The sequence below is a fragment of the Talpa europaea genome, assembly GCF_964194135.1.
Source record: "Talpa europaea genome assembly, chromosome: 11".
NCBI lineage: Eukaryota > Metazoa > Chordata > Mammalia > Eulipotyphla > Talpidae > Talpa > Talpa europaea.
In genome coordinates, this window is record NC_140078.1 from 72,911,420 (window position 1) to 72,983,314 (window position 71,895).

The 71,895-nt window shown below is 44.4% G+C and overlaps 4 protein-coding genes across 4 annotated transcripts in view; 1 reads left to right on the top strand and 3 right to left on the bottom strand.

Moving 5' to 3' along the window:
- Window positions 1-8,258, top strand: part of LTF (lactotransferrin) — a gene marked incomplete at its 5' end in the record, with an annotated part of 23,550 nt that extends 15,292 nt beyond the window's left edge. Inside the window, 5 exons of the mRNA XM_084247776.1 lie at window positions 650-791; window positions 3,871-3,938; window positions 5,859-6,043; window positions 7,357-7,546; window positions 8,140-8,258. Of these exons, the coding sequence (XP_084103902.1) occupies window positions 650-791; window positions 3,871-3,938; window positions 5,859-6,043; window positions 7,357-7,546; window positions 8,140-8,174 (620 nt within the window). The 3' untranslated portion in view covers window positions 8,175-8,258. The remainder of the gene's footprint in view (window positions 1-649; window positions 792-3,870; window positions 3,939-5,858; window positions 6,044-7,356; window positions 7,547-8,139) is intronic.
- Window positions 8,259-16,249: 7,991 nt separating this feature from the next.
- CCRL2 (C-C motif chemokine receptor like 2) lies at window positions 16,250-17,290 on the bottom strand (the record flags this gene model as incomplete). Its single annotated transcript, XM_084247777.1, has 1 exon — window positions 16,250-17,290. One exon carries the CDS (start codon window positions 17,288-17,290, stop codon window positions 16,250-16,252), a length of 1,041 nt encoding a protein of 346 aa, XP_084103903.1.
- A 16,295-nt stretch (window positions 17,291-33,585) lies between these two features.
- LOC311180117 (C-C chemokine receptor type 5-like) lies at window positions 33,586-34,732 on the bottom strand (the record flags this gene model as incomplete). The annotated part of the gene is made up of 1 exon (XM_084247778.1): window positions 33,586-34,732. One exon carries the CDS (start codon window positions 34,730-34,732, stop codon window positions 33,677-33,679), a length of 1,056 nt encoding a protein of 351 aa, XP_084103904.1. The 3' UTR covers window positions 33,586-33,676.
- Window positions 34,733-44,838: 10,106 nt separating this feature from the next.
- Window positions 44,839-45,894, bottom strand: LOC311180118 (C-C chemokine receptor type 2-like; the record flags this gene model as incomplete). The annotated part of the gene is made up of 1 exon (XM_084247779.1): window positions 44,839-45,894. One exon carries the CDS (start codon window positions 45,892-45,894, stop codon window positions 44,839-44,841), a length of 1,056 nt encoding a protein of 351 aa, XP_084103905.1.
- Between the last annotated feature and the right edge of the window lie 26,001 nt (window positions 45,895-71,895).

Here is a 71,895-nt window from a genome sequence, read left to right on the forward strand (position 1 = left end):
ATCCACAGGCGGACGGTCCAGAACTACTATATGACAACCTGGTGTAGGGAGTGGGGTTTCACACATCTGGCTCCTCTGAAAAATGTGGCTTCTGAGCCAGAGGGCCCCTCATAGCCTCAGTCACAACCGGAGGTCCAGTCCCTGCTTCTGCACTCCACATGCAGAATGAAGGAAGGGAAGAAGGAGCAAGACATGTGACAACTATCTTTTAAGGGTGTTTCCAAGTTGCTGGCACCCAGCGTTCTTGCTCCTGTTTCACATGGCTAGACTAGCCACAGGGCATCTGACAAGATTAGTCTTTATTCTAAGTGACCTGGTGCCCAGGTAAAAAGCAGGGCACTGAGGTAAAGGGGGAATCAGATCCTGGTGTAGCAGCCACCACCAGGCCATCAAAGCCATCGCTTGGGTCCCTGCCATGGCTGCGCAACCATAGATCCTTCCCAGCCCTGGTTCACCTTCCTGTCATTGCCTACAGTCTGATTTCCGGTCTCTGGGGGGTCGCAGGGTGATGGAAACTGTCACAACCTGAAATGGTGACTGTGTTCTCTCTGTCCTGGTCAATGTAAGAAACTGAAACCAACTTCCCGTTTGGTGAAGACTTCTTGTGTTGACTCAGAAATGGTTGACTTCCCACGTTTCTTCTTTGCAGATCAGTTCTTTAGTCAAAGCTGTGCTCCTGGTGCTGATCCGAGTTCTAATCTCTGTGCCCTGTGTATTGGCGATGATCAGGGGAAGCACAAGTGTGCGGCCAACAGCAGTGAGAGGTACCAGGGCTACACCGGGGCTTTCAGGTGAGTGCCGAGACTCAGCTCTACCTGGTCCCTCATCCTCCAGGATCTTGGTGCTGCATTTCTAAGGGCCCAGGGTGGACTGTCACAGCAGGGTCAGGAGGCATCCTGGGGGGAGGGTCTGCTGAAGGGCCATACCAGTGAGGGCTCCTTCCTCACCGCCACCACCACAGGAAGTGATAGCTGACACTGGGGCTGTCTGACCCCAACTCTGCCAGACTCCTCCCTGTGGCCTGGAGCCAAAGTCAGTCTTAGAAGGCCTCAATATCTTCATCTTCAAAATCAGATGGGTAGAGGATATGGTATCTCAAGTTCTTTCCATAGTTCTGTTTTATGGGGAAGAATTCTCTCGTCCATTGCCACCACCCTCTCCCCCAATCTCCGTCATCACTGTGTCTTATTTTCATTTTTCTCTTTGACATTGGCACCAGAAATGGCAGAGAACGCTACATTACAGGGTTATTCTTCACTAGTGAAGTGAAACATAAATCTAAAAATAAGTTTCTAGAATTCAACAGTTACAACTACTTTGTGATTCACAGTAATTATCCACAAGCGACATTTTAGAACCACATTTTAGCTGTTGCTTCTCAGCAGTACTATTAGTACTATTGGGGTGTTTGAGATGTTTGAGGTGTTTGAGGCGTTTTTCTCCATTCGCCAAGAATATATTTGACCAGCAGATGGCGTCATGTACTTGAGAAAGACAGGACAGTGGCCTTTGAAATTTTTAGTAGAAATTCAGTAGCCTTTGCTCCAGTGATGATGGGATAGATAAAACAGAAGTAAAATTTACTACCCTCCTAAAGATTCATAAAATTATTTTGTGAATGTACAAAAAATATCTTGAAGGGACTATGGATTTGCAAACAGAAGAACTGTGATATGATTCCATCAGAAATATTGAAAAGACACATCTGATGAGAATCCAAAGTAATCAAGTAGTGTTTTTATTTCCCTCCAAATCTGTGACAAGGTATTATTTTACTGGAAACACTAACACTTTACTATTTCTATTTATACTAGAAGAAAACTCTTTCAATTTTTGCTCAAATCGAAAGTTGAAAGCAGAAGTCCTAGTCACATCTGTGAACTTATTGTCATTATACTAACAACAGTCAGCTGCTTTGTCCTGATTTTTTATTATGGAAGATCTAGCCTATCCTACTGCTCATGTGCTTTTCTACCCACTAAATTCCCCTTTTCGTATTATCCAAAAAAAGATGATGTCATCTTCAGTGCTACATTATTATGAACATGTATTTTTCTTATTTCTTTGGTTTAACTCTTTATGTTTAACATTTTATGTTTCATTTAATTTTCTGTGCTTTCAAAAAAAATATCATGAATTCCCCTAATTCATCTCAAGACTCCATAGCAGCAGAGTAAATGAAACAATACCCAGCAAACAGAATGCGTGTGGTCTCAGGAGCGTTTCCCTGGGAACGTTGCTCCGGAATACCCACTTCCTCCTGCCACTTAGAATTGGTGCTCTCCAGCTGCTCGTCTGTGGTCCTGGGATTCACTTAACTATCATCCCGGGATTCCCCTTTGTCTTATTTCATGTTAAATTGCCTCTTTCTTGGATTCCCTATCATTTGCTTTCTTGGTTTTATTGGAACATCTTGAGAAATGGGGCGTAAGAGTGGCTGTTTTTCGAGTATTTAAGTCAGAAAACAACTTTATTCTACCTTTGAAATAATTTATAGTTTGACTGGATAGTTTGGTTGGAAAACATTTTCTCTGGGAAATGTTTGGCAGGATTCCCATATCTGAGAAATGGCAGTATTACCTATTGTGACAAATTCTCCCATGAAAAACAAGCAAAAATGCTTAAGTACACACACACCCAGACACACACACACACACACACATTCTTGGAGCACAGAATAACTGATGAAGTAATAAGGAGTAATTAGAGAAAAATCTAGTGGGGGATGGAATTGAAGAGCTAAATGGGGCTATTTAGTTCTGAGGACATTGACATCTGACAAATTTGAACCCAAAGTTACATACCTTTCAGGTAAGAGCGAGAAGTTTCTCTAAACGTCCAAGGGTCTCTGGCTGTTTGTCCTTATTTAGGAGTGACGCAGCAGAGCTGACTGTTCCCTAACAGTTGTCTCATCTTGCCTAGTGTGAGCCTCTCAGGGCACTTGGTTTGCATTATCTCAGCATAGAGCAGCCACGGCATTTTGCTTGGGTCAGTCACTTTCTCCAGAGAAGTGGCTCCTCCTCTCTGATTCTTGGGAGGCTGAGTGGGAGGGGAGGGGGGAGGGGCTATGATTTAAACGTCTAGGTTGGATTTTCACTCCATTCTCTGTTTTCAGTCCTGGGCCTCGGCCTTCAGCTGTGTGTGGTTCCCTAGTCTGTGGTGTTCAGATCCCGCGTCTCCATGAACACGTGTTCAGTCTTCTGTCAGGGGGGTGTGTGTGTGAGGGGGCCAGGCTTCCACCTGCACATGCTGGGAGGGCATCTGAACTGCATCCTGTCTGCCTGTTCTGCTCCCCACTCCGTCTCTGGTGAATCCTCTCACTCCCCCACACCTCTGGCCTGCACCCCAGTTCTTCCATGAATAAATAAATCTTTGGGAAAAAACCGCATCCTGTGTTGGCTCTATTCTCATTCTCAGCCACTTTCAGAGGTGCTGCACTGGGACTTCTCTCTCTTGAGATTTTCTGGAGTTCTGCACCACGCATCCGCTTTCTTCTGCACTTGCTCACTTCCACCTTCCACTGCAGTTTTCTTTGTTCTGCTGAGTTCATTCCTGTTTACCCATTTGCTTTCTAAATTCCAAACGTTGTCATTCATTATTTTCTTCTCCCCGCTACCACCCTGGGGCTTATGGATTTAGAAAAGTATCTCATTAATGTCACTGCATTGAGATTTTAGAAGGAGAGGAGGTATATATACATGTTTGTGTGTGTTCAATCTGCTTTTTTATTCATAAGTTCCTGGAAATATTTGTCTGTGTCTTTTCCATGTTTACTTCTGTGTTTCAGGTTTGGAATGTATATTACAAATATTTATGAAACCTCTAATAGCTTTTCTTCTCTGACCATGTTTATTTTCTGGAACACTGTAGGTGCCTGGTTAGTAATGCTGGCGATGTTGCATTCGTGAAAGACAGCACCGTGTTGGATAACACCGATGGTAGGTGAAGTGGCTTCCTTTCTCCAGAGCAGAGTCTGGCATTACTATGTGTCCTAGCGTTCAGATTTGCCATTAGGAAACTATTAGAACCTTTTTCACTGTTAGGATTAAGTTAATCCCCAAATTCTTCACCTCAACTTGCAACATGGTTAAGTCTAGCAGGTATCACTTAGATTTTGAGATGGAATTTTCTCACTCTGTCTCTCTCACACACAAGTGCACACGCACGCGCGCACGCACGCACACACACACGCACCCCAAGCAGCATATGTCTTCCTGGCTCTGTCTAGCCAACCAGACATGCACATCATTAGTCTGTACTTGCCTGTGGGAAACTGAGTGGAATGACACTTCAACAATTCAACAAATGCAAACAAGTATTTCCCCTTTAAGCAGGGGGCATGGGACTTCGTTGAGCTCTATGTGAGCCTTAGTCTGGAAATGCCTTGGAAGTTAACAGGGAGAAAATCCCAGGCAGATGCAGATGACAGCTGATCACCTTCCAGCCCACATTGAGTAATCACCCTGTCTTCTGATCTCCAGATGAAGATAATTGTTATGGAGTTAGACTCTTAGCCTTTGCTACCTTCTGAACCTCCTCTCTCCATAGTCCCCGCTCCACCTCCCCACCCTTCTCAGCAGCTGACTTGCCCTTTGGTCCCTGGAGAAAGAACTCCCTCAACTTTCTGCCTTGCTCCTTTAGTGAATCTGCAGTAACAACTGCTCCTCCTGCCTTCTCAGGACCCTTGGGAGACTAAGACCAGATACGTGAATCTGGAATTATCACAGTATCAAATGCACGAAGCCAAGAGAAAAAATGGAGTGTTTTCTTCAGGGGAAGAGGACAGGACAGACAGGCAGGGACCTGAACAGAGAACCTCTAATTTTGCACATGTACAGACATGCACATAATTACACTTCAAATTTATGAATTCTTAACCTAAGTGTAAATTCAATTGTCAGCTTCTCTGGCATTTTAAACTATTTTATTGGAATTAGCTAAAATATCCACATTAACTATACATAGAAGTTCCTGTCTTTTTCCTGGTTACACTAAGGGTATTTGAGTACAAAAGGAAGGAGAAAACCATTTCTTCATGAACATAAGCCAGCTCTTTCTTTTTTTGGAACCCATGGAAAATATGGCACAAGTGGAGGCTTTCTTTTTAAAAAAAATTAAAAATTTAATAGCCTTATTGAGATATAATTCACATGATATCCACCCACTCCCAGTGTACAAGTCATTTTACATTTACAGAGCTGTGCTACCACTAACAATCCAATTCTAGAATGTTCACATACCCCATAAAGAAACCCTGGGCCTATTGAGCAGTCACTTTCCTGGTCCCCCGGAGCTGGGGACCATCAGTCCCCTTTCTGTCTCCATAGATTTGCCTATGGACATTTCACATAAGTGGAATCCTACAAAACCTGGTCTTTTGTGTCAGCTTCTTTCACTTAATATCATGTTTTCAAGGTCCCTACATGTGACAGCACATAGTAGTACTTCTTTTTTAATAGCTTAATGTATTTTAATAGCAGACTTACAGGAATAGCATAGAAGACAGACAACATTAAAAAGGTACTGGCATGGAGGAAAACTCAGTTAGAAAAGTATAGTGATGGATGGAATCTACTGTATGATAAAAACGCTGCAAACACTATTTATAATAGTTGCTGTTAATAATTTCCCTTCTTTTATTGCTGAGAAATACGCCATTGTATGGCTACAGCAGTTAGGTTTGCTATGTTTGAGGTTTGGGTAGCTTGTGCAGGGCGAAGCTTTCTTTTTCTCTGTAACATCACTGCAGCCCCAGGGTAGGCACTTCAGGAGGCCAGTGGCTAGGCACATTGACACAGAAAGGACCCTTTGACCAAGCCCGGCAGCCACAACTGATGTCACCTTTTTTCTCTCTCCAGGAAAGAACACTGAAGCGTGGGCTAAAGCTCTGAAGCTAGAAGACTTTGAGCTGCTGTGCCTTGATGGGTCCCGGAAGCCTGTGACGGAGGCGCAGAACTGTCATCTGGCCGTCGCCCCAAATCATGCCGTGGTATCTCGGAGAGAGAAGGCAGAGCTGGTGGAGAAGGTGCTGCTCCAGCAACAGGTATGGGCCACCAGCGCCTCCGGCTCTTTCTTAACTCAAGGGCTTCTCTGTGATGGGGCGACCCTGAGCTAGGTGAATCAGTACATCCAGAGCCTTTCTCTCTAGTCTCTGCTAGAAACTGGCGGATGCAGTATCTGCTTCATGCTGTGGGGCTATCCCACAGTCTCAGTGGGGAAGCAGAGGCTTCTGGCACTGGGCTTTGTGGAACTGACTTACTTACCTTCTGCCTCTGGGCATGTGCTGTCAGGCCAGCCTCAGAGATGCTACTCTCCTTGTCCCCCCTTTTTGCTCTGCAGCAGAGGGAAAGGAGTGACCCATCCTCCCACAAAGTCTAGGTAGGTAGGGAGTGGTTTACCCTGGGGGTGTTTCCTGAGCAGGGGCCAACTAAGCAGTGTTGTATATAATCTGCATTTGAATGTCCACCAACAATAAACTCAGAACTGAAGATTTGAGGTTATTTATGTGGTTTGAAGGAAATCCTACAATTTCTTTAGTGTCTGTGACTCTCTATCAGAACTTTCTTTACATTAAAACATCATATCTCCAGGTGTGCTTCAAAGTGTGCTTTATTATTCCCTGGGGTGGAGGCACCATAGCTGACTTTTAAGGAGCCCTCACCCTGCACACTTACCGGGCCTGTAAGAAGTCTGCTGTCATTGAGGTGGCTGATTCTCACAACTCGCCCTGGGCATGGAGGAGGAACTGGGCTAAGGCAGGCTAGGCGACCTGCCCAAAGCAGTGACCTGGTGAGTGGCAGAGAAGATTCCTAACACAGCTGGCCTGTCTGGGAGAGCTGGTCTTTAGAATATTTGAAGGTGATCAACTTTGAGGACAGATCTCAAAACTCCTCAGCTGTTGCCTAGACACCCATAAGAAGTTCTAAAGGGAGGAAACCACAGATTAAGAAGAAAGGATACTTGCGATATAATGTATGGGCGATGACTGTAGTTAGCCCTGCTGTGTGATACGTTGGCAAGTTCTAAAGGGAGTAAGTCCTAAGAGTTCTTGTCTCGTGGGGAATTTTCTTGCCTTTTTCTTGTGCTTGTATGAGAAGATGGGTATTAACTGAACCAATTGCAGCAATCATTTTACAACATATAAAAATGAAATCATAATGCTCAAATGCCTTAAACTTGTCCAGTGAGGTATGTCAATTATTTCTCAATAAAACTGGGGGAGGGGGGGCAGAGAGCGACTCCAGAGCTCACAGCTTTCCAAGAGCTGATCTTGGATGAAAGGAACATCCACGGCTTCCCCTAGCCATAATCTCTCCTGTTAGCCTTGGCCGCTCACTGTTGACCCCTTTGACACAGGCTCGTTTTGGAAGGAACGGACGTGACTGCCCGGGCAAGTTTTGTTTATTCCAGTCTGAAACCAAAAACCTTTTGTTCAACGACAACACAGAGTGTCTGGCCAGACTCCAAGGCAAAACAACATATGAGAAGTATTTGGGGCAAGACTATGTCACAGCCGTCGCTAATCTGAGACAATGTTCTACCTCCCGTAAGTGATTGGAGCATGGGTGGCATCCCTGAGAAAGCTCCAGGGGTGCAGGTGAAAGTAGAAAGACCAAACAAAATTGCGAAGCAGTATAAAGCTGTATACCGCAGGACATTGCAAAATTTTTGATGAGGCCAAAGAATTAGAGAATAGAATAAAGGAATAGATAATTTGTTAAATTTCTATAAGCCAATAGTGACAGCCTTGGAGATTTTAGAAAGTGATCCATTTTATTCATGAAAATGAAATGTTTTGTGTGTACACAAACTTATACGTGTATATATAACACATCTACACATACACATTATGTGTGTGTGTGTATATATATATATGCATACCTACAGATATATACGTGTCTGTGGATATATGATAGACTCTTAGTACGGTGATCACACAAAGCAGGGCTCAGCAAGTATTTGTGAATGAATGAGTGACTCACAGCTGCCAGGGGAGGGGCTGGTGCAATGTGAGTGTGGCAAGCCCTTACTTAGTGGGGGAAAAGCAGAGGAGAGTCTGTTAGCATCTTCCTCCATTGATTTATTGACTTTTAAAAAAGAAATCAGTTTCTGAGTCTGCTGCCTTATTGTGTTCCACAGCGCTTCTGGAAGTCTGTGCCTTCTTGAGTGGGTAGAACCCCAGAAGATAGCCCGGCCTCCACGAGGGCGCCTCAGGCCTCAGTGCTCTCAGTCCTTACCCAGGTGCAGTAACTGTCTTCTTTCTGAAGGTGGATTGGCCAATTTCATCTGTTTTTGTAGTACCCTGCTGTCCTCTTGACAAGAAATAAAGTGAGAAATGCTGTTGGATCCCATTCCTTATAAAACTTCATCTTTTCCAGAATTTTATACTGAAAGCATGTGTCTGACCAAATACCTGTGCAGTGGAAACTTTCCTTCCAATTTTCCCAGGTCCAGCTCCTCTCTTTCCTGCAGCTTTGGGTATGATGTCCCATAGTCTGGTAGCCAAGGATAGAGCAAGCAACTATTTCCCTGGGGGTATCTGGATGGTTGTTCATGGTTGTCTCAATGTATGGATGTGTGTGCACGCATGTGTGTGAGCGTGCAGAGTGTGCGTGTGCGAGTGTAGACAGTGTGTGCATATGAGTGTGTTCTTGTGAGTACACAGTGCCTTAGGTGGTATATGGGAATATGTGTATGTTATATGTGTGTTTCTAGGACAGGGAAGGGAATAGAGTAAGAAGGGATCAGCGAAAGAAACTGAGTATTAAGAGGAATTGTATTTGGTATTTTGAATAAATTATATCATGTAGAATAAATGTATACCTGGAGATGTCTCCAGGTCCTTTTGTCCAACAAATTAGACCTGTTCTGGAGCAGCCACCGGAGGCCATGTGGGGAGGGAGGGGGCCTGTGAGAACTGGAATTCGAGCACCATCTGGGTGCAGGCTGACTCAGTGGAGGAGCGAGGAAAAGTTCAGTGTGGCCAGCACCCCACTGGCCAGGCACTGAGCTCCTCATTCAGCCTTGGTGGGTTCAGCAGCCGGGTGCGGGAGGTGCCCAGCCCCAGTGGTCTGAGACAGCGAGGCCAGATGACTTGCATTAAGTCCCCAGGAAGAGACAGACACCCTTTCCCTCTGGCTGCGGAGCAGGCACAGAGAGGCCTCCAGGGAAGTGACTCATCCCCTTCTCAGGCCATATAGAGGGAAAGATCAAGGAGCTTAGAATCTGAAATTTGGATCAAAGCTTTTCTTTCTGTTAGATGTGCCCGAGATGTTATTTTAGAGAAGAATTTTGCTTTTCTCACTGGCTATAAATAGCAGCTAAGGGATGCCCTGGTCATAGGGCCCATCTTCCCACCCCTTTGGGCTGCTGTGAAAACACCAGTGCAGTAATTTAGGGGGACTCACTGTACAGACGATGGCCTAGAGACAGGCCAGGAGATGGTAAGTGGCGGCCACGAGCAGGAGAGGGATGAGCACTGGATGACAGGCTGATAACAGACATGACAAGCCCGTCTCTGCCATGAGAGCTGTGCTATTTAAGCCTCATGCATATTGAGGCTTCAATTTTCTTTGAGGGATTGCTGTGCAGTTCAGGTATGATGTCTGTGAAAGCTCTTTATAAAGCTAAAGGCCTGTTGAAATCAGGTTTCGAGGGGTGCCTCAGACCTGCAAAGGACCTGCCGCTCTTCGGAAGGGGGATGGCAGGGGCTAATGTGGCCACAGCACATTTGACCAAAGGAAAAGTCAAGATCATTGGCTACTCAGCTGAAGTTCAAGTGCAACAGGGCAGCCTGTGTATTTTTTCAACTTCAAATTGTATTGCTTTGCCACTCGCTGACTCCCAGCGTTTCCAAATTCATTCCCTTTTTTGCCCAGAAATACAAAGACTTGAAAAGAACAGGAGCTTGTACCTGAGATACTAACCTTTCTTTCAAATGTTCCACATCAGAATTATTTTGACCAGCTAGGACTTTTTTTTTTTTTTTTTTGGCATTAGAAAATCATTTGTAAAAAATTACATTTGTAGGCAAAACAGTTTTGCTTGACTACACTTGCCACCTTCTCTTGGGCTTTTATTGTTAGTTTTCTAATGCAATAGTTTATGGAAAAGTGGCGAGGTGTGCATTCTTTTACTCTTTAGGGTAAGTATCTTCTTGTTCTGCCAGGGGAGGGAGATCCTGTTCAACTATTATCCTTTCAAGGTACCTCTGATATGTGAGGGTTGTTACAGTTGGATCATACATCACAAACTTGATTTTCAATAACTGTTTTCTCCCAGTCACTGTAAAAGTTGTAGATTTTTATTCTCTACACACTCTATATTTTCATAATGAAAATTCTGACAGGATTGGTCTTTGAGTTCATCGCTAAGACTGTACACATCCCAAAATGTCATCTGAGATTTCTCCCCCACATGCTGTAGACAGCTCTACTTATATAATTCTGTGACGAGAATTTCTCTGTGCTCTCCTCTTCTCTTCTGGAATTTCCTAGCCTCTTTGCATACCTCCCAAGATCTTGCTCTCATCTTGTCATGGTGTTGCTATTTGTGATTTAATATGCTTTGGAAACAACCCAAATGCCCAAAAATAGATGACTGGATCAAGAAGATGTGGTCCATATACACCATGGAATATTACTCAGCATTCAAAAAAGATAAACACATGCAATTTGCAGCAACATGGATGGCGCTGGAAGGGATCATGCTCAGCGAAATAAGCCAAAAAGAAAAAGAAAAATACCGGATGGTCTCACTCATAGCAGGAATCTAGAAAACTTAAATAAGGGACCAGGAAAATGAATAACTATAAGAAAGTGAAAATCAAAATCAACAAAAAACTATGAACCAGAGACACTTTTAGGGGGGCGGGGGCGGGAGGGGAGGGAATGGGGTCAGAATAGGGGGGCTGCAATTGTATGGGGAATATAAAAATAAAATTTATTATTAAAAAAAAATAATATCAGTCTGCATGAGCTCTCTCAGCTCAGGCTGCTATAATAAAATATCAGAGACTGGGTAGCTTACACACCAGAAATTTATTTCTCACAATTCTGGAGGCTGGGAAGTCCAAGCGTGGTGAGGTTACGTATCTGACTTTCGCTGGCCGTCTTCCATTGCGTGCTCCGGTCTCTTCTCATGAATTCACTACCGCCATCATGAGGGCCACACTTTATAGACCTCATCTAAACTTAAATACCTCCCGGAGATCTCATCTCCAAATGCCATCACAGGGGGCAGGTGTGGGGGGAAGGGCTTCAACATTGAATTTGGGGTGGGGACACAATTCATACATAGCACCCACTGAGACCACAGAATAGCCAGTGCTTGCTATAGATGGTGCTCCCTTTGGGGTCTCCCTCAGGGCCTCTGCTTCCTCCTGCCTCTTCAGTGGCGCAGGTGAGAAGTGTGGTCCAGGGGCATTTTGTATTTTATCTCTTAACTCAGCACGTGTAACAGAAACAGCCTTACTGGATCTCCCCAGTGTATTTATTTGTTGTGTATTTCCAAGACAAGTCATACTAATATAATTGATTGCCTGGAAGATCATTGGAAGGTTCTTTTCCTTCAGAGCCTTTTCGAGGCTTCGTGGATTTACAATAAACCACATATGAAGGCATACGATTTGGGAGGTTTGGACATACGGACATGCCAGTGAAACAATCACCACAGTCAACATACAAACATATCCACATCCCCAAAAGCTTCCTTGTACCTCCTTATATCCATCCTTCTCTCCTCCCACCCAGAATCTCCTCAGCAAGCATTGGTTGCTTTCCAGAATATGGATTTGTTTTTCAGAATTTTCTAAAATTTTGGATATATGGAATCACAAAGTAAACACTGAAAAATCTGTCTTTTATCTCACCTTTTGAGATTCATGCATGTTGTTGTTTATCAACAATTTGTTCCTTTTTATTGAAAAGTATAAGTTCCTTATAAAAGTATACCACTTTGTCTATCCCTATATCTGTTGCAGTACATTTGGGCCAGTGTGAGGTTATTACAAGCAATGTTACCAGAACGTCCCATGTGTAAGTCTTTGTACTGAGATACATTTTCATTTCTCTTGGTTAAATACTTAGGAGTGGAATGCTTGATTGCTATATGCTTAATTTTAAAGAAACGGCCAGATTTTTCTAATGTGGCTGTGTGAGACATTGTGATTTATAGAAAATACATATTTGGTCATTGAGGTCACCAAAATATAATTTCTTATACATATTTGGTCTTCATCCCCAGTTCCTGGTTCACAGAACCCTTGGAATTTCTTGTGTTGAGAGCTTTAGGTGTGTCTCTTATTAAATTAATGAAGGTAACTTTTGAAAAACACCCAAGGCTGGTTGTCAGAGAAGCCAATTTGAGTAGCATTGAATAGTGAGACTTTCCTCCTACTCCCTGGGAAGGGAGAGAGGGGCTAGAGGTGGAGTTCAAATGCTAATAGTCAATAATTTAATCACTGTAAGGGGCAGGACAGGACACAGTACAGGTTTTCTGATCCCACGCAGACCGGGTAAAGGAGGAGTCAGAGTCTTCAGTGGTTTTGCAGGTTTTTATTGGGGTTTAGTGGGGACATGGCAGGCAGGGGTGCTGGGGGGCTCTCTGGTGATCTTGGCTTCTCTTCGGCTTCTGCTGCTGCTTTCTTGGCTTCTGGCGTCCCTGCGATGCCGCCCTTAAAAAGCACAGTCTTAGCGCAGGTGTACCCACTTCAGGTGCCCGCCATCAGGCATGCATTCAGGATCACATGGTTCCCTCATCTATCCTGATGGCGGGAGGGCAGAAAAGCCTGATACCTTTTACCTTACCCTACAATCACTCACGCCTATGTAACGAAGCTTCCCTAGAAGTCCAAGAGAAAGGGACTTTAAAGAGCTTCTAGGTTGATGAACATGTAAAAATTTAAGGGAGAATGGCACACCTGCCTGGAGCCCTGCGCCTTTCCCCGTAGCTGGCTCGGTGCAGCTTTCTCATCTGGCTGTGGACTTGTATCTTCATCACTCCTTTGTAAAAAAATCTGTGATCTACAAAACGGGAGGGAAGAGCACTAGAGTCTGTCCATGGTGAGGGTTCACGCGTGTCTTAGTGGTGGTAATTTTATGGGGAAAACATCTGAGAGGAGAAATCAAACATCATGCAAAAATGAAGAACTATGTCAAATATATTACTAAGAATGGAAAAACAATATAAAAATATTTACAAATATTACCAATGCAACAAAACATGTAAAAAAAATTGGTGATCTAGTGAATCAATGGGTTTCCTGGGTTCTGTGTGCCCTTCTAGCAAATTAATTGAATCTGAGGTGAATGTTCTGGGAAGCTCTGATTGATAACAGGTGATCAGAAGCCTAGATGAGAACCTGGGACTTGCGGCCCCAGCCTTCAACCTGAAGCGTGAAGAGGGTTTTGGGGAGAGCTCTTGTCTTTCGCCAGTTGGTCAGAAGGGCAGGCTTGCCTGGGGCTTGGGGCCGGTGTCTGAAGTGGAGCGTGGACTTGGGAGACTGAGCTCTTAACCTATGGAATCTGACATTATCTCCCCAAGATAGTGTCAACTTGCCTTAAACTCTTGGATACCCTGCTGAAGCCCAAGAAATGTTTGTTGGCGTGGGGAGGACTCAGCACCCACACACCCTTCGGAAATTGGGTCTCAGAATCCAACAACACGGTATGTAATTTACATTTCCACCAGCAGTGTCTGAGAGCTCCAGTCATTCCTCATCTTGCTTTGGATAGGGAAGCTGCCATTTCAAACCTCACCTTATGTAAAGGCAGGACACGGGCACAGTGCAGGTTTTCTGATCCCATGCAGACCGGGTAAAGGAGGAGTCAGAGTCCTCAGTGGTTTTGCAGGTCTTTTATTGGGGTTCACCAGGCATATGGCAGGCAGGGGTGCTGGCTGGCAGGCCTCCCAGCCCCCAGCAAGTCTCCACTCTATCTGGGCTCTCAGGCGTTCATTCTGCTGCTTCTCGGCTTCTCTTTCGGCTTCGGCTTCTGCTGGCATCCCTGTGACGCCGCCCTTAAAAGCACAGTCTTAGCTCAGCTGAATCCCATCTACCTATGTCCACACCCTACTCCAGGTGCCCGCCATCAGGCATGCATTCAGGACAAGGATCCATCATCTATCCTGATGGCAGGAGGGCAGAAAAGCCTGACATTTTCTTTACCCTACACCTTAGTTTCTTGTTTCTTTTATGGTGGTAACTAGCTGTAGGTAAATGAATTAATCAGGCTTTTACGCCACTAACCTCTGTGGCTATCACCTGTGACCTTGTGGTTTTGATGCAGAAGGTGCTGGGGAGTGTGGGCGTGGGGCACACGTGCCTGATTGTGGATATCTGGAGTATGGGTGTGTGCATGCATGTGCAAGTGTGCACACCTGAGCTTGGAGGTCAGGGCTATAAGGGCAGCTATGAGAGGAGGGGTGGCATGACTGCAGAAGAGTCGAGATCTCGAGAGAGTGCTGGAGAGAGCCCAGAGGAGGAAAGCGCAGAGATTCTGGGGCTCGCCAGCCTCTGGGTCCCCCTCCCTGCACCTCCCTGTGCCTGGTTGCCCCTCTACACTAGCATTTGCCTTTGAAATAGCAGGAGACTTTGTTTTAGAGAAAACCCTGAGCAACTTCTTTTGGGCTGCACCCACCCCATCTCACTTTGAAGTTGACTGTAGCTCTATCACATTCCTGAAAGAGCAGCTCCAGCTGAAGGCCTCTGTGAGCAATGCAGTGTCAGAGAACAGGTTTATGTCAGTAAAACGGAAATCTTTGGCATATGTCCTTTGATTCCTCTCCTCACAGCTGACAGCTGCCTCACGGATCCTCTGTCCCTGCCTCCACTGCATCCCTATCCCCGCCTCTCCAAATCTCTCTACTTTCCTGAATAATTCATCCTTGGTTCTAAATTTCGTAACAATCACAAATTCAGCACAGAACAGAACCTCATGGTGAGATCCTGCTCCCTAGAGCAGTGGTTCTCAGAGTATGGCCCCAAGACAGCAGTATCCCTATGAATATTTTAGAAATGTAAATTCTGTGTTCCTACCCCAGACCTATAAATCAGATACTCTGGGGTGGGACCCGGCAATCTGCCTTCTACGTAGAGGGTGTGATGTGTGCTAAGGTTTGAGAGCTACTGCCGTAGAATATCTTTTAGAGTCATCTGCTGTTCCCCGGGCATGTCACTGACTGGGCACAGCCACCACACACAGGCTTTTTCAGTAATTCATCTCATACAAATGGAGGTCTTCAGTTATGGGGTAGCAGATGGAGATTTCTGATGCTCAGGAAAGATTTTTCTCCCTCTCATTTCTTCAGTACAAAGCAATTTCTATCCACTGTTTTGAGAAAGAAAGGACCCTATTTGGTTTGCCAAAATTTGGACTATGGATGGTTCAGGTGTCCCTGTGTATTTATTTGCATGCATCCATTTTAGATTGGAAGGTAGGAGCTTCCTGTGAGGAGAGGTCCACTGTTTTTCTCTAAGGCTCAATGGCTTGATGTGTGCCTCCCTCCAGGAGAGGGGCAGTGTGATCTGGCACCCTTGGGTGCAGCCGGAGTGGGTAACCTGGCTCAGTTTTCAGGACGCATCAATGCCTGCCCTCCAGTTCACTTCTGTGCAAAGATGTTGGGCCAGCAGGTGGAGGCAACCAGGGCAGGCCCATGTCTGCAGACTCAGCCATAAGCAGTGACAGTGCCCCCACGACTGCAAGGCAATGGTGGCCTCCAGGCCTCGGGAACCAGTGGGGAGGGCATCAAGAAATCAGTGAGTGTGGCATCCAGCTCCAAACACCAAAGACAGGATTGTTTTAGGGCCAAGTATGAGCCATCCTTACAAATCTAAGGGGCCTAAGAGGTAACCCTAATTCAGAATGTGATCCAATTGATTTTTAAAGTAATAGTTATTTTACGTGCCTTTTGCCCAATTGTGTGCTGAAGTAGGCATAGTCTTTGGAGCAATGGTACCTGGTTTGTGCCCCAGCTCTGCACTTTATAGCTGTGTGGTCTTAGAAGAATTTGGAGCCTCAATTTCCCCTCCAGAGAAAGGAGGCCAATTCCATGTATACCATGGACAAGTAGTGAGGTGTGAAGGAGGAGCCTACCACAGTGCCTGAGACAAAATTGATACTCGGTGCGTCCTTCGCCTGCCCTGCTTCTTCTTGTATCCTGCTTTATATGCAGATGTGTAAAAATCAATTACACAAAACAATTTAATGAGACAAATCAATGTTTATTTATCCTGCCTTTGAAGGAAGCTGGTTTAAACTTCAGTGGAATAGCTGAGTTCTCCTTGTGGTGAATCGTGCGCAGGTACCTGGGAGGTTTGAAGTGGAGTGTTACCACATAGAGGGCAGAGGCATTTCCTAAATGTCTTGTTGAGAAACATGAAGAGGAGCGGGTTGACACAGCAGTGGGAGGCGGCGAGGAATTTCGTTATCTGAACACCTCCATCCAGGTGGTAGGTGCTTTTGCAGTCATGCAGGGAGAAGAATTCTTTGAGAGTTGCCAGGAAAAGCACAATATTGTAGGGTCCCCACATCAGAAGGAAAATAACCATTATGGCAAAAACGAGCTTGAAAAGGTTATACCTCCTCTCCTGGAACCTTAGTGTTTTTCTCATTTGCAGATAGCAAAATATAGAAATAATTAGTGGAAAAAGAAGTCCCAAAATGTTCATCTTTAAGGTCAGAAAATGCTTCCAGAATGGCTCTTCAGCTGGCAGGAATGAAGGCTTGTTAAAGGAGCACTGACCTTCCACCTTAGGTTTGTAAAACATGAGTTCAGGCAGTGTGACCAGAACGACTGTCCCCCAGGCCAGGACACTTGCGATGATGCTGCAGGTCACCGTCCTGGCGACTGAGGAAATCCTTCTCATGTCGAAAAACACCAGGTACCTCTGCACAATGAGAAGGGTATTCCAAAGTGCCTCACTGTAAAGGCCGACAGAGTAGAGCCCAGTGAGGATCTTACACATGGGGTCGCCAAGGATCCCCCCGTGGGAGGCTGTGTGAGCCCAGAGCGGTAGGGTGAACAAGAAACACAAATTAGAAATGGTCAAGTTTAAGAAATAGATGTTCTCCACGTGTCTGAGTCCTTTGTATTTTACTAAGACGAACACCAGCCAGGTGTGGCCCAGGATCCCGGCCATGAACAAGGCGGAGTAGAGCTGTGGCACCAGCCCCGCTGAGAGGGTCCTGGTGTCATATTGGGGGCACCGTGTGGCCTCCAGGTCGTGGTCATTCAGATCCCCCTCTATGAGCACGTCATACTCGTCCTCTGGCGCTGGTGTGTAATTGGCCATTGTCGGGCTGTCCTGTGGAGAGAGGGAAGATTATTTTCCCTTCATGCATCTGAAGAGGGAGCAGCAGACAGCACTACCATCCTCGCAGTCACACCTCCCCTTTTCTCGTGCTTAATTTTGGCCAGAATAGGTCTACACCCGAGAAGACTGAGAATAAACACTTCTCTCACATGACCCTACTTCCCGAGGGCAGCGGCCACCGCCCACCCCAGAAGCACTTGGGTGCCTCATCTGGGTCTGATCCACGGGAGGTCAAAGCAAACAGTCGCTTTTCATGGCACTCAACGCTCTCTGGGTAGGAACAAGGCTTGCCCACCTGACGGCAACGTGTGAGAAAACACACGTACAGAGAACCACCCAGGTTAGAGTCAAGAAATAGTTGCAAGTCACAATATTTCATGTTTAAAAAGTTTACTCACCCTGAGACTGCTTGCTGCGACAGGCTGGGATCTGAGTTCTTGTGAAGGATATAAACAAATGTTGGCAAAAGTGAAACCATCCTCAGCATCAACATGGAGATAAGTGACTTAAACACATAGATGACTTACCACTCAGGATGAGTCCCTGGGGGGAAGGGCATAGCCTCCTGACCTACCATCCACGCTGCTGTGGGAATGGCCTGGGCAGTTGAAAGTTTCCTTCTGAATAGCCAGCCCTGACCCTGAGGGGCCGGAGAAACCGCTGTTTATTCCCCTTGTGGGTCTACCCACCAGTCACGGTTCTCTGGGGACTAGCCGCAATAAAGCAACTTGAAAGCTCCCCCAGGCCCCCAGGGTTTCTTCAGCCTCTGAGAGAAACTGGGAAGTTGTTTTCTCCTCCTGCTTGCTTTCCCTGTACCCCGCCTTTGATTTCCCTGTGGCCTTTGGATGGCCCTCCTCCTGGTTGCTCCAGATAAGGGAACTGAGTTTCTGCTGTTCTGCGGAGATACAGAGGGAGTGATGGGGAAGCACTCTGACAGGGGACACTCTGAGGAGGTAACAAGTGGTCAAAATGCCTCAAAGAAACTAGGGGTCCTGATGGAGAGAAACCAGCATTTAGCAGAAGCCCACTCCCTGAATCAAAATGGGCATCCAGAAATCCAGAGAACCACGACAAGTGGTATGTGTCTGGGTTTTTAATTGCCAGTGTGTGCTTGGCCTGAGGGTTGGGGTCAATGGGGGGGAGGATTTGGGGACAATGAGGCTGCAGAGTGATATCATTGGGTAGCAGGCTTGAGAGATGGGGCTTTCGTGCCAGTGACGGGGAGGCTGTCGTGAAATATGAGAGAAATTGGTAGTGAGGAAAGTGAGGACTTAAGTAAGCTGTTAGGGGCTGACCCAGCTCTGAGAAGGGGAACAGAAACAGGAAAATTCCAAGGTGAGGACATAGAGGCATCATCAAGTCAGGGCGCAGAGAATGTGCAGGGAAAAGGTTCAGCTCCACCCTGAGGCTGGGGGTGTGGTAGGGCTGAGTCCAAAGCAGAAGAGACAGAAGAGCCCAGACCTGCAGTGGTGGGAGGAAGTAGCTAGGGGGATAGGGGGGTGGGGGGTGCCCAAGATGTGTGGGTTTCGGAAGAAGGATGAACTGAGAAGAGGAACTTGAAAAACTGAGAACTATGTATGGACATCTCCTGAATTTACTCTTTATCCTGTGCCCGGCAAAGTCTGTGGACCAGTCTTAGTTGGTCTGGCATTCATCTGGCTGGCTAAATGACATCCTTTTGAGGTAAAGACATGTTTGAAGTAGCATTCAATACAGAATGTGGGCCTGCTAATATAGATATAGATATGAGGGAACTATTAAGAGAAAGGACAAGTAAACATTAAAAAGGGCCCAGACAAGTATGTGACTGAGCATTAAATTTAACTCACAGGAAAATGTAGCGGCGCTTCTTTGTGTGGAGGGATTGGTGCTGGTGGGAATCAGACTTGTGAATATTTCCCAGCCAGCCCTCTACTCCCTCTGGGTATGGGTTTCTGTGAGTGTGTGAGGGTCAGCAGAGGCCCTTCCCCTGGCTCTACCTCCTGAGGTTGGGCTCTTTGGAGACCCCCCGCCCCCCATCCCAGCTTCCAGAGAGGAGGTGATGGCGACTCATGACGCTTTGTGACATGAAGCTCACTGGTGAGACCCAGGCCGGGAAATGAAAGTCAAGTCAAAGTCTGAAACCTGAAAATCTCTCTGAGTACACATACTGCATAGCCTACGGGTAAACGGAGGAAGACCACAGCAGGTGGCTTGTACATTGTTACACGATCATGTGAAATGTGAAGTTTCCCAAAGAAAAACACTAACTTCCGATATCAGTATGGCCCTGACTTTCAGTATTTTATTTTGGCTCAGTTCCCAGTATTCTGCTTACCCACACCCAAGCCATGGGATTCTAGAAAGTTCCGAATTGGTAGGAAGGAGTGGTTGAGAGATCTGAAGTTAAGGCAAGGGAAAGTTTTTATGTACCTTTCTAATGTCTGGAGCCTAACAGAGCCACTTTGTGAATTGTCACCACAGTCTGTGGCTTTGGCAAGTGGCTCCACAGACCTTTCCTTTGACACCCTGAGTTCCTCTTCTTTACTCTAATTCGACTCAAATGTCAGCCCAAGAAAGAATCATATTATATCCTTCCCCTGTATACATAGATAATTTATTTACTTAACAAATATTTATAGGGCGTCTTAGCATGTGCCCAGCACTGTCCTAGTTACTGGGGGTCTATCAATGAGCCAAAAAGACAAATATCCTCCCCCTCATAGCGATTACATTTTTCAGATAAAACAAAAGAAGCCAGTCCATTGTAAAGTACTGGGAGAGCAGTTTTATGGAGAATGATCAAGCAGGAAAAATAGTTGAGTGTTAAGGAGGATGTTCAGAGAAAGATTTGCAGAGAGGAGGAACATGGAGGAGGAAATGACCAGGTTCAACAGCTAATGCCCATTATCTCATTCTTTTGTTACCATGTTCTTATGTCAGGGAGATTGGAAAATAGACTGGGTGATGATGAGTTTAGAAATAATTTTACAGAAGTTGCAGAAATAGTCTTCATATGACATTGACTCTCAATAAAAAGATACATGATACGATGTGCCTGTTCTCAGTTTGCTGCTCTCAGATCCTTCATTGCCCCTTCATTGCCCTGTTTTGTGATCCTAGAGTTGAACCCTGTACACATTTCACCTTTGCCAGAAGACATGGAGGTTACAAAAAGAGGCAGGGACTTCTGGCTCTGGTGCCAGGACTTGGTTGCTGTTTGCTTCGTTTTGCTCTTTGGGAAAACCGGGCAGTGCCGTGTGGAGGGGCCCACCTCCAGTGAGTTTTGCTGACACTGCAGTAGGTAGCTTCTTATTGAGATTTGCTGGCACCCCAGAGGGTGTGCTAGATACCCAGGGGTACCCACCCTCTTGTGAGCTTTACCTTGATCCCAGTGGGGAGTCTCCTGCTCCGCAGCCACAAACTGCAGGACCTCGACAACTTCCCGGACAATCCAGTGGGTTGAAGTCCTACTGAAGCAGGAAGTTGCTAAGTCTGCTGCTTGGAGTCTGCTGCTTGCTGGAGCAGGAAGTTCCTGCACTGTGCTGCCTGCCCACAGTAGCAGATATGGTTACCTTGACCCCCTTCCCAAGCAATAAAGAAAGTCTATGATGGATGGGGTAACAAGCTTCCACATAGAAATGGTGTAAAACCTTGCCATTCCTGCAATTCCGGGCTCAAACTTTTGGGAGCTCTCCCACCAAGCCCCCGTCCCCAGTGTGACAATTAAATCTCTCTGTCTCTGTCTCTGTTTCTGTCTCTCTCTCTCTCCCCACACACACACACCTCTCTGAGTTCTCTCTGATTTCTCTGGGAAAGTTGCCATAACAATACCCCTCTAAATAGGCCTAACTCTCACCTTGGGAGGGAAGGCAGCTTCTTGGGTGCTCAGCTTCAGCCTAGAGCAGAGGCTGCTCCCCAAACCTGCTGTCCCTCTGTTCTTTAGGGTTCTCTCCACTGCTTTGGGTTGTTACTCCTCTTTTAGTAGTAAACTATTCTTTCTAGTAGATGTTCTTTGTTCAAATTACTGGTGCGACTTCTGTCTCTTGGCTGGTTGCTGATTGATAGATCCAACATTAAATTTAGTTCAATCAACGCATGGCAGATGCAAGGATGTTGAGTGCTGACCTGATATTTTCCAGAGGCCTGACTTGGTATTGAGAAATGGATACTTGAAAATTTACCATGATGATAATTAATTCTGTCTTTCAAGATGAATTTCCCAATACCAGTGCGCTCAGATTATCTGTAATTTTTATTAGCAAATATTATAGAAAATTTAGGAAGAACAGAAAAATATTCTATGATAATGATCTTCCTAAATAAAAGCTATTCATAAATAAAAACCCTAAAGTCAACAACAGTAAACACCACTTCCTCCAGGGTTGCTCAAGCTGAAATAGTCAGTGCAGAGTTTCGAAACCCTTATGAAATCAAAGAAAACATCAACATGGATACTCTAGAAAACATGGCCGAATGAAGCAGGATCAGGGACTCTCCCTCCTTCAATACCTTATAAAATGACCCAAAAATAATTTCAGTAAAAGTTCTAAAAATCTGCCAGTAGCAAATGAACAAGAAGTTGGGTACAATCTTTACCAAAACTTTGAAACGTGATTCATTAGAGTGGTCTAAAACTAACCCTACTGCAGATAAAGTGCTGAAGGAAAAAGGGAAATCGGTAAATCCTGAGAGCTATCCTAGTTAGGAAGCAAGGGGGCTCAGAAGAAAGGGAAACACTGACTGAGTAAAGCCCTTCTATTCCAGAAGGGTTACTAGGACTTTCCACATTCTGGGAGAAGGCGCTGCATTAGGGCAAGAAGACAAATTCCGCAAGAGTGGCATCTCCCTGGTGGCCAGTGAGTTCTGGTAATGCATTTTGGTCTTATGAGGACTTTAGTTCTTTATAAAAATAACTTCAATCAAACCATATTTAATCAAATCTTTCAGGGCCCTAATCCTCGGGCTGTAGGTCTGCTGGCCATCACTCTTGGCGACCCACCTGTGTGTGTTTTGTGGTCTCCATGTGAGCTCTTATTTATTGGGGATTATTTTCTCTGTGATAACTTTCGTGGTCTGTGGTCCAGAGGAGTTTTGCACTTTTTTAGGCAGGAGCACTAAGGATGTCAATGGTCTGAGATCATTTTTCCTGGCTTGGTTTTGGGATGTCCTGTTTTGAGGGTATTATAAAATTGAAATTTAGGTTTGCATAAAGTGCAGGTTTGGGGGTCTCAGAGATTGCCCCCTTACCAGTTAGATCTTAGACAAAAACAGATAAGATTCCTGAGCCTTCATCCCCAGCAGCGGGAATGACGGCCTCTCCTGGCTAGCACCAAGCACCTGTGGTTTCCCTACACTCCATCCAAATCTTTGTAAAGAACGCCCTTATTCAACTTTCTTGAGTTGCCCAACTTGACGGGACCAGCTCTCTCTGGCCAATGACACATGTCCCCAGTGGCAGGAATTTTGCCAAGCCAGGGAGGAAATGGTGAGCATTGTTCTCTGCCCTCAAGCATTGCCATTCCAGGGGAGGGTCAGGGCTGCACAGACTTGTCCAGGGAGGCACATGCTGTGCTGGGGGAAGCCCACAGAGCTACGGGCGGTCAGAGGGACCGGGGAGGTTTCTGAGGGTGTGTGTCCTCCAAGCCGAAAGCTAAAGTGGGGTTTAGCCAGCCAGGAGTGTGAAGGCCTCTTCTCTCTGCCCTGTTCCTCCTAATGTCTTTTTTTCTTTTAGGTTTTTGGGAGACCATTTGCCTGTATCTAAAAGAGGGGACAATGGAAGGGAAAATAACAGAACTCAAGGTGGAGACATGTTATTTTTCTTGGCATCTGTGACTGAGTTGTGGAAGAGAATGTTGAAAGCCAAGGGCTGGTTTATTTTAGCTGGCATTCTGGGAATCTAGAGCTCTGGTTGTGCCCAAGAGACTTGGGGTAGGGGGTCAGGCTTCCAGGAGTGAGTGAGGCAAGACCTGCAGAGGGAGAAGCCCATTACAGTGGTTCCAGCCCAGGCCTCTGCTGCTCCTGTGGGGTGCTCTCAGCTGGAGCTGTGTGTCCCAGGCAGGGAGGGACCAGGCCCCTGCACTCCCCCTCACTGGCCTTGGACATCCTCTGGGAGGGAACATCCCTGGCAGGCAGGTGCTAGTGCCGGAGGGTGGTTCCCACTGAGGGGCCCTGCAGACCCATCACCAGCAGCTGGGAAGGTGAGTCTGTGGGCCCTGAGGAGGGCATCTGGGCAGAGACTCCCAGCACCTGCTGACCAGATGGAAGGTTCTCAGTTTCCTGCAAATTGCACTTATATGAATGACAAGAAACAGAAACAGAAATTTCCGAAACCACCCTGTCGTCAGATCATTAAACCCGTGCTTATCCCCATGCACACAGGCCTCAGTGGCCCGTGCGAGGGGGCCCGGTACCCACTTCTCCACCTCACCGTTTCCTTGGTGGCTCACATGTTGTCATCGGGTGTGACGAGAAGAGTCAAAGAGGAAGAGGAACTGCCCTCGTCTCTTCTTGCGGCTTCTTAATTCCTCCTCCTTCCCCACTACTCTGGCCGTGCTGCGGCTTTGGTGGAGTCAGGCAGGTTGGAAAGTCGCTAGTCCACATCTTAAATAGATAAGTCTTTTCTTATCAACAAAGGCCAAACTAAGAAACTCATCAGCATCCTCGATTTTGAAAATCCCCTTTAACAAAATCAAATTATGGCAGATTTTAACTCTTCAGAACTGGGCTTGGGCTGGGTCCCAGGCTGGCTGGTGGCTCTCAGCCCCCCTAGACCCATGCGAGTCCCATAGGTTGGACGGAAGGTTGTTCTCACTGCCAGCTGCATGCTCCCCAGGGACGGCCCCTAAGCCTGCAGCCTTTCCCTCCCGGGCCCTGTGGCTCGGAGGGTGTGACTTGAGCCAGCTCCTCTCTCTGCACCAGAGTCTGAGGTCCTTGTCCCCTTCCTGTCCCAAAGGATTCCCACCCTCTGGGTGGATCCTTCTCTTTCCTAGTAAGCCAGGGCCTTCAGATCAAAGAGTCTGGTCCTGTGTCTCCCAGGGAGCCCAGAACCAGGGGGGAAAAGGCTATACTTTCCTAGGCAAAGAAGAAAACATGATTCTGTGATCCTTTGCCACGAGTTGGCCCAGAGTAGACAAGGCAGGAACTATTAAGCCATCTTGCCTTTCTGATTGCATCACAGAATCTGTGAGTATTTTTCTTTTGCTCTTGTCTTGCTTGGAGTCCTTGTGGCATCTGACGTCACTGGCATTTCCTCTTCTGAGCTCTCTTCTCTGCAGCTGGCACTGTCCTCTGTCTTGTGAGGACCCGATTCCTGTTTTGTAGACAGCCACCTCCTCATTGCGTCTTAGACAGGGGCGGGAGGAGAGGGGTGCAAGGGGAGGAGAGGGAAGAAATCCAGGGAGAGAAGGAGCGAGTGACCATACTTTTTCATGTCTCTTTGAATGAGGGCACTAATTGCATTCATGAGGGCTCCCCATGACCTAATCACCTCCCAAAGGCTGCACCTCCTGATACCATCATCTTGGGGTATAGGATTTCAACCTATGACTTGGGAGGGGGAGTCACAAACATTGCACAACAGCTGGTAAACAAATATCTGAGAATCTGCGTGTGAAAACCTATCTACTTGATTGGAAAAAGAAAACATAGAGTGGAAAAATACTTCTTTCTGAGTGATGGGAGAAGAAGGGACTTTTATGTCTCTGTTAATGAAGGTCTCCAGGTGCGGGCGGCATGGCTGGCCCACCTGGCCGGGATGGGAGCCCCGGAAGATCCTTGGGGTTGATCAAGGCATCGCCGAGCAACTGCCCTTGGGAAAGACCCGGGGCAGTTCTGAGTTGGGACATCAACTCCAGGTCATCACGGGTCCTCTCTCCAGGACACTGCTGGCCACTGTGGGGGTCCAGTCATGGTCATTATTTTTGGGAGCAAGAATAGGACTGGCATGGAGAGCACACACCCAAGCTTTGTGGCAGGCAGTTGGGCTCTCTAATGTAAGAACCCTTCTCTACTGTAAGAACCCTTGACAGATCATCAAAGGCTGACAGGGGTTGTAACTGCTCTCCTTATAGCCCCTGAGGCTGGTCATCACTCACAGTATGGAAATGCGAGTAGTGCACCCGCAGTGGAGCAATGGCTGGTTTCATACTTGCCCAAGGTCATAAAGTGAATGAAAATAGGTGTGGTGCATAATGCTAGTATTGGCATAAAGATGGGAGGTGGGGATACAGATGCAATTTAGCTAATGTATGCGGGAAATGTCTCCTGAATGGTAAGATAATGGATGGATAGAAATTGAAGCAAGAGGGGAGAGAGGGAGATTCTACAACCAGTCTGAAGAATTCAGAGTCTGAGTCTTGTCCGGCAGGACACTTACACACCCCTTCCTCAGGGCGGTGGCACCTAGGTCCTAGAAACACCACACTCTGTTCAGTGTGATCCATTTAAGGAGTCATAGGGTGAAGTGGTGGGGTGCGGACAGCTTTCTTTACAAAATGGTCACAATAAAACACGGACACTAAGCCCCCTACCCAACCGCCCCCCACCTGCTGCTCCTTCTCTGAGTCTCTCATACACTGTCAGAAGGTTCCTGGAGTTGCAGGACTAATTCCACACTTGACAGCTGGACACAGGCACTGCACATAGCAGTGGAGGGTGAGTGAATTAACCAGGCTTTGCGCGCCACTAGCTTCTGTGGCTATCATCTGCAGCCTTGATCGTGTTGATGCACAAGGAGCTTGGGAGCGAGTGTGTGGGGCACGCATGCCTGATCGTGGCACTTGGAGCATGGGTGTGCATGCATGCATCATTGAGTACACCTGAGCCTGGAGGCCAGGGCTATAAGGCAGCGCAGTGTCTCTCAGAGACGAGAAGTTATGGCAGTTATCAATAAGCGAGACCACGAGAGAATGCCAGAGAGAGTCCAGAGAAGGAGTAAAAAGATTCATGGGGGGGCTAGGAGGCTCGCTTGCCTGCCTCTCAGCCCCTTGCCTGGCCGGTGCCTGCCTTCTTGCACACCAGCTTCCCTAGGTGTCTGGTTCCCTGAGAGAGCATTAAAGCCTGAAAAATCGAGGGCTCCGAGACTCTCCTTTATGTGCCCACCAGATAGTGATAGTGAACCTGCCTTGTGCAAGCATGTTTGCAGGCAAAGTCAAAAATTGCCGAATTGATGCATAAATGGGGCATGTGGAATCATACATCACTCGTGCACTTGGGTACTGATTTAGGGAGATGCCCTGCTCTGCCAACCTGGAGCTTCGCATCTCCTCCAAGGGAGGGCAGAGTGTTTGCACCGGGCAGACTGGAGGGCGTGCTTCCGGGTCCTGTCCTGTCCTGTCGTCCTGCCCACTGGCCACTGCTCCTGATGTCCCTCTAGAGGAGTCCTCGGCCACACTCGCACAGTCCCTGTCTCTGTCTCTGCTGAGCCACGTCAGGTGCCTGGGCTGTCTCTTGCTCTATTTAACCCATTACACTTGCATAATAGTTTCTTTTGTGTTCCACCTAGCGGCCTCTGAGCAGCCCTTACTGCACTGCCCCAGACCCCCTCCAACCTCCCGTCCCCCGCACGCTTGAGCTGGGAGAGCCCACTCTCCTCCCTGGACCTGCTGCCAATGCTTTTCAAACACCACATAGCTTTGCTTTTTTGCCTGCTTTGTTCTCTAAATAGTGAATCTCAGGAGAACAGAGACTGTCTCATAGCTTGGGCTTAAAAGGGATTTTTGAAGAATACAAGTTAGTGGAAATAAAGCTAAGTGGAGGAATTTCAGTGGAAATAGGCACAATTGCGATCTTAAAACTGCCTTTGTGCTTTCTCTGCATAATTATCTTTGCCTTACCCAGGGCTGATGTGAACGTCCAGAGTTTTCCAGCCTTCCAGAGATGATGCTTTGCCGAACCAGTTTGAGGGAAGAGTGGCTGTTGGTGGGGTAGAGTGGACGGGTAGATGAGAATAAGGAGATTTTGCTAACTTCAGCAAAATCTATACCCACTTACAAGACATCTCAAACAGACCCTTTTCTACATGTGAGACTTGTTCTCTCTCAAACTTGAAGATGCTCAGCTTGGGGTGTCTGGCACCCCACTTTTATTTACTTTTCCCTTGGAGTGGACTGGTGCAGCATAATTCAAAACCAGAAGTGAAAGTGGAAATACTTGGAACCTTGAACATAGCCATTTTATGTTGCCAATTAAGATTAATTTCACACACTTTGAAAGCCAACTTGGGGGACAGAGATCACATTCTGTAAGCAAATAACTGGGAAACTTTTTTAAAGATTTATTTATTTATGCATACAAGAGCTGGGGTGCAGGCCAGAGATGCGGGGGGTGAGAGGAGCCACCAGAGAAAGAGCAGGGAACAGAACAGACTGAAATATACTTCTGAGGGGAGCAGTGGGCGAGACAAGAGAGGTCTGCCTGGCATATGGGTTTCTCCCTGGCCGGTTGGGGATCAAACTCATGCTGCAGAGGATGTGGATTGCTTCACAGTGCGGTGCTTAACCCTTTGTGCCACCAGGGAGGCCCACAACTGGGAAACTTTTTTTTTTTTTTTTTTGGCTAGAACAGAAGTAGACTTTATAACCCCTTTATTTACCCCAAGCCCTCCTTTCCCCACCCCAACTTTTAAAAGTCAAACCACAGGCTGCATTGTTAGACTGATCAAAAAAGAGTGGCTGGGCTGGTTGGTGTGACTGTAAGACTCCCCAGGTGGCTCCGACTTAAACAAGAGTAAGCCAGGGCCTTGAGTGTGGGCCCATGAATTCTGGGGCTCCCTTTCATGACTGATGTGGGAGCCTCCTATGAAGGGACCAGGATGCCCCCTCCCCTCCGTGCCTAACGGCTGGCTGCCCAGATGTGACAGGAACTGCCTGGTGTGACTGGGGACATGCCATCCACACCTCTTACATCAGAATCTCTGGGCTTGGGGTGGGCTCTGTACTTCCGCTATAAGGGCTTCTCTCTTCCGCTATAAGGGAGGCGGTGGGCTGACTGCTCCTCAACAATCTTTCAGGCTTCAAATTGCACGATGTCCTGAGTATGCCTCAAATGAGGTGATGACAGTAATGCAGAAAGGAGAGTGTGACTAGGAAGAAATCCTCCTACATCCACACCTGGTACCCGCACCCCATTAGAGACGCACATGACAGAGGTGGGAGGGGGTTGTTACAAATGCTTTGTCACAAAATGCCTTGTGACCCTGGTACAAGTTTGTGAGTTTAGCAATCTGTAGGATTGACCTGGAACCTTCATTTTACCGCAGGCATCAACCTGTGACTTCTACTGATGTTCTTGTTCTCAGAAACAACCACGATGAGTTGTGTGTCATGCACCCTGGGCCGCTGTGGAGACACTTCCCGTCCACAACGGGGAAGGGGACGGGTGCCAACAAACACCAACATTAAAAAGCTGAACACAACAATGTGCTCTCCCACCCCTTGGTTCATTGTGGTCAAGACTGGCTGACATTTGGGTTGTTTCCAGCTGTTACCTAGTGTAAGTAGTGCTGCAATAAACATAGGGGTACAGGTGTCCTTTTGAATCAATGTTTTTGTGTCCTTTGGATAGATCCCTAGGAGTGGAATTGCTGGGTCCTATGGTAGCTCCAGTTTTAGCAGACTGAGGAAACTCCAGACACTTTCCACAGCGGTTGGCCCAGTTTGCACTCCCGCCAGCAGTGCAGGAGAGTTCCTTTTTCGCCACATCCTCGCCAACATTTGTTGTTGCTTGTTTTTTTGATGTGTGCCATTCTCACTGGTGTTAAGGTGGTATCTCAATGTGGCTTTAATTTGCATTTCGCTGATGTTAAGGGATGTTGAACATTTTTTTCATGTCTGTTGGCCATTTGCATTTCCTCTTTGGAGAAATGTCTTTTAAGTTCTTCTGCCCATTTCTTGACTGGATTGTTTATTTTGTTTTTGTTGAGTCGTGGGAGTTTTTTGTGTATCTTTGTGATCAGTCCCTTATCAGTTGACTGGGGTGCAAAGATTTTTTCCCAATCAGTGGGGTGTCTCTCTGTGTTGGTTAATGTCTCTTTTGCTGTGCAGAAGCTTTTCAGTTTGATGTAATCCGAGCTGTTTATGTTTTCCTTGACTTTTTTTGCTTTGGATGGATGGTTTCACTTATAGCAGGGATATAGGGGAACCAAATAGGACATCAGTGTAAAAAAAAATAACAGTACAAAACACAACAAAGCAAAACCAGACAATTATAAACCAGAGACATCCTGCTGGCGAGGAGGAGGGAGATGGACCACAGGGAGGGAGAGAGGAGCACAGGGGACAGAGGTGACGGTGCACGGGTACATGGGTGAAGGAAACTCTATGGGGACTACACCTGAGAGGATGGGGGAAGTAAATATTGTTTAAAAATGAACAATGATATAAAAAATTAAAAAAAATTAATGTATTAATAAAAAAGACTGGCTGAAGAACACCCTTGCTCATTGCTAATATGGCCACAGGGGAGCAGTATAGCCCAAGGTTGTTCTGGCTTCAAAGGCTCCCCAGCGCCTTGGTGTAGTGTGTGCTTTCAAAAAACCAGTTTACACCTTAAGAAAAAGACATAAAAATAAGTTCTTGAAGTATGACAGCATCACATTAATGCTCACAAATTCAAGTAGTAACGATAATGGAGCCAAATGTAAATATGACTTGTAAAAATACAAAAAATTATGAAGGAAAATGGGAAACAGCATGATTGTGACATAAACGTCTTGGGAAAATACAAGCAATACTTTATTGTGAATTTGATTTAAAAGCAAAGCTGCTGAGGGAATGCTTTCCTGTTTTTGCCTCCTCTGTCCACCCACATCTGCGAGGGTGGTGGATGCACTCTTTCCTCATCCTCGGGGTGAGATGGTACCAGCAAACCAAGTGGGAGAGGCTTCAGCCTGGCCACTTCTTCCCCACTGTTCTAGGCTTCACCTCCAGCCTCGGGCTGGTGGTAAGTCTTGTGCCTTCCTTAAAAAGGTTAACACTGGAAAGCTGATGTTCATATTTGGTAGTCTGTCCTTCCCACAGACAGAAAAGAAATGACTTGTGAATTTTATCACAACGGTGGAAATCCCAATGCATTTAAACCTAGTCAGGGCCTCCCCAGTGGCGCAGAGGGTTGAGCGCCATGCTGTGAAGCTGTTCGCAGCCTCTGAGGCGCAGGTTCAATTCCTGGCCGGCCAGGGAGCTTCCCACATGGCGTGGCAGATCTCTCCTGTCTCGCCCGCTGCTCCCCTCAGTAGTATTTTCAGTCCATCTGTCTGTTCTGCTCCCTACTCTGTCTCTGGCGAATTCTCTAACCCACCTGCGCCTCTGATCTGTACCTCAGCTCCTGTATAAATAAATAAAATCTTGAAAAAAATGAAAAAAAAAATACCTAGTCAGAGCTGTTTAAACTAAGAACACTTGGGCTACCTCTGTAAACAGAATCCTAATTTTATGAATTTGCACAATATTCCTCCCTGCTGAGGACATTTTCCTTCACTTTGACTTTATTCTGGGCAGGGCAGGGATCTGGGTTGAGGCAGCAGAGGTGAAGAAGGGAGCCAGACACCTGCAGGCTGTGAGGGGCAGAGTGGAGGGGCAGCAGAGTGAGGGCAGGGGCCGATTCAGGCAAAGGGGAGGAAGGAACAGGCCTGGGGAGGATGGGAGAAAGGCTGCATCAGCTGGGCCTGCTTTTCCTCCATGTTGACATTGGCTGCATATACTGAGATGGAAAGAGGACAGGCAGTGCTTGAAGATGGACATCTTCCAGCCTCCTCATGGAGCAGCTTCACCTCATGAGACACAGCCCCGCCTCCCTGACTCTTCTCTCTACTCTAACCCCAGCCCCCACCAGTGCTCCTTCCTTGGTTCAAGCCTCCTTCGGCCTAACAGCTGGAAGGCAGTCCTTCAAGAACTGTTCCCAGACGCTGTGTTAAGAGCCAGCTCCCGCATCCTCACCCTCTTGTTTCCAAGTGGACCCGGCTTGGAAGTGAGCACCCAGCTGGAGGAGTGGGCCTGGATGGCCGCCTTGGCCACAGCATCTCTCCTCTCCCGGGAAGCGACACACAGAGATTCAAATGAATGCTGTTGTGTTCATTTACAGCCAAGTTTGGGGAGGGATTTAACTGGGAGAAAAACAAGCTTTAGTGCCACCAACCTCATCCTCATGCCTTGGGTGTGTGCAACTGAGGATGCCAGGCCAGGCATGCTGGTCTGCATCTTCTTCAAATACCATCCCTTGACCTATGCTTAAACACTCATCGATTTTTTTTTTTTCGAAAAGTCAATTCTTCTGTTTGAGCAGTAGAATGAAATTTGAAATTTAGAACATTTCAGGCTCACTGATTCAAAAATTCCGCCTTTGGAGGCAGCATCTTTACAAATTCGTCTGGCCATCTGAACTTGGGAGAGGCTCCTGCTGCATTGAAAATTGCAACATTGTAACTTCAAATGCACAACATTAAAATAGAAGCACAATTTTCAGTATGTGTGTGAATGAAAATTTCTCCAAAAGCTACTTTCAAAATGCTCTCCCAGTTTTGCATGCTCTTCTCTAAATGTATACTTGAGTGAAAGAACAAGAATACAATCAATTACTTTAGAGTTTGGGTTTTATTAGACACTTATTTTCTTCCAAGCACTTCGTAAATTCATATATACGTAAGGCTATGTACATGTATACACATGATGCATGTCTGATGTACATGTACATGCACAAGGTTATCAGACCCTTTGAATTGAACCAGAGGCCAAGGTTACATGCTACTCAAACGCTCTCAACAACTTTAAGAGCAAAAGACAAAGCACTGACACCCGCTTTCCACCGACACCACAACCCTCAAGTTTCATATTTCAGAGCTTGAGTAAAATCAGAAGCACCTGTTATTCTGACACCTTAATTTTCTGGGTGATTCTCACTCCTTTATGTTCCCCACGTAATCTTTACTACAATGGTCTTCTCTACCCCCAAATTGGAAACAATCTCAGCTACTGCAAAATAAAACTGCACACATACAAAATCATAACTCTCTCTTTGAAATGAATAAATTCCTTAGTGTTTGGGTTTGATTTGTCTGGAGAAGACATCTGGGAGTATCTAACAAGGAGGTTGAGAAGTTGGACTTTTTGTGTCTTATAAATCTCTAGGTGGCCTGTTTCTAAATGAATATGAAGCTTCTCACCTTTGCCTGTCATTACGTAAATCCAGAAGGAAACGGGTCAATTGCGGCATGCCCAGGGCAATCACTGGAGCCGCTCTGCCTCTACCGGGTCTCTTTATTTAATGCTCATAAAGCTCTGGATTTTCACTGATTTTGTAACCCTCAACCAGTTCTCAGGTTTGACCTTTCGGTGCTACAAGACCTCAAGTTCTGCCTCTAGTGCCTCAGGCCCCTGAGACCTCTGATCCCCCCACTACACACCCAGGCCCCTGGAGGGGCTCATCATTTGAGGGGACAGGAAGCAGGGCTCTGAGGGCAAGGGGAGACAGCCCAGGGCCTGTCTGTGAGGGCCTGTGTCAAGCTCACAAAACGGCCTTCCTCTGCCACTAGCCCCTCCTGGTTTGGATCTAACCCTCCTCCTCCTTCCAAGTTCTAAGTCTCTTTAGGCCATCTCCAGTCTGCACGTTTGAAAGCTAGGAGCGCTTTCTGACGCCCCTACCCCTCACTTTCAACCCCAATCCACCTCAAATTCTGCTGAAGAGCTCATCCCAAATATGAGAAGACAGCCCTCGTTCCCATTCACATACCGACTGCTTGTTGCTGGTCTCCTTGCCCTAAACACTCACCTTCCCAGGTCATTCTCTGGAATGAGCTTTCTGCAGCCTGGCCAGGGCTCCCTGCTCTGCTGAGGGTCTCTGACCAACCTGGGGCCCCAGCCCCAACCAGTCACGTGTCTTTCCAGGCCCAGCTCCTGCAACCTGAGCTCAGCTTCTTTCCCCTCCCCTGCCAATAGGGCACCTCAAACGGCCAGTTGAAGATTCTTGCCAGTGCTGGCCAGGCCACAGGGCTCTCGTGGGTCCTGAACACCCACAGCTTGGAGGGGAGATCACGTGTGGAAGGTGTCATCAGGTAACTGATCACATTCATCTCTTTTCTCTCCACAGCAAGACAAGCACATCTGAAGCACATTTGCAACCTGTACGTTGCCCTCACAGGTAGGGAACCACCAATGTGTGTCTTGATTAATTTTGGTATTCTTGTTCAGGTAAGTCAACTCATGAATCAGCAAGTCTCTGAGGAGTTTTAAAGAAATAATGAACTTTGGCAGTGAAGAGAGACTTTGCCAATAAATTAAGGTACATGGAGGAGAGAGATGCTGTTCATCAACATACAGTGTTCAGGTTTCCCAGAATTGATGTCTAATTAAAATATCTAATAAAGTTAGGCTGTGTCTAAGAACTGAGCCTAGGTCACAAGCCCACGGAGATTTCCTGCTTGATGGAGGATTGGGAATAAATTGAGGTTGATCGCTCCAGAGCCTCTTGCTGGAGGATGAGACAGTGTTTGCAAAACCTCCTGGCGATGTGCTTTTGGAAAAACCTCATGATGTAGCTTCTGAATTTCTCCCCGATGAAGGCGTAGATGATGGGGTTGATGCAGCAGTGCGTCATCCCGAGGGTCTCTGTCACCTGCATGGCCTGGTCCAGCCTATTAGAGCTAATGCAGTTATTTAGGTTAAGGGACTCCGGGAAGGTGTTCAGGAGAAGGACGATGTTGTAGGGAGCCCAGAAGAGAAAGTACATTATCATGATGGCGAAGATGAGCCTCACTGCCTTGTGCTTCTTCTTCTCATTTCGACACCGCAGCAGCGTTTTTAGGATTCCTGAGTAGCAGATGATCATGACGAGCAGTGGCAGGACCAGGCCCAAGATGAATATCTTTAATGCAATGAGCTTCTTCCAGAAATGAAAGTCATTAGATGGGTAGTAAAGGCTGCATGTATAGCGACTATCTTTTTGGGACTTGGTGAAGATGATTCTTGGGAGAGAGGCGAGCACAGCCACTACCCAGGTGATCACACTTGTCCCCACCGCAAAACTGACCTTCCTGGCCTTTAAAGCAAACACAGCATGGACGATAGCCAGGTACCGATCGATTGTCAGGAGGATGATGAAGAAGATTCCACTGAAATAACCGATGTGATATAGGCCTGTGAGCACCTTGCACATCACATTCCCTAAGACCCACTCATGAGCAGCATGATAGGACCAGAATGGGATGGTGAGGAGGAACAGCAGGTCAGAGTTGGCCAGGTTGAGCAGGTAGATGTCGGTCATGCTCTTGAGCTTTTTGCAGTTTATCAGGGTGAGCATAACCAGCAAGTTACCCACAAAACCAAAGATGAACACCAGCGAGTAGAGTGGAGGCAGGAGTGCAGCCCCGATCTGTTTCACGCTGGTTTTTTGGCAGGGTTCTGGCATGTCATAATAAGAGTAATCAGTTGTATTTGGTGTTTGGTAATCCATCTTGTTCCACCCTGTGAATAAAGGAAAAGTGATCTTTTATAAAGAATTCCTTTTTTAAAGGAATTGGCCACTACCATGAATGCAAACCATCTTCGAGATTAACAGGTCTTAGAATGGAAACAGATTTTCCACATTTAACTGAACTCCCCCCCCTTTTTTTTTTTTTTTTTTTTTGCTGAGTGATGACCCTTTGGAGTGCAGGGTGGGCTCACTGCTAGCTTCCTAGCCAGGTGAGAATCTGGCTCTGTTGGGAAAATTCATGAGCTCATCCTCATAAAAATACAAATTTCAAGAACTGTCCCACATGGTCTTAAAATCTGTGTGGAAGTGACTACCCTCTTTTCCCCCCACCTGAGGCAGCAAGAACATCCTCACACGTGTGCCCCCAGCAATCAATCAATCAAGTCCAGGTCCTCAAGGGCACTGCACTTGCCAAACACAGGTCTAAGCTTCATATCCATTCACCCAATTAATCCTCAAGGTGACCCATAGGCAGATCATATTACTCTCCCCATTTTACAGATAAAGACCTCAAGGCACAGAGAGGATGAGTAATTTGAACAGTGGCACACAGACCTCCCTCCTCCCCACCATCTACCCTGTCTCACTCCTAAGAGACCTAAGAGCAGAGCCAGCAGCCTGGCAACTCCAGGTAGTTAGAATGAAATGGGCTGGTGCCCAGCTTCCCCAGACGGTCAGGGGAACCTGTTGTCAGTGGTCAACTCCAACTGCTGCCCTCACATTTCCCTGCAGCTTGTTTCTAGCTCCTGAGTTGCTTTGAATAAGAGCTCCCATACCCAGAAGTGGCCATGTAGAAAATGACTCACCAGGGTTAGCTTATAAAGGGAAACTTTATTTGATATTTGTATTTTGCTATTAATTGATATTAATTGGACACTCTTCAGGCTTCCCTCTTTTCTGGGAAAAACCAACTAACCATCCAGCCAGCCAGCCTTAGAGACCATTTCAGAGGACATCAATTTTTGCCAAGATTTCATAAAAAATCATCTCTCTGAAAATCTTTCTTTTGAAAGTGGAGGCTTCCCAAATGATAATATTGCTCCCTTTAACATCTTTCATTCATAACACATTCTGTAACTTTGATCTTATCACAGTCTGATGCTCATTCAAAATTCTGACTCTTTCTTTATCTCAAAGATTTTTTTTTAAAGATTACATTTTCAGAGAGTTGTCTGAGCTCCTGGTATTTGCCAAGTGTCTTCTATGGGTTTCCTGGCAAGGCTTTTACTCATCCCAGAAGAGGAACTAATAGGCAGAGCAGCTGAGAGGATACTTACCAAGAGTGTTCATGTAGGGGGTTGGATGTTTCAGCTCCTCTGATCAACACAGCTGAGCAATGTAGCACTCAGACAGCATTAACAGTAGGAAATGCAGTTTCTTCTAAAAGGAGGAGGCGGAGACTGCATGAATAAATTAATGCTAGGGGAAAACTAAAACCAGAGATGTTTCTTTTTTTTTTTTTTTAAATTGAACTTAAAATGGGCTGGAGAATTAATTACATCAAATGGTAATGAAATTGAGAAGTTGTGTCAGGAGTGTACTGCATGAGAAGTTCTGATTCTTTTACTACCTGTCCTCAATAAAAGTCAACTCAAATGCACTTTAAATTGAGAGGGAAACATTTGGTTCACTCCATGCTCCTCTTCATCCCGTCTACCCATCTGTCTTATCGCCACAGCTCACGCAAATATACCTCTCACCCACTGCAGCTTCTCCTGGCACACTACAACAGTGGGTTGCCCAGAGGGCTTTAACTACATGCTCACCTGGGAGCTAAACACTGCCCGTCTTTCTCTGGATCAGGTATCTCACAGGGACGTATCATTACAAATTTTCACTCTACCGACTCACTATTTTGCAGCCTTCCAAACCAGTAGGCATTGAAGAGAGCTTGCCCTGTGCCACAGGTGCTGGCGGCCGAGAGCCTCACCACACGATACAACCTACCAAGAGCTCTGAGAAATTTCCAACATGAAATGGGTAACAATTGACTGAAGAATAGGGTCAAATTGAGAATTCTGTCAGTAGCACACTGCATGCTGTCATACCAAGCTTTCTTGGTGGTTGGTTACTTATCTAAACTTCAAGTGTTGACAGAACACACGAGAGCCCCTTGAGCCACAAGAGGGCCCTCTGGGTGTTTCGGTTTCTGCTCTCTAGAACAAGAAGAGCGGGCTTGCGATCTAGGTGAAGGCTACGGAGACTCCAAACATTTGGGGGCACCTAACACAGGGACTGAGCTGTGGCTCTTGCTGATGGAAGTGTCCTGTCCTCAGCTCTCTCATCTGTGGGATGGACTGGGCTGCCTCATGGAGGTTGCGTGAGGTGTGCACATCAAGACCTGAGCACATTATCCCTTCAGTAAACATCAAACTGTCTATTACTTGGTCATTGACCCTTTGTTAGAGAATTTACTTTCTAAAATTCTAACAAAAATGGTTTCCTGGGGTCCTTGTCTAGAGCAGATTAGCATCCATCAACTGAAAGCTGAAAGGGTGAAACTGATGGCTGGAGCTTCAGCCCTGGCACAGCCGCTCACCTGAAAATTCCTGGGACTCAAGTGACTCCTGGGGGACAGAGAAGCACAGAAATTGCCAAGCGACCAAGAACCACCCATCAAGGGGCATCGGTGTGTGTTACAACAGAGCCTAAATGCTGGTCGTCATAACCTGGAGTGTGAATCTTGAAAGAGAGGTTCAAGAGGGAACAATTAAGAATGGGACTCTGCAGTCATCCGGCTGGGTTTGAGCCCAAGCTTCACTGTTTCCTGACTCTGAATATATTATTGAAACTCCCCAGACCTTAGTTTTCACATCTGTGAAATGAAAGCAAAAATAATAAAATAAGAAAAACAAAAACACCCAAACACAAACCTTATAGGTCTGTGGTCAAGATCAAACGATATAATGTGTGCAGAGACTTTTGCAGACACTTGCTGTCTCTCTCAGGCCTGAAGCAGTGGGAAGGTAATTGTGCTTTAGAAAGAGCTCACAAGATGGGTAGCAAGTCAGTTAATATACAATTCCACAAAAAACAGGACACATATATACAGTTTTGATTCTTTCAAGAATGGCCTTGTGTTCCCAGACAAGACACATGTGAAAACACTCAGGTGTGGCTGGATAAGCATTCTGCTTCTGTAAGTGACGATGTCTTCTTCCTGTGGAGCTGGGCTTTGTCCTGTTCTGGGTGAGGACATGCCAGTACACTTGCCCCCAGAGGGCAGTGTGGAGTAGTCTAATAGGCACTGAGTCACCAGACTCTGGCTGACAAGTGTCTGCCCTCATCAGATACTTCTCCCTCTGAGATTCCATTTTCTCCTCAGTCCAGTGCTGTGCTAGCCCTGGGGGTCCCACAGGCAGCTCCCACCTTAAATACTCAATGACATCATGGCCAAATTACTTTGGAAAATGCCTGCTGCATGAGGATGAGTCTTCACAGGTTGAAGTGAGGAAGAACAACTCAGCAAGGTTCACTGTTTCCTCCCAGGTTCCTGGGTCCAGAGGTGTGTTCAGCTAACCTCTTGGACTAGGAGTTCATCTCAAGGATGCAGGAGGAGGTGAGGACCACAGGGACTTCTTTGCATTTAATCGATGAAACATTATTCTGAGCAACAACAACAAACCCACAGTTTATCCTGCTGTGACTTAGTTGCATGTCCTTGCTTCTCTTCCTCCCTCTCCCCGCCCTGTTTGCAGGGCTTTGCTCTCCTCTATGCAGCTCTAGACTGTCTCTCTGGACTAGATGCTCATCCTAGAGGATGTCTCACCCTAGTCTTCCCCAGGGGATCTGGCCAGCTTTTACCTGCTGCTCCATGTTTAGCCGCCACCCTCACGCTCCAAGGGCTGCATCGCCCACGCCATCCCTGCACTAAACTCAGCATCACCTGCGGATGGAGAGCATCAAGAGGAATGTCAGTTCTTGGCATCAACAGCCGATACTTGAGCACACTGAGCTGAAGCCCTGCCTCACAGGCGCTCATCTGAAAATGCCTGGGACTTGAGTGGCCTCTGGTCAACCTCAGCCAGCAGTGAAACAGGCTGCAAAAACACCAGTGTGGCTTTTAAACGAATGGCTTAAAGACAAACGTCTAATTATAAAATGAAACAAGCACATTGTCCTAAATTAGGAAAAACAGAAAAATCGAAAGTAGATCAACCTCAGGCCCATTCTCTCAATCTCACACCATCCCTCCTGACCCATGATGACTTTCAACCCACACCTTTCCCAGCTTACTTTAGATGACTGGTTCTCTCACATGTGCTGGTTTTGTTTTGTTTTGTTTTGTTTTTTTGCTAAAGATTACAGTATAGCCATTTCCCCATGTTATTGAAATTTTCTTTCTAAATATATTTCCTTAATTGATTTTTCAAATTGGGGTTTAACTTCATGTGTGCTGGATTGGTGGCTTGGTTGTGATAAGCACACCTGCCTGTAACCTCCACGTGGACTGAGATGACAGGGAATGGGCTTCTCACCCCTGAAGGTGCCCTTGCATCCTGCCCAGAGGCAAGAGCTCTCAGACTTTTGCCATCGTGGATCACATGTGCTCCTTCTTTGACACCACAGACACCATCCTCTTGTGTCTGGCTTCTTCCGCTCAACATGATGCCACAGCGCTAGCTGACAGAGAGCCCTGTTACTAGACAGTGGGGTTTTCTCCACTGTTCAGTGATATGAACAGTGTGTTTGGGTGTGGCCATCAGTGCTCTGACTGCCCGCCAGAGAGGAAACTCCTAAGGCCAGCTTCACCAGGAGAATCCCTGGAAGAAAATGCTCCCCGCCCATGTCACCTTGGTCCCCTGTGTGTCTCAACAGCGATGCTTGGCATCCATGACATCCAGAACCCTTCGCCTTCTGCCTCTGACACAGATCTTAGTGGATGGGCAGGGTTGGGAGGTCACTCCCTCTGTCTCTGTCTTCTAGACCCTTCCCAGTATAACCCTTATTCCCACCCCCCACGTCCCATACAAGCCATCATACCAAGTTGACATCTCAGGCGGTCCATTCCATCACGTCCTTAGATATGTCCAGGCACGTTGGGAACCCCTTAAGCCAGTTGCAAAGTCTGCTCTATGTGTTTCGGGTATTTCAGATCAGTGCCCAGCCTTGGGAGAAGGGCCATTGTAGGTGCAGTGACAGAGTCTAGGGTCCCCATCAAGCCACTGTGACCTCCAGTGGCTCAGATCACACCTCAGCTCTGTGCATAACAGGATATTATGGGACTTTTCCTGTTGCCCCAGAACTGACAAATACGGCTAAGGGTGAGTGCAAAGAGGTGTCAAGTGTCCTGTAGCTATGAAGAAAACCACTGACACCTGGGCCAGATACCTCCTCCAGGGCTAAGAGTGACAGCGTCAGCCAGCTCCTCCCACCCCTCCCTGTGTAAGGAGACAAGATGGGGAGAAGGGAGGGCTCAAAGCCAATTGGGAGGGCTCTGCGAGAATCATGTGAGGAAGGGGTGTGCGAGAAGGGGAGGCCAGCACCTCATTCCTGGGGAGGGCATCTACCAGCACAGCACTGGGCAGGATAAGAGGAGGCTGGAGAGAGGGTGCTGGAGCAGGCATGGCAGTGAGACAGCAAGTGTCCCCTGGCTGTGAGAGCACCCCTGTGCCAAGTGACCACACAGGTAGTCGTTAGGCTGGACATGTCCCTCTGGGTCCCACCTGGTGTGGAAGGTGATTCCAGCAGCCAGTGGATGGCAGTTCAAAGAAGTTCTGCCAAAGGGAGTAGCAGTTGGGGAGCCCCTGTCACCCTGAGACCATCTGAGGACTCTTCAACGTGCCTGTCCCTCTGGGCTGCTTGACCCACACACAGTGGATGATGGCAATGGCAGTTGGATAAAGATGCATTTGCTCCTTTTTCTAACCCTCCTGCCCTCTTCTCAATACCACCCTGTGCAAGAAGAGGGAGGTGAAGACCACACCAAGGGCTAGGGAGGGGGAGCGGGAGGGTGTGGAGAACGGGATATACCCCTGCTGCGGGCGCAGCCTCCAGGACCCAGCCAACCTTGGCCCTAGCTGAAAAGACTGGAGAGAAATTCATATTGCAAACTGCTTATGTTATGAGGGTTATGGATGGTGGTACAAATTGAGAGGCTGTTCAATGCCCTTATATTTGCTTACCAGGCTGCTGGACTGGCAGAGCATCTCCTGCGGTTCAAGGAAGAGGCCTATCTCCTCAGAATCCTTGGCTTGGATCTGACTAGGCCCCAGGAGGGGGCTGCCAAGGCCCCTTTTGTTACAAACCCTTTGTAACTCTGTCTCTCTCTTTCTCTCTTACACACACACACACACACACACACACACACTTTGCCGAAGCTGCAAATAGGATGCCAAAGTGTTGATGTCTGAAGAAGTTTCTACCCTCAGCCCCTCAGCACACCCAGGCCAGCCCTCCCCTAAATTTAGGGGCTGCGCTGTAGAAACTAGCTCCCAGCCCACACGCCTCTTCCTTCATGCAGTTTCTCCATAGTGGCCTTAGGTGGCCTTCCTGGTGACTAATCTCAGCTGGGGCCATTTCAATTTTAATAATGAGCAAAAGCAAAAGTGGGAAGATGGGGTCTTGCTGGCTGACTCCCAGGATCCTGCAGCCTTCTCAAAAAATGCTCAAACCTCCCCAATGGCTTTGAGCACCTGGACCAAGGAGCCCTGCACAGGTGGGCTGGCGAGCCCCAGCTCCACCAAGTCATAAGAGACTCCATCCCTAGAACGGCGATCTGCTTAACACAAACAGCTCATGCAGGTGTTCTCCCTGGAATAAAAGAGACTTGAGGTTTCTACTTCTAGAAATAGACGGTTGGCAACTTTGAAGTGGCAAGTTCCTTGAGGGCCATAAAACCAGACTGCAGTTATTCTTACATTAGAGGATTGTCATTGAGTTAGTCACACTCTCCTTGCTCTCAAACTTTTCACATACAGCTCTGCACAGCATGTTGCGATTTCTGAATACTGGGTTCCTAACTGCCCCCCACCTCCCCATGAGCCTTGGACGTGGGCACGAACATATCCTTCTCTTGGGGGCCACATAGTAGGTCCTCCAGTGTGTTTGGCACATTAAATCCATGATGGAAAAACAATTGTCCACTTTCCCGTTTTACTTATTTGGTCACTGGATACCATGTGTATTAGTGAGCTTTTGTGCTTCTTAGAGGCTTGGGATTAAAGCAGCAAACACAGACCTTGTTCTCCTGGTGCATGTGGCTGCCTATGGCTGCCTGTGGCTGGGGCCCTGGCTCTGCTGTCAGTGTCTCCTTGTCCGCTCACCAGGCTGAAGAGTCTGGGGAGTGGCCATCCTGTGGCTGAGCTGGGGGAGCCAGAGGCTCAGCCCACCTCGGTGAAGGCTCGGCTCAGACAATGCAGAGGCCACTTTCTATTGGCCCAGCTGCCTGTGCATGGGGCAGGGTGTTCCACCTGTGCACACCCTGCAAGTCACAGGGTGAGGACAGAGGTGTGTGATCATACAGGGAAGGTGTGTGAACAATAAGACTATCCATCACACCACAGTCTAACAAAACTGGCAGTGCTTTTATTATTTTTATTGTGATAAGAACATGACTGAGAGCTAGCCTCTTAGCAGGTAGTTTAAATCTACCATGCAGTATCTTTACATACAGGCACAATGTTGAAAAGCAGATATTTATAGCATACGTTGTCTAACAGGAACTTTTGGCATTGATACATGGATAAAGAAAATGTGGTATATGCATACAGTGGAATATTAGCCTTAAAAAAGAAAATCCCCCATGTGGCAATACAGATGAACCTCGAGGACCTTATGCTAAGTGAAATCAGTCTCAGGAGGACACATACTGCATGACTGCACAGCCATTCTGAAACAGTCCAACTGGCAGTTAGAAAGAACAGCAAGATGGTTGCCAGAGGGTGAAGGAAGGAAATGGGAGAGTTGACAGTTCTTTCTTAAAAACAATATTGTAAGAACATCGAGTCATTTTCCAGGTTGTAGTTTTTCTTTTTCTTTTCTTTTTCTTCAAAAGCAATATTTACATTCATCATCATCATCATCAAAATGTCATGCCTTCATTGGGAGAATATACGCCTGAGAAGATGAAGCGCTGCCCGACCCAACACACACTTCCTTCTGAAACCTTCCCTAGCCACAGGCTAGAAGTAAACCATGCAAGTTCCAGCTCCCCAGCTGCCAGATGCCAGAGCCTGTGTTTCTTGCCTCCGATCAGAAAGGCACTGGGTGTAACAGGTATGTTCTTCTGAACTTGGCTCAACCAACAAGAAATGATTTGCTTCCTTAGGTGAGTCTCTGCAGCTCCCCTCCACAGCAGAAGGGGCTAAAATCTTTGGTTAGTAGTTTCCAAAGTAGGGGCAATTTGAGCATGAATAAGTACATCTGCAAAGCACTGAAGCTTCAAATATGGTTAAATACATGACTTTACAAGGATACCAAACAATATTTTTTGTGAAATTGTGAGAGAATAAAGACGCAGTCAGGACGACAGTTGTGGGGCGTGTGCTGTGATGGGGTCACCGGGAGTTAGCAGGTCCACCAGCCACGGAACTCCAATCTGTGACCAGCAACTACTAATGCTGAATCGGCAGTTTCCAAACATGAAGACATGTTCCAGAGTTTTGAACTCAATACCAAAATTGTTGCTATGACTAATACAGCATTTTCAGGCTTGGCTTAACCGCAACTCTTAAAAGGATACTTTGCCACATTTGCAGGGTGCAATTTCCAGCTTAAATTTATTTTTACATTATATTAAAAAAAATCTGAACTCTATGCCTAATCCCAAAACTTGGTGCTGGAAAGATAGTTTGGAAAGCATTTATTCCAACCCATCTAGAGTCTTCCTCACCTGGGCCCACCGACCTGGAAATTTACACAGTCCTCTGACACACCTCCAGGTCCCTCCTCTGTCCTAAGGACACACTTCAAGGCCCTAATGGATTGTTTGCCTCTCCAGGGCCCACCCCAGGGCTCTTGTGGCATTGTTTCCTCAAGTTCCCCCCAAATCTATTCTCTTGGACTTCTACAAACTGATTTTTGGAGTAGGCAAGAGTTAGATGATAAAGGAGGTAGGGTAACAAGAAAACAAACAGATCAGACCTGGAGATGCAGGACTTTTGGGGTTCAGATGCATCCTTGCTGGTCTCTCAGCTGATTCTGGAGACACCCCTGCAGTACTCTCATGCCCTCCTGTGCTCTTACCATGATGCTCCCCCCACCCCCGCCCGGGGGGGAACTCAACAGTCATCACGCTTTTCTCATAACCACTGTCTCCAACTCTCCCCTTTCTCTGGAAAGGCCAAACCAGGGTTTAATTTTTTTCCATCTTATGAGATTGCACATATTTTATAAACAAAATTTTTGTTTTTATATAGGTGGGTGTGGTCTTAGAAGCATATGAACAATGGGGTGTGATATTTAACGGATTTCAAATGTAGGGAGTGTTGTCACAGATAAACAATAATAAAGCACATGTGTGTCATGCACTGACTGGGAAGGAGATCATGGAACCCAACCAAAGCTCCTGGAGAGTTAGTACAGTTTCCAAGCTCTCATGGTCTGGTGACACCTACTGGTTTAAGTATGGGTGGGGGGTGGGCTAAGGGCAGCACTGCTTTCTGGCTGAAGGAGTGGGCCCTTGCCTGCATCCTCATACAGGCTCAGTGTCCTCAGGCCTCCCTCCTCCTTACACTTGGCTGACCCTTCTCACCTTCACTCCCCACCCCCATGCCTCTCTTATTCTCCTCCCTACGTCCAACTGAGCCCTTTATTAAAGACATTGATCAAACCAGAGAGTAAGTGAAGACTTGATGAAGACTGGACATTAGATACAATAGAGCATTAGTGCAAAGCAATGTGGCATACTCCAGGAATTGAACTTGGTGGTGGGTCAAAGACTCTACCCACCATTTTTCTGGAATGTTCCCTGAGCACATGTCAGCTATCCAAGAAAGGACATGAGTATGTCTTGCTACATATAACCCTGAGGTTCCTGGGCAATTTAGAATGTACAGGTCTCTGTTCTTCAATCAACCCTTGAGGCTTACCATCACATGTAGATTGTTATCTCCCTCTAAGAGAACAAAAAAACTGCTGCTCATTTACAAACCAGCTGAGACTTCCTGCTCCCCAGTGGAAGGAGTGTACATTGAACTCACTCGATCTGCTGTCTCCCTATAGAAAGCTGGACACTGCTTGCAGAGGTGTTTGGCGATGTGCTTTCGAAAAAACCTTGAGAGGTAGCTTCTGAACTTCTCCCCGATGAAGGCGTAGATGATGGGGTTGATGCAGCAGTGCGTCATGCCGAGGGTCTCCGTCACCTGCATGGCCTGGTCCAGATGGCTGGTGCTCTGACAGTTACTCAGGCCAGAGGGCTCCTGGAAAGTGTCCAGGAGAAGGACGATGTTGTAGGGAGCCCAGAAGAGAAAGTACATTATCATGATGGCGAAGATGAGCCTCACTGCCTTGTGCTTCTTCTTCTCATTTCGACACCGCAGCAGCGTTTTTAGGATTCCTGAGTAGCAGATGATCATGACGAGCAGTGGCAGGACCAGGCCCAACACGCTCCTCATTATTGTATGGATAGTCTTGAATCCTGATGGGAAATAAGGGCCACAGGAGACACCATTGTCTTCTTTTTGGGCTTTGGTGTACAGGGTTCCTGGGAGAGAGACGATCACAGCCAACATCCAGGTGATCACACTTGTCCCCACCCCAAAACTGACCTTCCTGGCCTTTAAAGCAAACACAGCATGGACGATAGCCAGGTACCGATCGATTGTCAGGAGGATGATGAAGAAGATTCCCCCGAAATAACCGATGTGATACAGGCCTGTGAACAGCTGGCACATCACATTCCCTAAGACCCACTCATGCTCAGCGTGATAAGCCCAGAACGGGATGGTGAGGAGGAACAGCAGGTCAGAGATGGCCAGGTTGAGCAGGTAGATGTCGGTCATGCTCTTGAGCTTTTTGCAGTTTATCAGGGTGAGCACGACCAGCAAGTTACCCACAAAACCAAAGATGAACACCAGCGAGTAGAGTGGAGGCAGGAGTGTAGCCGCCATCTGTTTCACGTTGGTTTTTCGGCAGGGTTCGATGCCATCTTCGTATTCAAATGTGGTGGTGATTTCTTCATCGTTCTCTATACTATTCATTGTCAACAGAGAATTAGCTGTGGACAGCACATAGTTGAACTGGGCAATCATATTATCTGCCATCTCCCTGCTCTGTAAACAGAGAACAAAAGGATGACATACAAGGAACATAACCACAACCTCAGTGCTGCAATCTGGACCTCAGAACGCCTTCGCTCCATTTAAGCACTAACCTTGTCTTTGGTCTTCCCCTGGCAGCCAGCTCTGTGGAAGCCTATGTGCTAGTTTATTGCTTCCCATTCTTCCTGGGAGGAGAGGCCAGTCGTCTGTCCACCAGTCACTTCTCAAGAGCTTGGCCTTCCCCATGATCCTGATATGCATGGGGAGGCAAAACATGGGGGTTGCTCACTTTGTCCACCTCCTCTGCAGCTGGTGCACAGCCCGTGACCCATTCTTGACAATAATATACAAAGGACTCTACTACGTGGGCTCTGGAATGCTCTTCTCTGACAAGAGCGATGCATGAGGGGCCCTGGCAGCACCTTGGGTGGTTGAAGCTTGTCTGGCGAAGGCTTGGTATTTGGGAATGGAAGAGAACAGGGGCAAAACTAAGCAGAATCTCAGAAACACCAAGTCCTAAACCCACCCTTGAGCTGCCCATCTTCTGACTTTTTGTTATTGGAGAAAGAAGAAATCCCTATTTTAAGCCATTTGAGTTGCATTTTCTATTGTTTGCAGCCCAAAGTGCTCTAATGGGGACACTTCTTCATTTTCTGTCTCTGCCATCCTGCCAAAACTTCCCTTGCCAATGCCACAAGGATGACCCAATTTCTAAAATGCTGTGGCTTCCTTCCAGTTTCATCCTCATCAATCATTTTATCCTTTAGTGAATTTCTTCCACTGAAAACTCGGTTTTCAGAAGCTAGCTGCTGGGTCACCATTCTTTAGTACTCCTCCATTGATGCCTCCGCCCCCAACCACACTGTCAGAGTACCCAGCACCTTCCTGGACTTTGATCTTTTCACTTTTTATCACTTTATTCTTGCCCCAAACTTCTTCCTGAACTGTGCTACCTCATTTCAGGGCTTCCTGTGGGCTAGTGCTTCCTCAAGTTCCATCTTCTACTCTCACCTTCACTCTCTATACCTTAGAGCTGAATTTTCCATTGCCTGCTGCTTGTCTCCTAGTGGATTTATTCATTTAACAATATGCATTGAGCATCTACTGTGAGCCAGACTCTGTTTCAGGCACTGGAGACATAGCAGTGGGTAAGGTGGGTACCACATGGGACCCTCAATTAAACCCAATCAACATAAACACCCCCAGAAACTCATTCCAACTTGTGGATTCCTTGTCTTGGTTATTGTCAATTGTGCCATTACCTGAGACACAGGTCTTATCCTTAACCTGAGTCTCCTCCTCTTCAGAAGATTAAGTAACAGAACTTTGGAGCTAAACAGACCTGGATTTGAATCCTGCCTCCTACCTACAAGTTGTGTAATTTGGGCCTCATTACTTCTTCAACTATCAGTTTCTCTATGTATAGAATATCAGCCAAGCTGATTTGCTGTGCAGGTCAGTCGAGACAAGGACAGCGCCACGTGGCACAGAGATGCCCTGCGTTGACACGATTGCATCATGCAAATCCTACCTTGCGGATGCTCTCAGATCTTGCCCTCTGTGCCCCTTTCAACTGCCACTCTCTTGCCTTCTATGCCTTTCACTTCTGACTTTGTTGCAGTCTTTCATTTGCCCGTGACGTTCCTAGTCATACTGCCTTTCAATCAGCTTTCTTGAAAATTGAAATCGGGTCATTCACTGGTCAGCTTAAAACCTCTGGTAGCTTCATGATCTGTATGTGATGGGACCTCCAAGGCACTGCCCAGCTCACCCACCAGCCCTTTCCTAAGCTGATTTCTTCTCAGCCTCCCTCCAAATGAGACAGATTCTGGTTAGGCAGACAAGGTAGAGGGCCCATGGAGAGTGAAAAAAATTATCGGAGAGTGGAAAATTATAGACCCTGCACCTGTAAGCAGGAGACAGCCGAAAATGCCCCATAGGAGGAGAGAAGGAAGGGATGGGGAGATGACCCCATGTTTTTGAGCTGGGTGTGTTCATCTCTAGCGAGCTCCCCGTGTTTTTAACTGCGTGTGTGCTAATCTTTAGCAAGCAACCTCCCTGGGTGTATTCAAAAGAGAGAGCCCCGTTGTGGGCTATATTTGGTAAAAAAAGACCCTAGGTGTGAGCATTTCAGAGATACTTGCTTGGGGATCCCGCTCCCTGTGATGACAGGGAGCTTTCCTCCTTTTGCTGAACAAACTTTTAAAAACTCACTCCTTGTGGTACGTGTCCTTACTTTTTTGTGACACGAGACAGGAACTTGGCCGACAATGTACAACAAAATCACTTCTCAAATCCCAGACCCTGTGCTCCAGCTATAACCATCTCCTTCCATTTCCCCCCAAATCTTGATTTCCTTCATGTTTCCATGGTTTTACACATGCTTGCCCCTCTGCCTAAGGTGACCGGCAAGCTCCTATACATCCTTCAATACCTTCTCCTTTTCTGTGAAGGGTACTTGCCTCTTCTAACAATCACTCTGATCACATAACACTGTATGTGACTAAGCACAGGTCACACTGTCTTACACGCATTGCGTGCTTCTTGAGGTCAGCAACAAGTTCATAGTTTTATTTCCACCTCTTTTTTTAAAGATTTATTTATTTATGCATACAAGAACTAGGGTGCAGGCCAGAGGTGCAGGGTGTGGGGGTGGGGGTGAGAAGATTCACCAGAAATAGAGTGGGGAGCAGAACAGAAAGGTTGACTGAAATACACTACTGAGAGGAGCAGAGGGTGAGACCGGAGAGGTCAGCTGCGCCATGTGGGTAGTTCCCTGGCCAGGGATAGAACTCCTGCTGCAGTGCCTGCCAATAATTTCATAGTGCTGAGTGAGACTTAACCCCTTGTGCCACCAGGGAGCCCCATTTCCAGCTCTTATGAGAGTACCTGGCTAGATGAGGTACCAGTAGATGTCCACTGAAAGAATGCACAAGAACTCTTTACAATAATGAGTATGACACCTAACATCATTAGGGCTTGATTCTCAAGAAGATATATTTTTTCAATTTTCTGGTGGTGATGGTAAATTTGTTTTTATGTGTCTATACAATTAACTCTTAAATTTCTCTTGTGATAGGAACATTTCATAGACTTTTCATTTCACGTCACTGAGCCAGATTCATGAAAACTGTCGCAACTAAATAAAACCTCAAAAAAAGTATCCACCCAAAGAATTTATAACTATAATCACTAGCATGTTCCTAAAGTTCTAGGTGCTGTGCTGAATAATTGGCATACATTAATTTAATCCTTATAACAATTTTGAGGTAACTCTTTACATATTTTACAAGTGGAAGAAATTGAAGCATGGGCAGATTAAGCAACTTTCCCAACTCACCAAGCAATTAATGGCTGAGCAGGAATTTAAATCTCTGCTACTCAATTTCAAAGGGCTGCAGCGTTCCCCATCTACAGGTTCTCCGAGCAGAGATGGATGTGGAACAGGCAACAGATTTTCTATGTATTCTCCCATATTTTGAACAGCACTTCTTTGGTATTTAGCTTTAAACTCCACAGACTCACCCACATAAATGTATTCTACCCATGCACGTGTACATGCACTTATGTGTGAGCACACACACACACCCCTCCACCTTAAAATAAACTCCATGAAGGCACAGATCTTTGCTTTGCAATGAGTTGCCTCAGTACCAAGGCTGCCACAGAAACTGCTAAATAATTATGAATTGAATTAATGAATCATTGAGAACTACCTGACTGCAAGTGGCTAAGAATAAGACACTCCACTGTGGACTAGACTCCCAAGGAATCCAGGGGGAGACTTTCTACAACTAACATATTGGGGTCTTTGCACACAGTCCCTCACGGGCAGCAAGCCCTCTGGGCGGTTCTGTAATTAACCACAGGGCTTAATCTTATCCACGTGGGAAGCTGGGCAGGCTCTGTTGTTCTCAATTGCTGGACTTTGGTATCACACAGAATCTGTCAGAAATATGCAGCCCAGATCCTCCCTCTGGTGACTCACGTTTGGGGGACTCCAAGAGGGACAGCTGCTCCTACCACTTCCATGTGTGTTTTCACTGCTGTGCTCTTGGCCACTCAGATACCAGCCACCTCCACTTTTGTCACTTTTCCCTTGTCACTACAGCACACCTCACACCTACCACAGCTGAAACTTAGAAAGGCAGCCGAAATCACTGGCTTAGGCATCACATTCAGATATCAGGACTCATTCAGAGTTATGTGAAAGCTGCCTCTCAGCAGGGAGGAACACGGTGAGGGCAGCAGTAATGCAGAAGCTGGACAGTCCTCCCTTTCTGAGTTGTCCTCTTCAGCAGCTCTCTCCTATCACTGGAGTCCTGGGAGGTGTCCCCCCAGCTTTGAGCTCCCTCACTGCCATCAGGGTCTTGCTAACATTTCTGGTGCAGAGCCTTCCCCACCCTCACACCCTTATCCCGTTTTGACTAACCACAGGTCCTGGGCTGAGTCCTTCAGGGGGTTCCCAGTCTCTGCATCGCTAGCCTTGGGATACCTTGAGTCTACGATTCATAAGGTAATGAAAAAAGCACCCATAACTCACCAGAGGATAATTTCTTCCAGGTACACTGATGTGTCAGGCTTCTTAGCAACGGAACCCAACAGATCTGGGGTAGAGACTTGTGTACAGAAGTAGGAAATAGTTTCCTCTCAAAGGAGAAGGCGGAGATAAAGGCAACTAATGGTAGAGATTTGAAAAAAAAAAAAAAACAAACAAACCAATATAGTTCTTCTTTTCCAGCCAGAAACATTGTACATTCAGTGAGGTCTTCACAGAGGATATAATTTAGAAATCTTGCTTATGTAAACTTAAGACTTGGGCACATCCTGTGTACATTGACAGATGTACAGTTTATCTGAAGGTCTGCAAACTTTCCACTCTCTTTTGTCACTTTTGATTTGCATAGGTAGAACACCACAGAAATTCATTTATCCAGGGATAAATGCTAATAGGGGCTGTTGGTGGTGGTGGAGGAGGTTTTATGTCACCATGTGCTCCAGTTTCAGGAGCATGATGGATTTGGGGTCTGGCTAGAAATTTAATTTAGATAAATATTTTTAATGAAAAGGAAAAGCTAAATAGTTTCTTGTGCCAGAGATGACCTTAGCAAGAAAACCAGGAATCTCTCCTCCCACCTAGACAGCAATGACAGTGGCACAATCTGTTTGATCTAAAGATTTGGGCACTCTAGAATCTATTGAAGACTTGTAACTTTCAGGGGAAGTCGGAGGTCAATTTGCAGGTAAGTTTGGTCAATTTTAGCCCTTAGTAGCAGCAACCCTCTTCCCACTCTCTGCCTGGGCAGGCAACCTTGCATCGCTTGCACTCAGCTTGTAGCAGCCAGGGTGAGCAAAAATTCTTAGGGACCTGTGCTCTGATCCATGATTACTACTTCTGATCACAGAAATGCAGACAAAAAGGCCGACAGTCTTAGTCGTATTTCCTCTGCAAGCCCTCCTTTGACTAAAAGAAACATTAAGGTAATTTAAAGAGTCTGTATCCTTAATTTTTCTCCCTGTCATTTTTCTCTTTTTCACCTTCTGTGTACCAGACATAAAAGACCAGGATATTCAAATGCAAGTTCATTTCCAGGGAAAGAAAGTAACATACTCAGAAAAGAGCTGAGATGGCCTAAAGGTCATACCTCAAGCTAATTCTAGGTACAGACACAGCTGAAAACCATAACAACAACAACAACAACAATAATGTAATAAAATTAGACTCTCCTGGAGAAGAAGAATCTAATTTTCAGAGATACCACACTATTAGATTCAAATGTCCAGTTTTCAACAAAAAAATCACAAAGCTTACAAGAATTATGAAAATATGGCCCATTAAAAGGGAAAAAACAAACCAATAGAAACTGTCCCTGTAAAACACCTGCTGACAGATCTACTAAATAAATGATTTAAGATAACTGTCTTAAAGATAGCCAAAGAACTTAAGGGACATGTGGAGACAGTCAAGAATAGTTGGTATGAACAAAAAAGATTTATCAATAAGAAGATCTAAAAGCTAAAAAGAAACCAAAAAGAAGTTCTGAAACTCAAAAACACAATAACTAAAATGAAAAATCCACAGGAGACATTCAGAGGTAGGTTTGAGCAGGCAATATATATATATAAAATATATAAGATAAAATATATATTATATATTTATATTATATACAAAATATATAAGATATATATGACTATAATATATATTATATATATATAAACTTAAGGAAAGGACAATGGACATTACTGAGCCTGAGGAGTAGAAAGAATGGAAAAATGAACAGAGTTTAAGGGATCTGTGGACATCCCAGGAGAATAGGAGAGAAAGGGGCATAAAGAGTATTTGAATAATGGCTGAAACTTCCCAAACTTGAAGAAAAACATGAGTATAACATCCAAGAAGCTCAATGAACTCCAGGTAAGATGAAAACAAGACACATTATTAAACTTTCAAAGACAAAGAGAGAATCTTAAAGTGGCCAGAGAAGACTCATCATATACAGGGTGTCCTCAATAAGATTAGCAGCAGATTTCTCATCAAAAATATTGATGATCAGAAGATAGCAGAATGATATATTCAAAGTGCTATCAGAAAAAAATTGTCAACTAAGAACTTTGTATTTGGCAAAACTGTTTTTTAAGAGTGGGGAAGAAAAGAGGTCAGTTCTCATAAACAAAACAGTGAAGTAGAGAACAGGACAGTTCAGGTAAACAAAAGCTGAGGAACTTAGTTACTATTAGATCTGCCCTACAAGAAATGCTCAAGAGAGTCATTCTGGGTGAATGAAGGACACTAGATAGTAACTTGGAGTTGTATGGAGAAAAGCAGGTAAATACATGGGCAATTCTAAAATCTAATATTATTGTAACAATGTTTAGTAATTCTAACTTTGTGTTTTCTACGTATTTGAAGAGCAACATGTTTTTAAAAAATTATGCTAAATAATCTAAAAGCTAGTATTACTGTATCTTTGACTTGCAACTTCAGATTTGGATCTTTACATAATTTCAAAGACCAATTCATACAAAACAATGATTAATTTATGGGTTTTGTACACACAATGTATAAATATGCAATTTTGTGACATCAACAACCAAAAGGTCTGAAGGTGGAGTTGTAAAGGAGGAGGATTTTTGTATATTATTGAAATTGAGCTAGTATAAATTGAAATTAGGGTATTATAATTTTGGGATATTAAATGTGAGTTCCAGGACAGTCACAAAGAAAATAACTACAGAACATGCATTCACAAAAGGAATAAGAAGGAATTTAAACATTTCACTCTAAAAAACAAACAAAACACAAAAGGAGACAGTAGTGTAGGAAATGAGTGACATCAAAAGCCATAAAGCATATAGAAAACAAATGACAAAATGACAGAAATCCCTCCTTATTAATAATTACTTTAAATGTAAATGAATTAAATTCTCCAATCAAAAGATATAGAATGGTAGAATGAATTTAAAAATACTCTAACTATATGCTGACAATAAGAGACTCATTTAGTTCCAAAGACATTAATAGCTCAAGAGTGGGATGATAGAGAAAGACAGTCCATGCAATTATTTAAAAGAAAAAAAAAGAAAGAAACAGGGGTGGGGATATTCATATCAGATAAAATAGATTTTAAGTCCAAAAAAGGTAAGAAGAAATGGAGAAGGATATTATATATTAATAAAAGGCTCAATACAACAAGAAGATATAAAAACTGTAAACTTTTACACTTGATGAAAGATCATTAAACTTAATGGAGCAAAAATGGAAATGAAGGGGAAGGAGACAGTTTGTGATAATAGACAGTTTGTGCAGTCGGAAACTGCAATAGCCCGTTCTCAAATGGATAAACAACTAGATAGTGAGGAAATAGAGAACTGAACACAAAACCAATGAGATCTAACAGACACTTATGGAGTATGCTACTCAAGAACTTGTTCTTCTCAAATGCACCTGGGACATTTTCCAAGAAAGACTGTATCAGAAATAGAGAACCACTAACACCCAACAACAAAAGCCTGATTTAAAAAATGGATAAAGGACTTGAATAGACATTTCTCCAAAGAAGATCTTCAAATGATTAATAAGCACATGAAAAATGCTCAACACCACTGATCATTTGGGAAAGTGCAAATCAAAACTACAATGAGAAACTACCTCATACTCAGTAAGATGGCAACTATCCTCTAATCAGAAAATGCCTGAAGGAAAAAGAAAAATATCAGATGGTTTCACTTATATCAGGACTATAGGGGAACCAAATAAGACATAAGCATTAAAAAATAATAACAGTACAAAACACAACAAAGCAAAAATGGACAATTATAAATCAGAGACATCCTGCAGGGAGGAGGAGGGAGAAGGATCAGAGGAGGGAGGGAGGAGCACAGGGGACTGAGGTGATGGTGCATGGGTGCCTTGGGGAAGGAAACTCTATGGGGGCTACACCTGAGGGGGTGAGGGGAAGCAAATATTGTTTAAAAACAGTGAAAATTTTTTAAAATTAAAAATTTTTAAAAAATTAAAAATTAAAAAAATTAATTATAAAAAATTTAAATTTTTTTAAAAATTAAAAAAATTTAAAATTAAAAATAATAAATAAAAAATAAAGGTTCACAGAGCACAGAAATAAAAAATAAATAAATATAAGACTATATAAAAAAAGAAAATAACAAGTGCTGATAAGGGTGCAGAGAAATTGGAATCTTTGTGCACTGTTAGTAGGAATAGAAATGATACTGCTATTGTGGAAAACAATATGGTGGATCCCCAAAAATTAAAAATAGAATTATTATATATTCGTCCAATAATTTCACTTTGGTTATATACCCAAAAGAATTGAAACCAGCATCTTGAAGAGAGATTTGTACACCCATATTCATAGTGTCATTATTTCCAGTAGCCTAAATGTCTACATTTCTTCTTCTAAGAAACCTGAGTACTCATTGATGAAATGACTATGTAAGTAAAATGTGGTGTATGTGTACAACGGAATACGGCTCAGTTTTGAAAAGGAAGGCAATTTTGACACATGCCACTACAGGGTTGAACCATGAGGACATTATGCTATGTGAAATAAGGCAGCCACAGGAGACAAATACTGCATGATCATAGAGGCAAAAACAGAATGTTGGTTTCCAAATGCTAGGATGAGGAGTTATTGGGGAATTACCACTTGAGGGTTATAGAATATCAGTTTTATATGATGAAAATAGTTCTGGAGATGGATGGTAGTAATAGTTTCACAGCTTTATAAATGCATTTAACACCACTGAATTAAACACTTGAAAATGGTTAAGATGGCACATTTTATTTTATGTGAACATAACATATTATATTTATTTTGACACCTTAAAAAAAAGAAAAAAGAAATCACCATTATCAGCACAAATTCTAGGTCTCATGGAACACTGGGTCATTGGAATTGGCCTCTGTTGCTTGCTGGACTTCAGGGTGCTTTCACCCTGGAGTCCTTTCTAGATTTCAGTAAGTTGTAGCCTTGTATTTGTGCATGAGATCTGTTGGTGCTAAGCAAAGGGGCTTCAGGACTTTCCTTAGAAGACCTCTCCTTGCTGGATCAAGAACAAGAAAGTTTTCCTAGTTATCCAACATGGTCTCTGGGCAGGGAGCAGAAGGATCATTTTGAGATTTTAGTAGAAGAACATGTCACACTCACCCCACTGGTACTGGGTGCACTCCCACTGATGGAATCTGCCTTGCATTTCTCTTGCTGCTGGCTCCATGAGTCAGTTGGGATGGAGAAGGTCAAGTCAGGAATTTCACCTTTGCTGATTAGGACTACTGTGCATTCCTGCCTTCACACCAGACCTCATTGACCCCAACCCTATAACTTCATAAACAGAGCAAGGGGCATAGAGGTAGGTAGTGATAGTAGAGTTTAGGAGCAGACCCTTTGTCTTATCTCAGGCATAGGGAAGAGATGCATGCTCTGCTGAGATTTTGAAAAGACTGCAAAGGGATGAGAGTATGAGAGAGAATGATAGAGGCAGGGTTAAGAAAACCAAAGGGATGGTGAGGTGCCCAGAGGTTAGCAATAGCGGGAATTATTACTCCTGTGCTTGAAGGATCAAAAGAATAAACAGTATCCCCTGAGCCCTGATAAGAGCTGGCGTTGAGAGAAGGGTGGGAGGGTACAACCATTACTAGAACTTCAGCAATGCCGGGTAAGAGCAGGAGTAGAAAAGCACCCTGACCTCCTGCTCCTGTTCTGAGTCAGGGCTGCACAATGATGGAACCCAGCGGAGGAAGGAGCCCCAGGAGGCCAGGTGATGTAGTCATTAGACATCAGTTTCTGGGGCTCTCATTGGATTTGGGGGAGAATGACAAATAGTGATACAATGATTGAGTCATTTTTTCCCCTGGCCCATATAGATAGAAAAGTGGGAACTTGGGTGAGTACCCTTGAGGACTCTTTTGCACATGGAGAGAGTTAAGAAAGATGCTTTTTCATGAATTTGAGAATACCACATCTACCGTTGGGTCCTGGTTTTATGGTTTCTGAAATTCTCAGTCTGGAAGAGGAGAGTGGTCTTCTGAGCAGACTTGGTGGGAAGCGTCTGCCCGTCTCCTGCCTCTGGTGTGCCCGCTGATCAAGCAGGATCATGTAGAAGGTATGGCTGTGGCTACTTCAAGGTGGCCGAGGGCAGGGATGAAGAGACCTTTAATTCTTTTGTAAACCAATAAAATGAAAATAGTTCATGCTCCCTGAATGAAGAGGGAAAAGTCAGACTAACATTAGCCATAATAAGATTGTGATTTTTGTTTATTCATGCTCAGAAGCTCCCCTCCTGAGTGGCTGTTGGGTGTTGGGTGGCAATACCCAACCAAATGAAAACACAGGGAAAGGATGACTAGAGACAATTGCTGTGGGGCAAAAGACAGGAAATCTTTTTCAACAGCCTGAGGGTACTTGTAACTTTCTTACTTATCTGATGTGGATTTGTTCAGTTGACACCTTTAGAAGGTAGAAACATTTTTTGCCTGTTTTTCATAACAGATGCTTTTGGTTGATTGCGGTTTCTCTGGTTTGCATGCTTCCTGTGACCTACTAAAATAGATTAGTGAGTTCTAGGATTTTACTTTTGGTTAAAAACAATGATATGGATTGATATCATATCCACAGAAAAAGCAGTTACATGTTCCTACATGTTTTGGATATGTCTTCATAATGCAAATAATACAAAAATAATTCTACTGTTTTTGGACCAAATAACAATGCAATGTAACAGGGCATATACTCATAGCAAGAAAGTCCAGAAATTTAAAATGTTCTTTGGAAAGAAATATCAAGCAACAGAGTTCAAACATTAATTTTCCCCTCATCCTCCAAGTTGACTATCATTTCCAAGTGAGCGCAACAACAGACAAAAATATGTGATGAAAATAGAAATTAAAATGTCATAAAAATGGTAATTTAACTTTAGAGTGTAATGGTAACTTTAAAGTACAAAGAGAGCAGGGCCTCTCTGGTGTCCTAGGGGTTAAGTCTTGGCACTATTATCAACAGCCTGAGTTTGAGCTCCAACCAGGGAGCTAATCCACTTATGGCACAGCAGACATCTCCTGTCTCACCTGCTGCTCCCCTCAGCAGTGTATTTCAGTAAATCTGCCTGTTCTGCTCCCCACTCTGTCGCTGGTGGATCCTCTCACTGCCCCCACTCCCTGTACCTCTGGTCTACACCCCAGTTCTTCTATGCAAAAGTATAAAAAGAGATTAGATGTATCCATAACTTCAGGTTAGATAAACTTTGATGAAATAGCAGTAAAGTTGGGATCTTTATTCACTTGCTGATTAGTCCTCTCAAGTGATTTAGCATTCGCTTGAACACTACAGGAAGAGATAATCCTGTGTTCTTCCATAGCCCAGTTTTAAAGTACTCTGTGACTTGGTTTAGATACCTCAGGTAGACTGTTCTTGAGAGGAAGCCTTGGTATGGGATAATAGAGTACTTAAAAAGCCATTTCTAAAGCCATCAGGACACGGTGACAACAGGCTGGTTCTGGGGAATGAGAAGATAGAATAAACTCTCATCACTATCATTTGCCCCATCACCCAAGAGTGATGGATAGTAGTAGGAAGAGGTGAGTGCCTGTAGGATGAGATTCATGCCTGCCATTTAGGACCATATCAATTCTCCTACCTCTGATATTATCTAACTTTTGAGTGTGGCTTCTCAGGTGTCCTGGGAAGGGGCATAAGGCTGTTGCCAACTGCAAGAAACTCAAATAGTGTTCTTTGCAGTGTTGGCATGTGAAGAAACCCACAAAACCAGATGTGGCAGAGATTCTGATTGGTGGACATGACTGAGATTGGCAGTGGGTGATGAAAGATAGTGAGAGAGACTTTGAATAAGTATGGTTGGCTAGATGTATGCCTAAACTGCAGTTGGCTTTGCAGAAACCATAAATCTTGATGGTGGGGAGAAGACAAGTTTGTGAAAGTCAGTTCATTATTAAGGCACCTCAAGCAGACCGACAGACAGATACACACACACACACACACATATCATGCAAGCTGAAAGCAAAAGTTAGTTCTTTAAAAAGATAAAGTTTACTAAGAAAAAAAGTGAAGACCCAAATAACAAATTAGATGAAAGTGGTGATATTAATACCAACTTGACAGAAATGAAAGATTATATGAGTATACTATGACAACAAATTAAGTAACTTAGATGAAATGGACAAATCCCTGAAACCACATAAATTACCAAAAAATTACTTAAGAATAAATAGAAAAGGGCCTCCCCTGGTGGCGCAGGGGTTGAGCGCTGGGCTGAGAGGCTGCCTGCAGCCTCTGCAGCGCCGGTTTGTTCCGCGGCCGCTGGCAAGGGTCCCACAAAAGAAAAAAAAAAAAAAAAAAAAAGAATAAATAGAAAATCTGAAAAGACCTCTAAAAATAAGAAGTTGAATCAGAAATCAAGCACCCCCTCCCCAACAACAAAAAAAATCCAAAACCAGGTGCCTTCACGGATGAGTTCTACCAAACAGTTAAAGAAAAATTAACACCAATCCTTCTCTAACTCTTCCCAAAAGAGAAAAGAATATTTCCTAAGTTATTCTATGAAACCAGCATAACTCTAATAGGAAAGCAAAAGACACTCCAAAACAAAACAAAACAAAAACTGTAGACCAATACTTGTGAATATAGATGCAAAACTCTCAACAAAATACTAGCAAACTGAATCACAGCATATTTTTAAAATAACAATTTATATATATTTTGCATTATTGATCTTTTTTACAATGTTTGCTTTCTTTTCTCAGGTGTAGTCCCCATAGAATTTCCACCAGCAATTCACCAGTGCACCATCACCATAGTCCCTTGTGTATTTCCCACCCCCATTTTGATCCCTCTCCCTTCCTCTCCCTGCAGGATGTCTCTGATTTATAGTTGTCTGTTTATTTTTGTTTTGTTTTGTGGAATCACAGCATATTAAAAAGACAATACACTATGGCAAAGAATAGAAGGGTGATTCAGTATAAGAAAATCATGCAATGGAATATGCCACATTAATGGAATGCAGTGGGGGAGACCCATGATATCTCAACACAAAAAGTACTTGGCAAAATCCAACAATCTTTCATAATAAAACACTCAAGAAAGTAGGAATATGAAATTATTTCTTCAACATTAAGGACATTTTTGAAACCCCAGAGCTAACATCAAATCCAATAATCAAAGAATGAAAACTTTCCCTGTAAAATTAGAAACTTCAAGGATGTCAGCTTTTGCCCCTGGTGTTCGGTACTGTACTGGGAGTTCTAGTCAGAGCAATCAGCAATCAGGAAATTAAAGGCATCCAAATTTGAAAGGAAGAAATGAAACCACCTCTATTCACAGATGATATGATCCTATATACAGAAAATCCCAAAGTATCTATTAAAAAAGAAGCCCTCCTAAAACTAAGAAACAAATTTGGCAAAATCAATGCACAAAAATCTGTTGTGTTTGTACATACTTAGCATTGAGAAATCCAAAAAGGAAGTTAAGAAAATAATTACTCTTACAACAACATCAAGAAAAATAAAATACCCAGGAATAAATTTAACCACAGTGGTGAAATATTTGTGCCCTGAAAATATAAAACTGCTGAAATTAAAGATGGCCTAAACAAATGGAAGGACAGTGTATATTCATGGTTAGAAGACTTAAAATTGTTGAGGTGGCAATATTATCTAAATCTATCTAAAGATGCAACCTCTGTCAAAATTCCAACAGCCTTTTGCAAATATAGAAAAGCTGATCCTCAAGTTCATATAGAAAGGATCCCAAGTAGCCAAAACAATTTAAAACAATAACGAAAGGAACAACTTTGGAGAACTTGCATTTCCTGATTTCAAAACTTACTAGAAAACTACAGTAATTAAAACAGTATGGCACCAACATAAAGAGATATGTTTATCAATGGAATATAATTGAATGTCCAGAGATGAACTCCTATATTTATTGCCAGTTGATTTTCAATAGGAATAACAATACAGGTGAATTGAGAAAGAGTATTCTATTTAACAAGTGGTGCTGGATCACTGGATATTCACATAGAATAGAATGGCATTGGACTCCTTCCTTATATCATATACATGAATTAACTCAAAATGGGTTAATGATGTAAATAAGAGCTAAGACTTTAAAATATAAAACTCTTAGTACAAAACATAGAGATAAACATTTATGACCATTGATTTGGCAATGAAACTTTATATATGACACAAAAAACATGAATAACAACAAAAAAAGGGACTTCATTGAAATAAAAAAAACCCTTTGTACAGTAAAGTACAAAGTAAAGTAAAGAGACCACCTATAAGATTAGGGAAAGTGTTTGCAAATCCTCTCTCTGCTAATGGTCTAGTACCCAGAAAATATAGAAAATGCCTTTATCTCAACAACAAAAAGACAAAAGAACCCAATTTAAAAGTGGGCAAGAAAGTTGAAAAGAAATTTCTCCAAAGAAGATATACAAATGACCAACAAGAACATGAAAAGGGACCGAACATCATCTGTTTTCATTTCACTGAGAGATGTGCCTAGGAGTTGGATTGCTAGCTTGTATAGTAACTTGTGTTTAACTTTTAGAGGAATCACCAAACTGTTTTCTAAGCTGCAGATGTACATTTTATATTCTGACTAGCAATATATGAGAGTTCCAATTCTCACCTTCTTGCCAAGAGTAGTTCTTACCTCTTTTTGGTGATAGCCATCTGGGTGAGTGCTATTCATTGTGGTTTTGACATGGATTTCCCCAATACTTGTTGTTGAACATTTTTTCATGTGGTTATTGACTGTCTTTTTGGTATCATTGGAAAAATACCTATTCATATCCTTGGCACATTTTTAATTGAGTTACTTTTTGGAACTGATTTGTAAGCATTCTTTACTTATTCTGGATACTAGTCTTATATGTATTATGTGCAAATATTTTTTCCTATTCTATGGGTTATTTTTTCACATTTTTGATAGTATCATTTGCAGTACAAAAATTCTTTAATTTTGATGAAGTCCATTTCATCTTTTTCTTTTGTTCTTGGTGCTTTTTGTGTCATAGCTACGAAACCATTATTCAACCTAACTAAGGTTATGAAGATTTATTCCAATGTTGTCTTCTTAGAGTTTCATAGTTTTAGCTCTTACATTTAGTTCTATGATTATTTTGAGTGAATTTTTGTATACTGTATGAGATAGGCATTCAAATTCATTCTTTTCTTGAATGGAGTGTGGGTTTCTAAACACACAGTCACATTGTTGGCACTGCCCTGGTTGGCCTTAGGATGGGAATCAAATTTGTTCTTTTGCATGTGGCTATCTAGTTGTCTCAGTAGCATGTGTTGAAAGATCATTCCTTCCTCCATTAAGTGGTCTGGGTATCCTTGTTGAAAATCAATTGGCCATAAATGCAAGACAAAGCATTGCATTTAGACTCTCAATTCCTAGACTCTCAATTCGATTCCACAGATCTTTATGTCTATTTTATACCATTAACATGCTGTCTTGATTCCTGTAGCTTTGTAATAAGTTTTGAAATCAGCATGTGTGAGTCAACTTTGCTCATTTCAAAATTGTTTTGGCTTTTCTGAGCCCCTTGCATTTCCCTATCAATTTTATGATCACTATGTCAGTTTATACAAAAACATCAATTGGAAAAAGGGATTGAGTTGAACACATGAATAAATCTAGTTATATTGTCATCTTACAAATATCAAGGTTTATTACTGATCCTTCCCCCCACCCCCACCCATCTCCAAAAGCATAGGCTTTCTGTGTCAGTCATTTGGTGATCTCAAATGGGCTTAGGCATCATGCCCACAGACATGCACAGAAATGAGCAAATAAGGAAGAAAAAATGGCAACTCATCCCTCCACTAAAAACCATAATTTTAGAAGTTCTACACAACACTTCTGTTCTCACTGGTCAGAACTTCGTGACTTCCAGTTAGCAAGGGAAGCTGAGAACACTCATCTTTTGACAGGTTATGGTTGCCTTGCCTAGGATTTTATTGCCGAGAAAGATGAGGTAGCTAAGAAAGAAGATCTATTAGAAGGTAACCACTGGTCTCTGTTAGATTTGGACATTGGGATGTATTTCTCCCTTCCCTGATCCTTCTATTAGGAGAGGCAGAAACGCATCCTCTCTTTCACTTTAAGCTATAGGCCTCGACTGTCTTTAAGATTATTTGATTTCTTGATGAACTGTGGAATTTTGACTTGCAATCTTATTTTGAATGCAAGAATATTTTGGCTTTCCTCCCCTTCCTTTTATGCTTATCTTTCCACATCTAGTTATTTTGCGGTTGTCTTTACCTCATCCCCTCGAGCCAGATCTAGGCCTGTGTGAATTGCTCAAAGTGCCTGTTCTGAGAGGAGACTGCAGATATAACAGCAGGGAACTTGGTTCCAGGCCTGGTTTCCATGTGACGCCTGTGCTCTCCTGCCTCCTTAGGCCTGCTGCTCTGTTGGAAAGAGCCGACAGTCATCAGTCTTCTTTTGGGACTTGGAGAATTTTATTCTGTCTTTGATTTTAGGAAACAACTTGGCTCCACTCCCATCTCTAACATGGTCTTATACCTCCTACCCATCAAAAGTCACACTCCTGGCTGCCATCACCCAGTTCTGGAACTTGTTTCAATGGGCTTGTGGGTTAGCACCACTCACCACGTTGGTTTTTTGCTCCACTTTTGGTTCCCAGAAATGCTTGTTTTAGGGGTTGGGTATGTGCTTTTGGAGATGTGTGTGTACATGTGTGTGTGTGTTACCATTGCCATATCTACATAGCAGAAAAGGCATGAGTAATGAGTGAAGACACTAAGTCATTTTGAGGAGAAATCAGTGTTTTCAAGCAACTGAAAGAAAGTCAATGTGGCCATCAGTCTGAGAGTGTGACATGAAGGTTTGTGGGGCTGGAAGTTACCAGACTTATAATGCCTTGTTAAGAAGTTTAATGTAAAATAGCAAAAGCTTTTGATCAGGAGCATGTAGAAGGGAAACAAGAAACTACATTTTCTGGAGTCCCTCTCCTTGTATTCCCTTCTCTCTATGGTTGGAGGTATGAGGAGACCTTGACTGTGATTTGGAAAGCAGAAAGGAGGAAAGGACACTATTCTCAGAAGTTAGTGGTGGCCAGGTGCAAGGGCTTTCAGACTTCTTGCTCAGCTCTTCCTTCACTGTCAAGAAAACCAGGAATTTTTTCCTCCAGAAACTATTGTCATAAGTCCTCATTTTCTTTTATGGAGCGCTAGTGGGAATGGAACTAACTGGGGCTTTTCATTATATTTTACCGTCTTTTCTTCTTTGATTCATTAACTTAGCCAACATTTAGCAGGATTTAGAGTCAGGTGGATGATTACATATTACATTAATATGTAATGATTAACTCTTTTAATTTTTCAATAAATTGTCCTCTCTGTTAATTATTTTGCACTGACCTTCACCACTTATTCTTTAGGTACATATCAGGGGAAATTAATGGTTCACTGGAAATATATGCAAATATGACTGGAAACAGAACATATGCTTTCATTTACCAAATGCTGACTGAGAGCCTAAAGTGTTTTGGGTATTATGCTAACAAAATATAAAGATGTACAAAGCATGATCACGTGTCTGTCCTTAGGGGGATGGCAATTTGACAAGCTGAAGAAATTTTAATATAAGGCAATATAAGATGACCACAAATGGAAATAAACCTCTGCACTTCAGAGAACTCAAAGGAGGGAGAATCTTGTGATGGAGGTTTTCATAAAAGACATCGTGGAAGAGAGGGCAATTGAGATAAACTTGAAGAATTTAGAGTGATAGGGAGGGAGGACATTCATGTAGATGAAATGACGTGAACAAATAGCATGAAGTGTGCGCCAAAGACATGATGTGGCGAATAAGGTGGAACTGGTAGATTGATCCATGGAAGCCATGGAAGATCATGAATGGTAAGTTCAGAGTTTTAGACAATGAAGGAGAACAGAAGATTTTTAATTCTAAATTTGCCTTAAATAAACTGGTGCTTTGACAAGGTAAGTCTGATGAAGGTGGTGGGCAGAATGGACTGAAGTCCAAGAAAGCTACCAGGTGGGTGAGCTAGGAGGCCATTGCAAAAGTTACCTGGTTTGAGGTGATTGGAAAGAAAGCAATGGAAGGAAAGGATGGGTGTAGATGAGAAGCAAAAGAGAAAATGGGTGGGGCTGCAAGTATGTTACTGGTTAGGGGTGGCAGTGGAGATATTAGAATTTAGAACTTTGTTTTTTTTTTTTTGTCTTTTATTTTTTCTTAAGTTTTTTTTTATTTCAACATTTATCATTTTTAAATTTTTTTAGACAATATTTGCTCCCCCCACACCCTCAGGTTGAGTCCCATAGAATTTCCTTCCCCAATGCACCGTGCACCATCACCTCAGTGCCCTGTGCTCCTCCCTCCCTCTGATGCCTCTCCCTCCTCCTCCCCTGCAGGATGTCTCTGGTTTATAATTGTCTGTTTTGCTTTGTTGTGTTTTGTACTGTTGTTATTTTTTTACCCTGATGTCTTATTTGGTTCCCCTATATTCCTGCTATGAGTGAAACCATCGAGATTTTTCTTTTTCTTTCTGGCTTATTTCACTGAGCATAATTCCTTCTAGCTCCATTCACGTTGCTGAGAATGGCATGAGTTTATTTTTTTGATTGCTGAATAATATGCCATTGTGTATGTATACCACATCGAACTTTGGTTCTTAATCAGCTTCATCAGGCTTCAAACTAGATTATCTAGAGCCTCGCTACTCAAAGTGTGGTCCGCAAGCTGGCAGCATCAGCTTTTTAGAATTAGAAATTCAAGGGCCCTCCTCTAGCCTATGGAATCAGAAATTCTTTAAGGTGATGTAAACTGTGTATAAACACTGACTGGTGATTCTGATGAATGATTGTTAGGGTCTGAAAATTGTTTGAGAACATTGAGTATGGATCCAGTGCTGCCTCCTAATGATTTGGGTGACCAAGTACAATTCACACAGTCTCTCTGAGCAGCCTATATGGAAATAGCCTATCTGACCCCAGCTCCTCCAGGCCCAGCTGGTGACCCAGGGAAGGCCTTTATCTCTCTGAGACTCAGAAAATAGGAACTCTTAGAACTATTATCTCTACACAATTGACCAAGTGCTCTATGCTTCTAAGAATGCCCTGAAAGTTTGCTCTAGTTGATAATACTTTATCTAGGCATGATAAGTGGTAAGTTTTATCTCAAAGTGCCTTGGGGTAACTGCTGATTTTCAAAGCAGAAGTCTCAGCTGCAGTTTTGGCCCTGGGCTCTCTCGACCTTCCTTGAACCTTTGGCAGCCTAAAATATGTATGTCAGCACCTAACTTTCTACTGTTGCAGAGATTTTTAAGAGGAGTCCCCTTCAAAATGAAAAAGAATGTGTGTTCAAAGCTCTTTTGTAAATGGTAAAGTACATGTTAATGATTATTCATGCTATAAAAGGGACATTATTTCTACCAACAGCAACTCTTTGACCTCCACCCCCAGAATTTCCCAGGTCTGTGCATTTCTGACATGTTCCCAGGCATGGCTGGTACTGCTGACTGACTTGGACCTCGCTGAAAGCCATGGATTTAGAAGTAAACCTGGTTCTGAGGAAAGCTGGAGGGAGAGACACCAACCCAGTGCAGTGAACACGTCGTATTGACATGGAGACCTGATGAAAAGAGCACAGGGCACATGACTCTTCCCCTCGTTAGCTCTGCAAACCTGGGAAAGTGTCAGCAGAGACTCTCAGCCTCAGTTTCCCTCTCTGAGATGGGGAGGAGGAACTTTTTATTTTTATTTTTTAATTAGTATTTAATTTTTATTTTATTGCTATATCATTGTTCATTTTTATATTTATTTATTTATTATAAATTTTATTTTTATATTCCCCATACAATTGCAACCCCCTTATTTTGACCCCAATCCCTCCCCTCCCCGCCCCCTCACTGTTCATTTTTAAACAATATTTGCTCCCCCCACCCCTCAGGTGTAGTCCCCATAAAATCTCCTTCCCCAGTGCACCCGTGCACCATCACCTCAGTCCCCTGTGCTCCTCCCTCCCTCCCTCTGATCCCTCTCCCTCCTCCTCCCCTGCAGGATGTCTCTGATTTATAATTGTCTGTTTTTGTTTTGTTGTGTTTTGTACTGTTATTATTTTTTGTAAAGATTTATTTATGCATACAAGAGCTGGGGTACAGACCAGAGATGCAGGGGGTGAGAGGATTCACCAGAGACGGAGTGGGGAGCAGAACAGGCAGATCCACTGAAATACACTGCTGAGGGGAGCGGAGCAGCGGCAAGATAGGAGAGGTCTGCTATGCCATGTGGGTCACCTTCCTGACTGGGGACAGAACTCGTGCTGCAGTGGCTGCGGATAGCTTCATTTGTGCTGCGTCTTAACCGCTTGTGCCACCAGGGAGGCCCCTGTTATTTTTTTACACTGATGTCTTATTTGATTTCCCAATATCCCTCCTATAAGTGAAACCATCCAATATTTTTCTTTTTCCTTCTGACTTATTTCACTGAGCATAATTCCTTCTAGCTCCACCCACATTGCTGCTAATGGCATGAATTTTTTTGATTGCTGAATAGTATTCCATTGTGTATATATACCACATCTTGATCCAGTCAAGGGATGGACTTTTTAAAGCCAGCACTTTAAAAAGTGGATGGACCTCTCACATTAGCACTTCGGTGGCAGGTAAGGTGAGGCTTATACACATACAGGAGACGTACACCCCAAATTTATTTATTTTGTAAATTAACACTTAAGTCAATAAAATTTTATTTAATAAAGGAAAAGACTTTCCAAACTCTTTAGCTTAGGTTGCTTGAATTCTCAACTGTAATGTGGCAAAGACTTATTTTTCTTATCTGTTTCCCATTGACTAATTTTCCCCTTTTTCGTTGGAGTAGTCAGGGAAGATGGGGGAGCTTCTGAACTTTCTTTGTAAGAAAATTCAATTTCCATTCCTCTTTTTTTGTAACTAGAATTTTACCTTCCTCTTTTTGTTTCTTGCTCCCGAGCCCTGCCTTCTCTGAAATGTTTCAGTTCCCTCACGTGTATTTTTAGACCAGCTCTCTATCTTTCAACAAATGTGGCAAGGGTAATTTTGGTGCAGCTATTGTAGGGGCCAGGACCCCAGCAGGAGGCCCCTTCTGGCACGCACTTGGCATGGATCCCTCAAAGTCCCTCTTAGACACTCTTAAAAAAAATCTAACTTATAAGCAAGGCTGGAATCTTCTTGCCAGGTCATACATGGGACTAAAGACAAAGCCATTTCATTCAGTAATGCTCAGTTGATTTTTTGCCTCTGCTAGTACCTATCTTCATTTTTCGTTCTTTCTTTTGCTGATTTATTTAACACCTGTGAACTAGAAGTACATGCAGCACACTCAACACATAATACGCAATACTTCTCATCTCCTCTCTGTCTTTTCTGATCTCTCAGCATTTTTGTTGATTAAGTTAATTGGTCTCAGAAAACTTCTGAAGTTATTTAGCCCCAGGAACAAATCAAAAAGCTTTGCAGACCACGAAAGTCTGAAAACTTTTCCTCTGAGATCAAGAAAAGGAAGAAGATAAGGATGACTGTTTATACCCATTCAGCACAGTGCTGACAGTCCTAGGCAGAGCAATTAGATAAGAAAAAGAAACGTGAGGCATCAAATCTAGAAAGAACTAAAATTATCTCTGTTCATAGATGACATAATCTTATATGTATAAAATCTTTAAGATTTCACAATGTTATCTGCTAGAACCAAAAAATGAATGCAGCAAAGTTGCAGGATACAAAATTAACACACATTTTTTGACAGGATTATTTTCTTTGTTGTTGAGTCTCATCAGCTCTTTGCAGATTTTTGTGATCAGTCCTTTATCGTTAGTGTTGTGTGCAAAAATGTTCTCCCAGTCGGTGGGGTTTCTCTTTGTTTTTGTTATTGTCTCTTTTGCTGTGCAGAAGCTCTTTAACTTGATGTAGTCCCAGCTGTTGAAAATCAAAATCAACAAAAGCTATGAACCAGAGACACTCTGTGAGGGATGGGGGGTGGGTAGGGGAGGGATTGGGGTCAAAATAAGGAGGTTGCAATTGTATGGGGAATATAAAAATAAAATTTGTAAAAAAAAAAAAAAAAAAAAAAAAAAACCAAAATTAACACACAAAACTCAGTAGCGTTTCTTTCTTTCTTTCTTTCTTTTTTTTTTTAAAGATTTATTTATGCACACAAGAACTGGTACAGGCCAGATGTGTGGGAGGTGAGAGGATTCACCAGAGACAGTGGGGAACAGAATGGGCAGACTGACTGAAATACACTGCTGAGGGGAGCAGTGGGCAAGCCAGGAGAGGTCTGTTGCACCATGTGGGTCACCTCCCTGGCTGGGGATTGAACTCGTGCTTCAGTGGCTGCGTATAGCTTCATAGGTTGCGTCTTAACCCCTTGTGCCACCAGGTAGGCCCCCTCGGTAACATTTCAATTGCCACCAGTGAACAAACCAAAATTGAAATTAAAAAAAAAAAATATTTACAATAGCATCACAAAGGATCAGATATTTAGGAATAAACATAACCAAGGAGGTGAAAGATTTGCATCCCGAGACTGCAAAACACTGCTAACATAATTAAAGAAGACAATGGAAAGACATTCTAAGTTCATGAATTGCAAGATTTAATATTGTTAAAATGTCATGTTTAATGGGCAAAGAGTTTCAGCTGAGGAAGACTCAAAAAGTCCTGGAGATGGATGGTAGCACGATGTACATGTGCTTCACGACGCTGACTTGTACACTGAAAAATGGTGAATTTCATATTGTGTATATTATACCACAATAAAAAATGTCTCTCATATTAAATTTCACCACATGTTGGACTCGTAGTCCAGAAGCCACCTTTCCGATTATGCGGTGCTATTCATCCATGCTATAGTTGGAGACACCGAGCCCTAGTTGGTGTGACTTGATGGAGGCTGTGTAGCTACTAGTGCCAGAGTCAAGTCAGGATGATTATCTATTACACTGCACTAAGCTCCATGTGGCTCTCCGACTGGCTTTGAACTTGACTGCCCTGCTCCCAGCCCCTCCTGCATCTTGTCACACAATCTCTGCAGAACACCCAGACTGCTCATTTGAGGCTAAAGTTCAGGTCTGTATTCCTCTGATTAAAATCTTTCAGGCCACCTCCCCAGGTAACCCAATGTGGAGTAAGATCAAACCCTCCGGTGTCTGAGGTCTGCCCCCGGGGCCTCTCCACTCTCTCCCTGTGGCTGCCCCACATGAGATCCCACCACATCAGCTTCATTCCACCGATTCATTCTATTTCCCTAAAGTTATCACTCAGCTTCACATGGGTTCTCCAGCCTGAGAAACTTTCCTCCTCTCATCTACCTACAAACACCATTCCAGGGTCCTCCACACAGTTTCCTGGATGCCCTGTTCAGCCCCATCCAGGCTGATGCCAACATGCCCTCCACCTGTCACTGTCCTTGTCTTACATCCTGTGTTGCTGAGTTGCTGAGCTGCAAGTATCCAGTGGGCAGAGGTCAAGTCTCTGATCTTATTAGCAAGCGGTTCTCAGTGCATCAGACCCAGACAAGGAATTTTACAAAAATGCAAAAGTACAGGTGGTCAGCCATCTCCCTAGCCCTGATGAATTAGATTCTAGTAGAAAGTGCTAGCACATTTGGGGAACAATGAATGACCTACTCAGTGGTTGGTGGGTTTACACAGGAAAGTGTTGGGAAATAGGTCAGCAAATGAAGAAGGTTGGCACCGTGAGAGGAACTAGCCCAGGGAAATGACACAACGAAATATGCATTTTTAGATATTTAATCTGGTGTGGTATGCAGTATAAATCGGTAGGATGAGAGGCTTTTGGCAGAGGGTGGAGTGAGGATCAAAGTGTCTTTCCTATTTGCATTTCTGATGCCTAATGCAGTGTGTGGTACAGGATAGATGCTCACTGAATGAATATGTGAATGAATGAACTAGAGTTGTGGTAGCAGGAACAGAACAGAAAGCCTTGCCCTGGATATAATGACAACTGCAGACAGTGAGCTCAAGGGTCAGTGCAGGAATCTCTCGACCTCTCTTAGAACTTTGATTTTAAAATGCAAGACCTGGCTTCTTACTCTCTGGCTCAACAATGCTCTGATAGGAACAGAACATGAGTGTGCACTCACACACATACAACCTCAAGTGTAAACAGCATTTGTAGCTGAGCTCAGCAGGTTTCTGCCCCACTTCCCCTGTTTCTCTGAGTCAACTCCAGGGAGGGAAGAGCTGTGCCTTTTCCTGGACACCCATAAAATTTGTGTTGATGAGCAAGGTCTTGGAGTTTTAAGGCTAGAGATATTTAAACCAATACTTTACAGGCTTTAATGTGCGTCCAATCCCTCTTGAGAACTTGACTGAAATACACTGCTGAGGGGAGCAGTAGGCAAGTCAGAAGTCTGCTGTGCCGTGTGGGTCAGCTCCCTGGCTGGGGATCGAACTCATGCTGCAGTGGCTGTGGCTAGCTTCATAGTGCTGTGTCATTTTAAACAAACTCTTAGTTGATGCTGAGGCTTCTGGTCCTCAGACCACTGTTTGAGTATCAGTTCTGTAGAACCTTCCAACTGGTGCTCCCAGGGAATGAAAGGATCCTGGGTATGTCATGAGATCATGTCCCCTGATGGCAAGTAGCTGTTTATGCTAATATGCAGAGTAGCGTCACTTTCTATGATGGCACCGCATGACAAATGTCTGAGCACAAAAGCATTGTTTCACCAATTTTGGTAGATAATTGAATCACATGGGGGAACTAAGAACCTGGGCCTCTCAGTGAATCTACACATCAAAATTTGAGAAGCACAGCACTAGCAGGTAACTTTAGATACCCTAGGTGATTAGCACTTGGCTGCAGGAAAACAGCTGAGCAAATGACCAACTGGTTAGAAACAAGGAGGCTCAATTTTGTTGTCATTCAAAAATACTAATTGAGAGCTCACAATAGGTTAGGCATTGTTTTGAAAATGGGGAGTACTGTTCATAGTTTAGTAGGGGAGACAGGTACTAAACAGATCCTTGGAATCAGTACCTGGAGCTCATAGTCTGGAAGAAGTAAGATAAGACATACATGATTATAATTCATCAAACCTTCACAGAACCGCCATTCTGGGCCAGGTGCTAAGGTTAAAAAGATGCATAGACTACAGTCCCTGTCCCTTAACAACTCCTAGGCTAGTGGCAGAAAGGGGAACCTGAACAAGTTAGCACTTTGGGGTTACTTGGAATCCTGGGTGATAACTGTCAGTTACTAACTGGGTGGTAACTGTCAGTTACCTGGGTGATAACTGTCAGTTACCTGGGTGATAACTGTCAGTGAGGGTGTGGAGCAAAAGGAATCCTCCTACACTGTTGATGGGAATGTGGACTGACGCAGGCCCTCTGGAAACAGTATGGAGTT